Here is a 72,089-nt window from a genome sequence, read left to right on the forward strand (position 1 = left end):
TTTAAGTCTTCATAAGTCCTGAAGTTAGAAGTTATATTTTACAAACATACCTCACATTTACTTACATTTCACAGAGAGCGAGGCAATTGATCCCTACAATGCCCAGCATATTTTTAATCCAGTCAATTAACCGCTCTCACCTTTCATCTCCTTACCTGTGAGTTGGGGCCGTGGAAGTCAGAGATAGCCCATGGGGACATGCTTTGTAAAGTGTTACACAAGCTTTGGAAGTGATTTTAAAGCTGATTTCACAGCCAGATCTTAGAGATGGTGCCTGAAAGTTGCACTGTTTTCCTACAGAACATCAGTCAATTACTTCGCATGTTTCTTAGCTTAAAATGATAATTCCTCTTCAGTGCAAATTGTTGTCCTTATTAGAAGGAAGAAACAGAAGACATTGCTTAGAGAAAAACTCATCCTAAAAGTGATGAGCTGACCACATAGAAACCCAGAAAGGCTCACAAGAAATAATGTATTTCTCATCAAGTTGGCCATTAAAAAATAAATTTTGTCCAGAGGAGGGGACAGAAAAAGGTTTTTCCATTCTTTTATGTGGAAGCCTCCATTTCACGCTACTGTGGTTGAAGAACAAGGTTTTCTCTCAAGATGAATGTTAAATTCTCCTCTAAAATATTTATTTTAATAATCAACTTTAGGAGCAGTCCACAGCATGTATAAGAATAATAAGCTCTTTCTACCTTTGTAGTGTGATTCCAACTTTCCTGTCCTGTTTGAACCACTGTATTTCTGGGAAGTGACCCCATTCCCTTTGGACCAGTCCCCAGTCTGCTCAGCACCTACCTTTTCAGCAGGCAAGTCTTAGTGTGTCTCCTGCTTTATGTGAATACACCTCCCCTCGACCATGCCCATCCCCTCCTCCTTTTGACCAAGGAAGATTTGGGGACCATAGCTGTGCTTCCCATGTCACAGTTCGATTGTTCCCCCTTAGTGCCTGCTTTTCCTCAGAGTTGTCCTGACACAACGCCTGGCAGGTTGGGGAAAATGCTTGTGACAAGTGGCCATGTACCTTTGAGGACTTTGATGGTGGGTGGCAGGGAATCTATGCAGAGAAATGAAATGGTGCTGCCTTTTCCCAGAGTGTACACCTAGTTGTTCCAAGGAGTCAGGAAGGACTGTGGCTTCGCTAAGCGTTTTCTGCCCTGGCTTTATCAAATGTTGTCTCTTCCTATAGTAATCCCTGGGACTCTTTTCATCCCAGGGTTTTATTCCAAATGGAATGTTAAGAGGGTTCAGATGTGGAGAGACAGGTCAGGGCGGTGGGGGTAGGGAGAGGTGTGAGCTTGTCCAGATCTGTGGCTTTGCCAGAACTGTTTTTAAGTTGACACAGGGCTAAATAAAAAGCCCCCTGGCTTTGATCTCAGGGACTTCCTGGGTAGACTGTCTGATTAGATAAAGATCACGTCTCCAGCCCCACCCCCATCATCTTTTAGGCAGTAATCTAAGCTCTGAAGCCATTCCTTGTCCTGGGCTCCTGTCTCTTTCTCAAAGTATGTCTCTCTCTGTCTCAGTGGGTTCCTTCCTGGGTCTTGGGTTTTTCTTTCTGTTTGAGCAGGAAAAGGAGGCTGAGAAAATAGAGCACTTCTTCTCCTTTAATTCCTCTTAAGTTGTCTAGAAACAAAGCAAAAGCTTTGTTCGAGAGCCTCATATGGACCTCGTCTGGTCCTGGGCATCAAAGGGAATTGGTCTCTGTGTGCAACATGGTCAGCTGCTGGGATGCTATGGAGAGAGTGAGTTGGCAGGTGGAGGGTTTGGAGAGAGAAATACCATCAGCCCCTGCACTGGGTTCATCAGCCAAGACAACAGGCTGTGAGGGGTGTGGAGGTGAGTGTCTTCTCTGTGACTCTTTTTTTTGTTGCGGTAAGCGGGCCACTCACCGTTGCGGCCTCTCCCATTGCGGAGCACAGGCTCCGGACGCACATGCTCAGCGGCCATGGGTCACGGGCCCAGCCGCTCCGCGACACGTGGGATCCTCCCGGACCAGGGCACGAACCCGCGTCCCCTGCATCTGCAGGCGGACTCCCAACCACTGCGCCACCAGGGAGGCCCATCTGTGACTCTTTAATCTAGAGCTGGTCACCCAGGAGATGCAACAGATCACCATCTTTGATGATGATGAAGTAAATTGCTCTTAGAAGTCGGGCAATTTTAAGAAATGCTTGAACCTAAAACCTACCAGGTTGAAAATCTTCTAGGCTGGATCACAGCTTTTTAGCTTTGTTCAGAGGAGAATCTCTTTATGACATTAAAAAATGAGACTTTGCACAAGAGGATTTGCACTTTTAATATTTTATTTTACTTAACCATCCGTGCTGATCACTGTTTTAAGTGACACACATACACACACACAGTTTACATAATATAAATATTAACTCATTAAACCTTCATGGCAACCCAATGAGCATTTGCTATTAGCATTTGCCAACAGTTCCATTTGTTAATCATATTTGATAAACTAGGAAACTAAGGCACAGAGAAGTTAAATATCTTACTCAAAGTCAGACGAGAGTGGGGCAGCAGATTAAGGATTCAAACTCTGGCAGTCAGGTCCAAGAATGGGACTCTGCTGCCTGCTCACAGCTCCCTCCCCCCAACACACACACACTTAGAAATTCACTAAGAAAACACACATGGATAAAAAAGTTATGAATTCAAGAATATTTTAAAATATTTACATACATATGAAAAATAGTCACATTTTTATGTGGGAGGCAGTTGAATGTAGCGATTTATTCATCGGCTTCACAAACATTTCTTTGAGAGCCAACCAGGCCCTGGGCTCGGAGTTGGGGTTTGAATGGGGTTGGGGTTTGAAAGCCAGTGTACCACACACAACTCTGCTAGTGAAGTCTGAACTCTCTTGGGAATTTGGAAAGTAGTTTTGCTCTATCATCCTTTCCAAGGATTTGTCTTCGCTCCTAGAAAAAAGACAACTGTGCTTTCAAGGGCCCCTGAGCCCCTCAGCAGTGGTGTGGGTGAGTGGGGTGAGGGCTCTCACTGCAGGACCGGATTAGTGGGGCTAGTGGTCCAAGTATGGGTCACTTCCCACGGGAAGGGGAGCCCCGGGCCCTTTCCCTGCAGCACCACCTACTGCTACCCCACCAGTCTCTGACTCTGGGGACTTGGGTCACCTCCTCACAGCAGGCTGGGCAGATTTTCTAGCCCCCAATTCTTAGGTGGGGTTTTTAGAACAGCCAGTGCTTTCACTGGAAGAGCCCTGAACCACCTCCATGTGAACAATGCTGGTCAGAGAGCCCCTTCTTCTCAGCCGACTCCAGCAAGGCCTGTGCCAGGTGCCCTGCTGGGGCCACAGGCCAGGGGACCACAGGCCTTGATGCCTTTGTGGGCCTCTCCCACATCTGTGTGTGTGTGTGCGCGTGTGCACACGTGCATGTGTGTGGTAGGGAGGGGCTTAACTTGTGGTGATCAGTTTCCTGTAGATAACACTTAACCCCTTCATATCTTCAGGCACTATGGCATGCTTAGAACTCTGAAAACCATCCCTCTTTTTTTTTTTTTCTTTGACAAATAGATGAGCTAGAATGTGGGATGTTTTTTTCAAGGCATGTTTCAACTTTTTTCCCCCTTTAGTTCTTTCTTCTCTACTCTGTGCCTTGTCCATTTCTCCTCTCCCACTCTCCGAGGGACTGTTCCCTGTTAAGATTAAGCGAGGCTCAGTCCTCAACCCTTGGCCTCTGGGAGACCCAGACATGATGTGGACCGGCAGTGCCTGGTATTCCTATAACTTCCAGTTTCTGACTAGAAGCAGGAACACCTGCCATGCGGGGCTCATGTCTGGTTCACCCAGCAGAAGCCAGAAGGTGCCCATAGTCTAGTTCTTACCCTGTTTGCCTTTCTGCAGTTTGATTTTCAGGGGAGCAGCCTGTGGGAGAAATCTGTGGGCAGATTTGAGTGCTGAGGCCACGGTGACCTGTGGAATGGGCGGCAGGAAGGACCACGGGGGCCAGGGGCCTCTGCTTGAACTTGAAAGTTGCTCAAATGAGAATCAAATCTCACTGGCTCACACTCCAGCCAGAGGTTTGTTCGGTGCAGGCAGGATGGGGCAGAGATACCATCTCCAAATTTGAAGCCCAAATGCTGAGAAGAAAGATGGATTTGGAGCCACACACCTAGGTCTAAATATGGATCTACGCGTGAGATTGAGGGTGCATCTCTCCAGGGTCCTCAGGATCCTCACCTGTGACATTTGTAAAAGGTGATGGAGGCGATTTCCCACTCCGGTATCCAACACAAAAGAGATGCTCAGTAACCGGGCGTTTCAGGCTCAGGTGGGAGCCCATGGCTCCAGCGTTGGCGATTTTATTGTCTCCAGGCTCCTCCTGGAGCAGGACAGCAGGGGGAGTGGAAACGGGGGTTTCCTCCCTCCATCCAGAAAATGCTGGATTTGGGACCAGGTTCCCAGTCCAGGGCTCTGTTTAACCCAGAATGCACGGGTGAGAGAGGAAGGGAAAAGTCGGCAGAGGAAGGAAAGTGAGAGCAGGTGAATGCAGCGTCCCAGCCTCAGCATCATTGCCGTCAACCCGCACAGCTGGCCATCTCCTTCTACGTGTGTACACCCACAGATGCCAAGGGATGTTAGAGTCATGAACTTGTAGGAAGTCTTCTAACCTCACCACTTCATTTAGTTTTCCTTCTGAGGTTTTTGCTCCTCTTTAGTAATTTTTTTTCTTTGAATTTTTGAAATTTATTTTATTATGTTTTTATACAGCAGGTTCTTATTAGTTATCCATTTTATACATATTAGTGTATATATGTCAATTCCAATCTCCCAATTCATCCCACCACCAGCACCACCCCGCCACTTTTCCCCCTTGGTGTCCATAGGTTTGTTCTCTACATCTGTGTCTCAATTTCTGCCCTGCAAACAGGTTCATCTGTACCATTTTTCTAGGTTCCACATATATGCATTAGTATACGATATTTGTTTTTCTCTTTCTGACTTACTTCACTCTGTATGACAGTCTCTACATCCATCCGCATCTCTGCAAATGACCCAATTTCGTTTCTTTTTATGGCTGAGTAATATTCCATTGTATATATGTGCCACATCTTCTTTATCCATTCATCTGTCAATGGGCATTTAGGTTGCTTCCATGACTTGGCTATTGTAAATAGCGCTGAAGTGAACATTGGGGTGCATGTGTCTTTTGGAACTATGGTTTTCTTTGGGTATATGCCCAGTAGTAGGATTGCTGGGTCATATGGTAATTCTATTTTTAGTTTTTTAAGAAACCTCCATACTGTTCTCCATAGTGGCTGTATCAATTTACATTCCCACCAACAGGGCAAGAGGGTTCCCTTTTCTCCACACCCTCTCCAGCATTCGTTGTTTGTAGATTTTCTGATGATGTCCATTCTAACTGGTGTGAGGTGATACCTCATTGTAGTTTTGATTTGCATTTCTCTAATAATTAGTGATGTTGAGCAGCTTTTCATGTGCTTCTTGGCCATCTGTATGTCTTCTTTAGAGAAATATCTATTTAAGTCTTCTGCCCATTTTTGGACTGGGTTGTTTGTTTCTTTAATATTGAGCTGCATGAGCTGTTTATATATTTTGGAGATTAATCCTTTGTCTGTTGATTCGTTTGCAAATATTTCCTCCCATTCTGAGGGTTGGCTTCTCGACTTGTTTGTAGTTTCCTTTGCTGTGCAAAAACTTTTAAGTTTCATTAGGTCTCATTTGTTTATTTTTGTTTTTATTTGCATTACTCTAGGAGGTGGATCAAAAAAGATCTTGCTGTAATGTATGTCAAAGAGTGTGCTTCCTATGTTTTCCTCTAAGAGTTTTATAGTGTCTGGTCTTACATTTAGGTATCTAATACATTTTGAGTTTATTTTTGTGTATAGTGTTTGGGAGTGTTCTAATTTCATTATTTTACATGTAGCTGTCCAGTTTTCCCAGCACCACTTATTGAAGAGACTGTCTTTTCTCCATTGTATATCCTTGCCTCTTTCATCATAGATTAGTTGACCATAGGTGCGTGGGTTTATCTCTGGGCTTTCTATCTTGTTCCATTGATCTACATTTCTGTTTTTGTGCCAGTTCCATATTGTCTTGATTACTGTAGCTTTATAGTATAGTCTGAAGTCAGGGAGTCTGATTCCTCCAGCTCTGGTTTTTCCCCTCAAGACTGCTTTGGCTCTCTGGGGTCTTTTGTGTCTCCATACAAATTTTAAGATTTTTTTGTTCTAGTTCTGTAAAAAATGCCATTGGTAATTTGATAGGGATTGCATTGAATCTGTAGATTCCTTTAGATAGTATAGTCATTTTCACAATATTGATTCTTCCAGTCCAGGTACATGGCATATCTCTCCATCTGTTTATGTCATCTTTAATTTCTTTCATTAGTGTCTTATAGCTTTCTGCATACAGGTCTTTTGTCTCCTTAGGTAGGTTTATTTCTAGGTATTTTATTCTTTTTGTTTCAATGGTAAATGGGAGTGTTTCCTTAATTGCTCTTTCAGAATTCTCATCATTAGTGCATAAGAATGCAAGAGATTTCTGTGCATTAATTTTGTATCTTGCAACTTTACCAAATTCATTGATTAGTTCTAGTAGTTTTCTAGTGACATCTTTAGGATTCTCTATGTATAGTATCATGTCATCTGTAAACAGTGACAGTTTTACTTCTTTTCCAGTTTGTATTCCTTTTATTTCTTTTTCTTCTCTGATTGCCATGGATAGGACTTCCAACACTAGGTTGAATAATAGTGGCAAGAGTGGACATCCTTGTCTTGGTCCTGATCTTAGAGGAAATGGTTCCAGTTTTTCACCATTGAGAATGATGTTTGCTCTGGGTGTATCATATATGGCCTTTGTTATGTTGAGGTAAGTACCCTCTATGCCCACTTTCTGAAGAATTTTTTATCATAAATGGGCGTTGAATTTTGTCATAATCTTTTTCTGCATCTATTGAGATGATCATATGGTTTTTCTTCTTCAACTTGTTAATATGGTGTATCACATTGATTGATTTGCATATATTGAAGAATCCTTGCATCCCTGGGATAAATCCCACTCGATCATGGTCTATGATCCTTTTAATGTGTTGCTGGATTCTGTTTGCTAGCATTTTGTTGAGGATTTTTCCATCTATATTCATCAGTGATATTGGTCAGTAGTTTTCTTTTTTTGTAGTAACTTTGTCTGGTTTTCGTGTCAGGGTGATGGTGGCCTCATTGAATGAGTTTGGGAGTGTTCCTTCCTCTGCAATTTTTGGAAGAGTTTGAGAAGGATGGGTGTTAGCTCTTCTCTAAATATTTGATAGAATTCACCTGTGAAGCCATCTGGTCATGGACTTTTGTTTGTTGGAAGTTTTTAATCACAGTTTCAATTTCATTACTTGTGATTGGTCTTTTCATATTTTCTATTTCTTCCTGGTTCAGTCTTGGAAGGTCATACCTTTCTAAGAATTTGTCCATTTCTTCCAGGTTGTTCATTTTATTGGCATAGAATTGCTTGTAGTAGTCTCTTATTATGCTTTGTGTTTCTGCGGTGTCCATTGTAACTTCTTTTTCATTTGTAATTTTATTGATTTGAGTCCTTTCCCTCTTTTTCTTTATGAGGCTGGCTAAAGGTTTATCCATTTTGTTTGTCTTCTCAGGGAACAAGCTTTTAGTTTTATTGACCTTTACAACTGTTTTCTTTGTTTCTATTTCATTTATTTCTGCTCTGATCTTTATGATTTGTTTCCTTCTACTAACTTTGGGTTTTGTTTGTTCTTCTTTCTCAGGTTCTGTTACATGTAAGGTTAGATTGTTTATTTGAGATTTGTCTTGTGTCTTGAGGTAGGCTTGTATTACTATAAACGTCCCCCTTATAACTGCTTTTGCTGCATCCCGTAGGTTTTGGATCGTCGTGTTTTCATTGTCATTAGTCTCTAGGTATTTTTTGATTTCCTCTTTGATTTCTTCAGTGATCTCTTGTTTATTTAGTAACGTATTGTTTAGCCTCCATCTATTTGTGTTTTTTATGTTTTTTTCCCTGTAATTCATTTCTGGTCTCATAGCGTTGTGGTCAGAAAAGATGTTTGATATGATTTCAATTTTTTAAAATATGCTGAGGTTTGATTTGTGACCCAAGATGTGATCTATCCTGGAGAATGTTCCGTGCGCACTTGAGAAGAAAGTGTAATCTGCTGTTTTTGGATTGAATGTCCTACAAATATCAAGTAAATGTATCTGGTCTATTGTGTCATTTAAAGCTTCTGTTTCCTTATTAATTTTCTGTTTGGATGTTGTGTCCATTGGTGTAAGTGAGGTGTGAAAGTCCCCCACTATGATTGTGTTGCTGTCGATTTCCTCTTTTATAGCTGTTAGCAGTTGCCATATGTATTGAGGTGCTCCTATGTTGGGTGCATATATATTTATAATTGTTATATCTTCTTATTGGATTGATCCCTTGATCATTATATAGTTTCCTTCCTTGTCTCTTGTAACATTCTTTATTTTAAAGCTTTTTTATCTGATATGAGTATTGCTCCTCCAGCTTTCTTTTGATTTCCATTTGCATGGAATATCTTTTTCCATCCCCTCACTTTCAGTCTGTAGGTGTCCCTAGGTCTAAAGTGGGTCTCTTGTAGTCAGCATATATAGGGGTCTTATTTTTGTATCCATTCTGTGAGCCTGTATGGTTTTTTGGAACATTTAATCCATTCATGTTTAAGGTAATTATCTATATGTATGTTCCTATGACCATTTTCTTAATTGTTTTGGGTTTGTTTTTGTAAGTCCTTTTCTTCTCTTGTGTTTCCCACTTAGAGAAGTTCCCTTAGCATTTGTTGTAGAGCAGGTTTGGTGGTGCTGAATTCTCTTTGCTTTTGCTTGTCTGTAAAGCTTTGGATTTCTCCATTGAATCTGAATGAGATCCTTGCCGGTTAGAGTAATCTTGGTTGTATGTTCTTCCCTTTCATCATTTTAAATATGTCATGCCAGTCCCTCCTGGCTTGTAGAGCTTCTTCTGATAAATCAGCTGTTAAAGTTATGGGAGTTTCATTGTATGTTATTTGTCGTTTTTCCCTTGTTGCTTTCAATAATTTTTCTTTGTCTGTAATTTTTGCCATTTTGATTACTATGTGCCTCATTATGTTTTTTCTTTGGTTTATCCTATATGGGACTCTCTGTGCTTCCTGGACTTGGATAGCTATTTCCTTTCCCATGTTAGGGAGGTTTTCAACTATAATCTCTTGAAATATTTTCTCGAGTCCTTTCTCTCTCCCTTCTCCTTCTGGGACCCCGATAATGCGAACGTTGTTGCGTTTCATGTTGTCCCAGAGGTCTCTTAGGCTGTCTTCATTTCTTTTCATTCTTTTTCCTTTATTCTGTTTCACAGCAGTGAATTCTACCATTCTGTCTTCCAGGTCACTTATCCGTTCTTCTGCCTCAGTTATTCTGCTATTGATTCCTTCTAATGTAGTTTTCATTTCAGTTATTGTATTGTTCATCTATGTTTGTTTGTTCTTTAATTCTTCTAGATCTTTGTTAAACATTTCTTGCATCTTCTCGATCTTTGCCTCCATTCTTTTTCTGAGGTCCTGGATCATCTTCAGTATCATTATTCTGAATTCTTTTTCTGGAAGGTTGCCTATCTCCACTTCATCCAGTTGTTTTTCTGGGGTTTTATCTTGTTCCTTCATCTGGTACAGAGTCCTCTGCCTTTTCATTTTGTCTATCTTTCTGTGAATGTGTTTTTTGTTCCACAGGCTGCAGGATTGTAGTTCTTCTTGCTTCTGCTGTCTGCCCTCTGGTAGATGAGGCTATCTAAGAGGCTTGTGAAAGTTTTCTGATGGGAGAGACTGGTGGTGGGTAGAGCTGGCTGTTGCTCTTGTGGGCAGAGCTCAGTAAACTTTAATCCACTTGTCTGCTGATGGGTGTGGCTGGGTTCCCTTCCTGTTGGTGTTTGGCCTGAGGCAACCCAACGCTGGACCCTACACGGCTCTTTGGTGGGGCTAATGGCAGGTTCTGGGAGGGCTCACGCCAAGGAGTACTTCCCAGAACTTCTGATGCCCGTGTCCTTGTCTTCACCATGAGACACAGCCACCCCCCAGCTCTGCAGGATACCCTCCAACACTAGCAGGTATGTCTGCTTCAGTCTCCTATGGGGTCACTGCTCCTTCCCCTGGATCCCGAGGCACACACTACTTTGTGTGTGTCCTGCAGGAGTGGAGTCTCTGTTTCCCTCTGTCCTGTCAAAGTCCTGCAATCAAATCCCGCTAGTCTTCAAAGTCTGATTGTCTAGAAATTCCTCCTCCCATTGCCGGAGCCCCAGGTTGGGAAGCCTGATGTGGCTCTCAGAACCTTCACTCCAGTGGGTGGACTTCTGTGGTATAAGTTTTGTCCAATTTGTGAGTCACCTACACAGCAGTTATGGGATTTGATTTTATTGTGATTCTGCCCCCCCCATCATCTCATTGTGACTTCTCCTTTGTCTTTGGATGTGGGGTATCTGTTTTGGTGAGTTCCAGTGTCTTCCTGTTGATGATTGTTCAGCAGTTAGTTGTGATTCCGGTGCTCTCATAAGAGGGAGTGAGAGCACGTCCTTCTACTCCGCCGTCTTGAACCAATCTCAGTAATTAGTTTTAAATATGTCACATATACAGAAAATAATGTAACAGTTGAACTTTACCCAATACTCAGATTTAACCAATATTAACATTTTGCCATATGTACATATACAAGTTTTATGTTATATATATAGTTTTATATTAGGTCTCTTTTTTAAAAAAGAAATAAAATATTATCTGTAACGTTTCTCTGCTTCCCCACCCACTCACTGTCAGCCATACCCGGAGGTAACTATTATCTTGAGGTTGGCTGTTAATCCTCCCATGCATAATTAAAACTTTAATTCCCTATGTCAGTGTCCAGTCATAATACGGTATTGTTTTGTGAATTTTTAAATGGTTGAAGACTGTATAATACTTTCATATCCATTTGCAATTTTCTTTTATACACATTATATTTTTGTGACACATCTGTGAGCCTATGCCTAGCTCTAGATCATTTAACAGCTGGATGGTATTCTATCCTATGAATGTAACATGGTGTGTTTGTTCATTCCTCTGTTGGTGAACAATTTTACTTATTCCTAATTTTTTAAAAAAAATTTATTATTATTTTTGGTTGCATTGGGTCTTCGTTGCTGTGTGAGGGCTTTCGCTAGTTATGGTGAGTGGAGGCTACTCTTCATCGCGGTGCATGGGCTTCTCATTGCTGTGGCTTCTCTTGTTGCAGAGCATGGGCTCTAGGCATGTGGGCTTCAGTAGTTGTGGCACGCGGGCTCAGTAGTTGTGGTTCCTGGGCCCTAGAGCGTAGGCTCAGTAGTTGTGGCACACGGGCTTAGTTGCACCACAGCATGTGGGATCTTCCTGGACCAGGGCTCGAACCCATGTCCCCTGCATTGGCAGGCGGCTTCTTAACCACTGTGCCACCAGGGAAGTCCCTCTTATTTTTGATAATAGAAAAAAGACCCTCAGGAGGGAAATTAGTGAATTTTGCTACATTTCAGCTTCAACTCTACTAGGTATAGTCAAATTATTCTCCAGTTTACATCACCACAAGCAGAGGTGATAAAGAGTTTCTGTTTTCACACCCTCTTGCCAACACTTGGTATTATCAGACTTGTTTTCCTAAATAAAATGTGGCAACTCTGGCTTGTTAGTTACAATTGCCCTGGTTAATCATGTCCTCATCTGTTCCCATAGCACCTCTCACAATGTATTATAGTCATCTGAGTTAGTCACCCCCACGGGACAGGGTTCCTGTCCACCTTTTTTTTGTATATCCAGTAGGTACCCAGCATGTAAATAGTGACTGGCACACACTTACTTAGTGTTCAGTACACATGTGTTGACTTAAATATAAGAATAAAGAGATCAAAGAACAGAACAGTCAGGGAAGACTTAGTGAAAGGGGTAGAACCAGGATTGGTCCAAGAATCAGAACCTTCAAACACTCCTGGATAGAGTGTCAACCAATGTAACCACTTTGGAAAACCTGGGGGCAGTATCTGCTAGACTGAGCATGTCCTCTGACCTACCAATTTCACTTCCAATAGAAATGTTGTGTGTATGAGCCCCAAAGACACACCCTGGACTGTTCATAGCAGCACTATTTGTAAAAGCTCCAAGCCAGCAACCACCCACATGCCCACACATGGTAGAACGGTTAAATAGACATGTGCCATACTTGGCAGCGATGGGCAGGCAGGACCTATAGCTGCAAGGAGCAACGTGGGAAAATCTCACGATATGATGTGGAGCAAAAGGTGACAGATCTCAAGGAGCACATGCTGTGTGATTCCACTGACTTGAAGTTCAAAATCAGGCAAAATTAATCTAGTGCAGAAGTTGTGATACTTATTACTTTTGGTGGGAAGTGGGTACTGACTGCAAGGGGACAGAGTGCTGGTAATGTTTTACTTATTTACTTCATATTGGGGTAATATTTACATACAATGAAATTCAATTTTCTTTAGTGCACAATTCAGTGAGTTTTGACAAATGCATACGGTTGTGTAGCCATCACCATAGTCAACACTTAGAACATTTCTATCATCCCCGAAAGCCTCTCATGAGCCTTATGCTCCATTTCTTGACTTTTTTCATGGGTGTTGGTTACACGTGGTTGTTCACTTTGTGAAAATTCACTGAGCTGTGCACTTATGATATGTGTGCATTTTTTTCTGAATGCATGCTTAATTGTAATTGTGTTCGAAAAGCATCTTTAACAAAAGATTGGCTACAAAAATGGCAATTGGCTGCAAGATGGTCAACTGGGTGGCAGAGGGGATGGGAGAGGAGCAATCAGGAAGGTGACTGGGCTGTGCAGTATAGAAAAAGCAGTGAAAAGGAAACAGTGAGTCTGCAGTTTTATCTCAAGGTTTAGCTTCTTACCTTTGCTGCTGGTGAGTGGTGAACCAGGCTTTATATTTCTAGCACTGGATCATTGCCCTCCTCCTTTTTTTTTTCTCTTTATAATATACTGTAATAGTAGGAGGGAGCACTCAACAGTGGCTCAGAGGCAGGTTTCTTCCTGACTCAGAGGAGTCCCCAAGAAAGGGGACTTGAAATGTTCCTCTCAGAAAATTCTACCCTCCACAGCCAATCAGCATAGGACACCTTGCTCTCTTTTGACTGGAAGAGTCCTGGTCATGTGACTTTAAGTCATGAGGTCTTTGGAAATCTTTTCCTGGTCTTGTCTGGGCAGGACCCAGCCATCCCTGAGGGGGGATTGGAAGGCTCTGTGGGGTCAGGAGCATCAATGGTGTGGGTCGCTCCAATCTACTGTTTGTGAAGATCCCACCTTTGTTACGTTAATAACAGGGACAGTGAGTTATTTTAGAGGTTCCAAAGAGACTTTCATCCTGGGAGATCCTGGGTTTTGCTCTTCTTTTCTTTTCTCTTGCCTTTCTGCTTCTCCATTTGTTCAGCTCTCCAAAGATTAAAAAAAAACCAAAAACACCCAACCCCCCAAACAAACCAAAAACACAGCCAAGTGGGGTCTAAAGGGGGTTACAGCTAACCAAATAGAAACTCCCTGGCTAATGGTGTAAAATTTTAAAATGGTGCTTTTCAAGATCTGCTACCGTTCCCTGTCACTAAAGAATTAAAAGTTTACTTCACTTAGACTGTTCTCTTCCATGGCAAATAAACCTAACATTTAGCCATGACCTTTGTGAAAAAATAACTTAGGAACTTGCGTAGAAAAGAGAATTCCTCTTTCTTTTTTAAAAGTCAGCCTTGAAATTTTTATATCCTTTGAGTCATATTCTTGAAGCAATTGGCTGATTAGTTCAAGAAATGTTACCTTCCCAATTCAAACATGACATTTTGAAAATCATCCATGAATTACATGCCTCGGGAATGAAAGGCTTTTCTGTGCCATTTAAAAGTTGTTTTTTTTTTTTCATTTTAAGGGCAATCATGAATATCTATAAGGGCACATTTATGACTCCCAGAACAGATAGAAAATTAGCAAAGTCATAAACTTTTTACCCAGCTTTGCTATTGCAGCTGTGTCACAATCCACTCTCCCACCAATTCCCCTGCCACTAAAATGGTTAAGGATGATGTTACTTTTGCCATTACAGGCAAGGCACTGGTCTTTGTATGTTGGCTTTCTAAATCTCTACATAAAGGTCTGGAAAAAAAAAAAAAGAGTCTGTTCTGGTTCAACAAAAAGTTGCTGGTCCCATAAATTTGTTCCTGAAAAGTCTTACCTTCTGGTCCCGGAAAATGTCCCTCTTCTTCTAATCCCATAGAGTAAACCAACGCTAAACCTCAGAAAATCAACTGGCTGTAAGCTTTCTGCCTTCATTTACACCACTGTATTCAGGATCTGTAGACATGGATGTATGTTTCTGTATATATCCACCCAGTAATTACGGAGGCAAGCCTTTAATTTGTCTGAAACCGTGCAGGCATAATGGTGACAACCCACACATTTTTCCACTGGAAATTGTAAATGGATGACAACGAAAGAACCCAGGCCTCCCCCGCCCCCTTCCTGGGAAGCTTTTTCATGACTCTGTCCATCAGGCCAGAATCAACTCAATGCTCATGGGGTGTTGATCACTGTCGCTCAGGTAATTAGAACAGTGCTACTCAAAGTGTGGTCCTTAGAGCAGGACTGGTCTTTAGTCAGCAAGGAGATGAAGTCAAAAATTAAGAAAAGACGTTCATAAATGTTTAGAGGTATTTGGTAGAATCCTTTTCTCCCTGTTGGACCTAATCATAAAAACTGGGGGTTTATCTTCATTTTGTAAAAACTAAATGGAATTGAAATCTAATAGAGTTTCTATCTCTGGCCAGGATGAGAGTGAGTTTTCTTTTTTGGAAGGGCTGTCAGCAACACAAGACCTCGTCTCACATGAGCTCAATGGCAATAATATTATGATACACTTATATTTGAATAACGAACTTATTCGAATATTAAAGCACGAAGTGATGTGTTGGTTTGGGACCACTCAGAAGCAGATCCAGAGAGAAGGACCTGGGCAAGTAGCTTATTTGGGAGACAATTCCAGTGAGTGACAGTAAGGGAGTGGGGAGGAAAGACAGGGAAGGGAAGGAGGCCAGTAATTGGCATGTTAGCAAGCAGGTCCCCACCGAGGGTGGCAGGACCTCAGTCTCACTGGGAGCTCGGGAATGGTATAAAACACGCTTCAGAATTGCCCCACTCGAGGGATGAGAGAGATGGGGTATTCATCCACCAGGGTCCTGTTAAGCCTCCTGGGAGGCACTGTTCACTCTCTGGCACTTCAGCCCCAACTGTGTGAGCTGTGTGGGCCCTGGTTAGAGAAAACCATCAGGTAAGGGCTTGCAGGAGCTGCCAGTTGAAAGCTGAGCTGGTCTAAATGAGATGAAAAGGATCATTCCCTTTGATCACTAACTTTGGGCCCATCCAGAACCCCTTTCACTAGCTTTCTCTCTTGCCTTGTGTAATTAATTAGTTGGTGGTCTACCTATGTGGCAGAGACTGATTGCGTGCTCACACAGCCGATCTCTGCTTCCTGGGCCCCCGACTGTACTCCATTTCCCAGTCTCCCTTGTAGAAGAGTGTGGCATGAAACAGCTGTACTTCCCTGGGCCACCTATGTAAGTCATTGCCCATATTCTCCCTGCTTTTTACTCCTTAAGCCTCCTGGAATAGAGATGACCTGCAGGGCACCCTAGAGAGTCAAGCCTTGAAGATGGAAAGTTTGGGTCCTTGGGTCATCACTTAGAGGAGAGCCACTTGACTGGAAACATACCTTTAGAGGTTTTTGTGTTAAGCCATTGTGATTTTAAGGCTTATCTATTACAGCAACTAGCATTACTTTAAATAATGCAACATACACATGTGATCAAATAATTTATTTTTCTTGATATCACTTACCATTATTTCAGATTATGTACTTATTTATATATCAGTCGTCTCCCCTCCACCAGGAAAACTTGGATTTTTACACTGCTGTATCTCTGGCATCTAGAACAATGCCTGGCAACTAGTATACGCTCAATAAATATTTCTCCAATGACTCAACACCGACGCACATGGTACATGACAGGCCCTATGCTAGGAACTTCAGATCTCTTATTTTATTCTCTGAAAAACTGTATGGGGAAACTGGAATATATGCAGGCTGATTAACTTATCCCGTGGTACCCAGCAGGCAACTGAGGGAGCCAGGATTGGAATCTAGGTAGTTTGACTCAACTCTCAAATTCTTCTGCCCTCTGTACCTTGCCTGATGATATCTGCCAGGTACAGAGCTAGGGGCTGGGGGTGTAGAAAGCATGAGACATGGCACCTGCCCTTCAGGTCGACCCAACAGGCAACAGTTGACATGGGGCTTGAGTGCAGCAGGGAAAACAGACCAGTCTCATTCTTATCCGTGGAGCAGGCTATCTTCTAGAAAGCTAGGCTCTGCTACTCAGCCAACCTGAGCAAGGGCACAGATACAGATTCAAATCCTCTTATGGAATATGAGAGAACTGAGCATATAGAGCTAAAGCCAGATCCACTGTCACCAACGCGAGACACGTAAATGGTGATGCAGGGACATTTGGTGGACTTGAACAGTTGGAGCAAAGGCAGAGTGAGTCGGAGGCAAAATCCTGATCCTGTGTGTTGGGAAGAGTTAGGAAGACAGTTGAGTAGAGGTTAAGGTTAAGAACACAGTCTTCAACCAGCTTTGCCATGTACAGAGCCTTATGACTTGGGCAGGTTAGAAGACCTTGTTGGGCTTCTTTTGCCTTATCTGTAAAATGGATGTAACCTGCTTGCCTCCCATGGTAAAGTGATTAGCACAGAGGCACAAAGTGTGTGCTCAGGAAGGGTGGCTGGTATCGTACCTATTCTTTGATCCTTGATCCTTGGGGAAATCTACCCCCTGGCCACTGAGCTACAAAGATGGAAAGGCTTGGAGACTAATCATGGTGGATAATAATTGAATGGGGTGAGGAGGTTGCCCAGCTCTTCTGGGGCCCTGCCCTCATCCTTCCCATGTGCGGCCACCAGAGGGCCTTGACTTCTCTGTCACTATTGGCTTGCTCAGACGTGGCACATGAGAGGCCCAGTGGGTCACTAGAAAAAGGGATCTCTTTCCAAGGAGCAGCAAAGGAGCAAAGCATTCAATGAGAGGCGTCTGTAGAGCAGTTGCTGAGGGGTCCAATAAACAGGTGCTGCAGGTGAGGGAGCAGACAGCCTACTCTGTGGTGGGCAAAGTTGGCACTTGTTCACGTGATCCCCTTTCCACGAAGGAATTACCCAGGGTTACACTGGGGCTGGCTTGGGGCCCTATAGTAAATGAGATACAACTGCATAGAGGCAGGTTATAGTTCAGCAAATTTCCAGAGGGGTGGCACCATCTGGATGATGGATGGGAAACTAGCGGTGTTCTCAGTAGGCAAAGAGCCCAGGAGCCCTCCCCAGCTCCTAATTCACCCTACCTTCCAACTCTCAGTTCGTTATGTCAGGAAGGTCTGATATAAAGAGGCAAATAGCCCATTGGAAACATGGCTCATATCAGTCATTCTCACTGTATTAGGAAACAGCTTTAATTTTCCACGCTAAATCCTTAACAAAAACACCTTAGACACAACTCCATAACTTGCCATTCTTGTCCCTCTGGCTCATCACTGTAAACATCCCAGTTTTCAGAAAACACCAAGCTCTTGCGTAGTTCCTTGCCTTTGCCCATACTGTTTTCTTACTCCAAATGCATCTACTTGCCCCCCCACCCTTCTCCGCTTTGTGAAATACCACTCCTCCATTAGGTCTAGCAGGTACTTCCCTGATTCCTGCCTCTATTTTCCCAGAGTACTTCCCACTTACCCTTTATAGAACACTTATCAGAGGGGGTTATTGCTGTACATTTTTGTCTCGCCTGCTCACTAAAATGAGCTTCTCATGTGATTCCTCTCCAGCTCTGCTTGAATACCTGTCCTGGCAGGGTACTCACCATCCCAAAGGCAATGTATTCCATTGCAACCAATTCTCTTGGCAAAAATGGTTTTCCTATAATTAGGAACCAAATCTGCTTCCCTGATACACGGACCTACTGATTTTCTCCTTCCCAGTTCACTTGCCTAAACTTCCTTCAGGTGTGAATAAGGATTCTCATTCCATAATTAGAAATAGGTCTTAAATATAAATATCCTGAGAGTGGGCAATACATGGATAACTCATTCTAAAGTGTAAATGACTGATAAGAGCTTTTCCATTAAAACAAGATTTTATTATGAGAACCTAAGGGTAGGCTGATATAGTGGATAGAGCACTGGACTAGGAAATGAGTGATAGATCCAACGTGATCTGTTTTTTTCTGAGCTTTGGTTTCCTCAACTCGAAATGGAATTATTTGCACAATGAGGAGTTCTACTTATTACGGTAATTGCAGAATTTTGTCTGGAAGCAGTACCACTCACCTGGGCTGTCTTAAGCCTTTGCTCTGGCTTGGATTTCTTAGCTCTTTCTTAGCTCTGGGTGGGCAAAAAGTTGCACATGTATCAATGAGCTCTAGCCTCCTCGGGGCAGGGTTGATATTCTTGGTGCCAAAGATGCTATGACTTATACCACCCACCATCACATCAATCAATGAGCCTTTTATTCTACCTGGTTTGAACCTTCCTCTCCCCTGCCTTGAAGCCCTGCTTTACTAGGGCTATTTATGGAATTTGTATCATAAATATTTGCAGGTAACACATTTACTGTAGGTAACACATTTTATTATGACTTTATTATGTAATCTCTTTTCCTGGAGTTTTGCAAGTAAAGATTGCATAAGAACCAACTCTTTATTTGTCCTAAGTTCCACCCTCCAGAACCAGGCCATATTACAATTGCTTGATGCACAAGACTCAGTGACTCAATAAATACTTTACAAAAATAATGTATTTTTTTCTTTCTTAAAACATAAAAAAATTAGGGTTTTAGACTTGAGTTCCTCTCTTTGTTTTTACATTTATTTACTGAGAATATATTGTGGAGAAAAAAAATTGTTACGATGGTATTAAAGTAAAATAGATGAAGTTCATGTTCTCCCCCCATGTGTTTTGCATTTTTTCTTTGGAAAAGTGCTACTCCTTGTTTTTATGTCTGACCTTCCTGTAGCCTTCTGAACCTATTAAGGCAGGAGCAGAAATTCTATTCTGGGGTCTTTTAATAGAATCATAGCATTGTGTTAATACTGGCCTTTGTTTTAAAGTCCACTTAAAACCAGGCCTCAGATTTTCTCCTAAAATACCCATTTGCCCCCCACTCCCTACCCAGGCTGAGGCAAGGGCATTTGGAAGCTGAGACTTATCAAGGTACCTCACTGGCTAACTAACACTCGGTTTCAGGTGGGTGTTTTCTTGTTTTGATATCTTTCTGTTGAATTCTTTATTTTTAAAGAAGTCATTACTACAAAATTCCCTCTCTCTTCCATCTCCTTAAGCCCCTTTCTGAACTCTCATGGAAGTGATTAAATAGTTTCACGATGACAACTCCAGAGAAAAGGTGACGTATAAGTCACATTCATATTAAATAAGTTATATATAAAAACCGCTTATCACGTTTACAACTTCCTTCTCTTTGCCCCTTTGTTTCTCTCGGAAACGCTGGATCCGGGGTGTGAGTTGAATCCCACCTGCTATGACCTCCAGGTTCTTCTTCCAGCTCCTTTCTCCCCATCCTCCTGAGGACATGCCCCCTAGGAAGAGTTCCAAGGAAGCCGTTGACATGGAAGAGGCAACGGTGGCTTCAGATGGCAGTCACAAGGGCCTGGCACACACCCCTAGTGTAACTTATGACAAATACTCACGTGGTATATGTACATATACATGTATGCGGGTAAGAGGGACTCTGCCAGGTGGCGGATCAGTGCAGTGTGTTTGTGTCACGAACAACAGAGGTGGTGTCTCTTTAATACTCTCTGGCCTCTTGAAACTGCTTGATATAATCTTCGTCCGAGGGGCTCTCTGTGCACTTCTGTCCGTTGTTGGGAGGTCGGGCCTCGTTATACCTGCTCCAGTCGCCCTTGCAGATAATCCAGGGCAGGATGTCCACCTTGTAGTGGAGCTCCGCTGAGAATTCAGTGCTGATGAGATTGGGCGTCCCCGCCCCTTTGCCCCTGGTGATGAGCTGCATGTTGTCGCCATAGCAACAGTGCTGGGCGGCCAGTGTGGTGCTCTCCAGGGACAGCATGGAGCGAATGCAGTACCGGGCCGAGGGCTTGTAGATCTCCAGCTTCTCCTTGGGCCCGCTGGCATCCTTCCAGCGGAAGTCCTTGCGCTTGATGCGGTCGAAGATGTCGGCCGTGCTGTAGGCCACCTCGGTGGGGTAGGAGCAGGGGCAGCTGGGCAGGTCGTTGATCACCTTGTGCATGTACTTCTTTAGGAACTCGCTCTTGCAGCTCATCCAGCGCTCACAGCTGTCCGTGTCTGAAAGGGGCCAGAGAAACCCTCTGATCGCATGCAAAACCGGCTGCTTGATGACTTTAAAGTCTACCTCTCCCTTCCCTGACGGGCAGCCCCTGGAACCCCCAGGCCATGGGTGAACACGGTCATGGCCCTTGAACTTGGGAACTTTGTTCTCGGCCCCACCAACTCCTTACTTTATATTATGAAAACTTTTCACATACATAGAAAAGTGGAGAGAATATACGTATACAATGACTACCCAGATGCCATCACCTAGACTTAATCATTGTATTTCCCTCATTAAAATTTTTTTTGGAAAGATATGATATTATTACCCCTAAGTTTTAGTAGGCATCTACAAAAATAGGAGGATAATTAAACCATATTTTCTATGTTTTCCTAGATAACCATAACCCCTTTATCACCCATAACAAAACGAACAATAATTCAGAGGGCCATTTTGAATCTCCTCTCTAAATAAGCGATGAGTGGCGGAGAATGCCTCAAAGGGATATTTGTAGGACTAAGTTTTATTTCTGCCACTCACTGACTGGTTTAAACTAGGCTAGTGGCCTAACCTCTTAACCTTAGGCAGGAAAGAGTTAACAACCGTTACATGCAAATCCCTGTGATAAGAGGTCTCAAAGAGGAAGAGGCTGGTGGTCCCTGCTTTTAGGGAATTTAATATTTAGGCCAGAGGACACTGACCTATAGACTTTGAGCCAGAACCTGCCCCAAGAAGTGTGTAGTGTTTGGCCTTACAGTATTAAAAAATATTGAATTAATTGCCAACGTTTAAGAATTATGTGATTCCACTTATTAATGTAGATTCCTGGTCTCATTTGAAAATCCCAAAGATAGGTTGACGTCAGTCCTGCATTGTCTTGTGAACAGGTAACCAGTGACCACTCCTTGGTCAAGACAGGAGGTCCCCAGTTCCCCACAGTCTCTACCTGATCCCGTCACTCATGGGTGTTTGCTCTTGGTCCCTTAGTCATGAGAGTTCAGGACCTCTGGTTTAGTGAATGTCTCAGTTTGTATTTTCCCAGACCCTGAGACAAAGATGCCAGTGAAAATGGTTCTTTGGGAAGTGATTCTGGGAAACACCAGCAGGGAGCATGGAGGGGGGACAGGGAAGGGAGGGTGGCAATACGGGATGTGGATCAAACAAGCAACCACTGTAGAAACTGCAGCATCTTCCCCTTGGACCTCGGAAACCCACCCAGTGACAGGGTGGAACTTTACCCAAGCCCCGTGATTCTGGGAAACAGCCAAGGTTAAGACTTTCCCCCGCCCTTGTGCATTCTGGAAAACCACTTACTGTAAGAACCCTCTTCCCCACAGGACTTGATAAGACTCACAGCTGCTGCCTTGTTTACCTATGACAAAACCAGACACAGACCCTCCAGATTCCTTTTCTTGGTCGCATAAACGATTAGCTAAACTGCTCATCCCCAATCAGAATAAAACGCATCCCAACTAAACTTTAGTTAATATTCTCCCCTTCTTTCAAGCCCCTGAACTTTTTTTTTTTAACTTTTTATTTTGTATTGGAGTATAGCCAATTAACAATGTTGTGACAGTTTCAGGCGCACAGCAAAGGGACCCAGCCATACATATGCATGTCTCCATTCTCCCCCAGACTCCCCTCCCATCCAGGCTGCCACATAACATTGAACAGAGTTCCCTGTGCTATACAGAAGGTCCCTGCTGGTTGCCCTTTTTAGATATAGCAGTGTGTACATGTCAACCCCAAGCTCCCTAACTATCCCTTTCCTCCACCCTTCCGTCCCTGTAACCATAAGTTCATTCTATAAGTCTGTGAGTCTGTTTCTGTTTTGTAAATACGTTCATTTGTATCATTTCTTTTTAGATTCTGCATATAAGTGATATCATATTATATTTCTCAAGCCCCTGAACTTTGACCTACCCTCTGCCTGGGTCAGCATATAGCCTCTCCTTAGGGGTCCCTACTGAAAATAGGCTGGTCTCAGGGCAGAACATTCTCTGATGCCCTATCTGATCTCACCAGCCTTCCATCCCACTGCCTCACGTGGGGTTCTTCTAGCCTTATTTACTCCTCTGTAAAAGAAAACCCTTTCGCCCAACCCTTGAGAGGCTTGCAGGCCTATAGACACAGTGTTTTCTCTATTGCAAATTGGCCCTTTCCCTTTTGCAATAATCCTTTGAATACAGTCTTTGAAGAGAGATGTTGTTTTTTTACTTGGCGGGATCTGGTTATTATCCACTAGTTCCCATCAATCACTGGTAGGGGGCTGCTCCTGGACTTCTGGATGACCGTGGATTCATGGGCTGGTGGCTCTGGGGGCCAGAGCACACCGTCAGGCAAAGAACCACAGGGGCTGCTGGGGTGTAGGGATGTGGTGTGGGCAGTGGCAGGTTTCCTTTCGCGTGTGGCTCAGGAAGCTGCAGCGGGTAAGATGAGCCATATCTAAGGCTGCCCACCGTGGTGGAATGTGGGGTGCGTTAAGGGGGCCAAAGCAAAAAGTCCCACCGGTGCTAAAAAGTGTCATTTCTATCAGTGCAAGTCAGGGGGTTCTTCAAGGAGTGTGCGACACGGGGCTGGCCCTGTGGCTCTTCAGGGCTGCATGGTGGCCACAAGTGTCCTGCTCAGAGCTCCTGCAAGGAAGACTGCTGGGGGCACTTTGCTGCCTGGTGGCCTCCAGCTGTAGCGGCTGTGGATCTGCTGTGGTTTCCACATCCAGGCTGTGCTCCCCCGGGGCTGCTCTCAGTCGATGACTGAGCCTGGTGTGGGTGCTGCCCAACGGGGGACCCCTTTGTCAGGCAGCCTTTGCTGGGGGGTGCCCGTTGGCATGGTCGAGACTTTCTCAAGCTGCTTTGAGGCCCTTGCTTCCCAGTCCTCCTTCCTTCCCTCCCTCCCTTTGCAGGGGTCAGGCCTGCATCTTGGTCTGAAAGCCTTCCCTGCCTACTTCTGCTGCTTCCCCTCTATCCTTCCCGGGCTCTTCCCCAGTGAATCTCTTGAATGTCCAATCCCATCTCAGAAGGCTGGACCTGACTCAGACTACATACAAGAGCAGAGATGGGGCCGGGCGAGGGGAAGGCCATCCAGGTTGGTATTAACTGTGCAAACCACAGTTAAGCAGAAGAAGTCTGGGGGCAGGGTGCATGTTCAGTTTCCCTGGAGCAGAGGATATAGGGAAGGAAGGTTGTTAGTGTCAGGTCATGGGGTCTTCAGTGTGGTTTAGGCTCGTTTCAGAGGGCACTAGGGAACCACTGAAGGTTTCTGAGTGACAGTGAGCTCTTCACTGAGCTACGCAGTAGGAAGAAAGATTCAGTGCTGATGCCAATTTTAAGAGTCCAGGTGAGATACTCTGGGAGGGAACAGCTGGTGAAATCAAGAGTAGTCAGGGAGGTAGGGCTGCCAGGCCTTGGTGGGCTTGAGGGGAAGGGAGGAAGGTATCAGAAGTGACTCTCCAGCTCTGACCCAGGTGCCTGGGAGGCTGGTGGTGTCATGAGTGAAACGATCGGGCTTGCGGGGCAGCTTGCAGGGGTGCTCAGGTTTCTCTTGAGGGATATGAGAAAGAGAGAGCTGGGGCACCTCCCAGGAGCTTGGAAAGGCCTGGTCTAAGATGAAACACCTGGGCTCTTGTGCCAGACTGCCTGGGATCGAATCCCAACTCAAGTATTTAGTGGCTCTGTGACCCTGAGCAAGGTATTCTACCTCACTGTGCTTCAGTTTTCTCATCTCTAAACTGGGTATAAAAATTACACCGATCTCAAAAAGTGCAATGAGGATTAAACCAGAGGGAAAGCAGGGAGTACACAGAACAGGGTTGGGGATGCTGCCTGCGGGGATGGGCTGAGTGGTACGATTCCACCCCTGAGAGTCCCTGACTGAGCAGTTGCATAGAGATTGGAGGGTCCATCCTGGAAAGTATGTGTCTGCAAAGCCAGTGGGGGTCTCCCTCAGAGGGCAGGGTTTTCAGAAACAAAATTCAGCGAGGTCCCAGAAAATAGCTTTGTATTTTTCCTCCAGAGTAGAAGGTCATCATAATTCATGTACAGGACATAGGTCCTTCGACTTATTTTTTATCAAATTTACATGGAGTATTCAGTGTGAATGTTCTCAATGTTTTACAAGCATTAACTCATTTCACTCTAAAATAGGTCTAGGAGGTAGGCACCATTACCTTAGACCATTTTACAGGTCAGAAAACTGAGGCAGAAGTAGGTTAAGAAACTTGACCTTGTGCTAGTCAAGCTTTTCTCATCTCTGCTGGGCATCTTCCGTTTGTCCTTCTACATCCTTATTCCACATTTTTCCTTGCCATGGAAGGCTGCCCTGTATGCACCAGATCTGTGGGCTCCCTGAGCCCTGGTTTCTAATTGGGGTGAGCCAATGGGAGGACCGGGTGAGGGACCAGAGGGAGGGCGGAGCGAAGTCAGGGTATTGCTCCCAAGGCTCCTCCCTCACTGTTACAAGTTGGCTACTTCCTTCTGGGAGCTGGAAGTGCTGTCAGGCAGCCCTCTCTACACAGCGGCTCTGGGAACCAATCCTTCCCCTGGTCCCTTCAGGCCAGTGGGAGGTAAGGGCTCCCCACGCTTGCCAGCCCCAGGGTTCTGTACAAGCCCTTCTTGGTTTCCATCTACCTGCTCACACCTTTGCCAAAAGGCCCTCATCAAATGCTCCTCTATTACCTGATCTGCGTGTGAGCCTTGTCTGTTCCTGCCCAGAACCTGCCTGACCCACCATCCCCCCTCATCCCTGTGTGTTCTCAGCTGCCCATTGGGTGCAGCTGGTCCCATTCCCTGTGAAAGGGCAAACAGCTGCCTGCCTGTGGGGTGAGATATGGGGAGGTCTGAGACGCTCTCTTCCCCAAAAGCCCATCTTGTTTTATCATTTTATGCAAAATTCCCGCATGTAGTCTTTAATTTTTTTTTTTTTTTTTTGGTCAAATGCATTGCGTGTGCAGAAGGCTTCTGCTAACGTTTTGGTTGCATGTGAAGGACTGTGATGGAAACCCCAGGCTACAGAATTTCCAAACTGACTCCAGTGTGGCTGAGGAGGGCAGAGTGAAGAGGTGAGGAAAGGGCTTTGCGGGGGTGGCAAAAAGAAATGGGGCAGAAGGAGTCTTATTGTTCTGTAATATAGAATTACATCCAGAAGCACGTGGAGCTATTTTTATTCAGCAAGCTTTCCCCTTGCTGAACAGACACTTTCAATTTTGTTTGGTCCACGTCCAGTGTACTTGAGCTAGCATTTTCGAGCAGACGAGTAGCAGCGTGTACCAAAGGGTTACGAAAGATTCACATGGCGGGGAGTGAGACGGGGGAGGCATAATGTTGAGAAAGTTCCCATTCTCTTCCTTCCTCCCCCCCGTCCTTCTGCTGGAAAACTGACATCACCATTTTTTGATTTTTCTGGGGACACTGGGTGAGAGTTGGGAGAAGAGATGCCCTGAGGCTAGAGGCCCGAGTGTGGACGGATCCCGAGCTAGGGGCAGGGCGCCCCACCCACGTGCTATGGATGCTGCGTGGCTGGCATGGCAGATACAGCAGGGCTGCTGGGCTCCATCTGGTGCAGGAGGAATGGGGCGGCTGCTCTCTCTTGCTTGGTGTATATTCAGCGAGCAAGAAGTGTGCTGAGAAAATTGGACCCCGTAAGAGGAAAACGAAACATTTAAATGGATCCAAGGATGGCACGGCAAAGGCAGAAGGAATCTCCAAAACGCTAGATCAATATTTGGATGGAAAAGCAAAAAAAACAAAACAAAACAAAAAAACCTTTCCTTACCAACTTCGAACAGTTTGGTGGCATTAAACTCTTCACTTCCCGCAAGCAGACTCACTTCGGTGGCAGCTGTCCTGAAGGTGTCTTCGATACCTAAACACAGACAGGAGCTCATTTTCCCTAGTTAAATGGAAAAAGTCAGCCCTCCACCCCACCCCACCCCCGCCCCACTGGCAAATAAAAAAAAACAAATACACTTGAATAAAGCCTTTTTTGTATTCATTACTACTCATGGGCAGAAACTTGCCAACAGAGGAAACAGTAAAAAGTAGGTATAGAGCGTAAAATATATTAAAACTCCAGATACCATTTGCAGCATGAAATCCGATCCCAAAGTGCCTGAATGTGCCTAAGGACCTCATTCCTTGGGCCTGGGAGTGGGATTTGGGGCGGTGCGGGATACGCGTCAGGATGGCTGTCTATCTAGAGGTGTCAGGATGGCAAACTAAACTAGAGGCTGTAGAGTGTAGTGGTTAACAACTTGTCTCGTGGTCAACACAAGTCTTAAGGCCTGACTCACTGGGTCCAAATCATCACTAGCTGTGTGACCTTGGGCAAGCCCCGGAACATCTGTGTGACTCAGTTTTCACATCCGTAAATGGGGAGGACCAATGACCCACCTCATAGTGCTGAGTGAATGAAATGAGTTATGTGTAAAGAAAGCACATAGAGTACCAAGTGGTACGTGTTGGCTGACATTTTCCCCTTGAACATGTGTCTAGTTCATTTTGAGGATACAGCAGTCCGTAGCTAAAGACCAGATCTCTCATATGCTGGGACTTTTAGCATTGCTGATGATGTTTCAAAAAGAATAAGCGGGGGAAGCGATGAATTGGGATTAGCAAATGCAGACTATTATATATAGAATGGATAAACAGCAAGGTCTTACTGTGTAGCACAGGGAACTCTATTCAATATCCTGTGACAAACCATAATGGAAAAGAATATGAAAAAGAATGTATGTATATGTATAACTGAGTCACTTTGCTGTACAGCAGAAGTTAACACAACATTGTAAATCAACTATACTTGAATGAAATAAATTTTTTTAAAAAACCCAAATTCAACGTTGAAAAAAACAAAGAATAACCTGGGCTTGTTATTACCTGCTCTGAGCAACTGAACCTAGCTTGCCTCAAACTTCCTGGCTCTCTCCCTTCCTCAAATGACCACCCCCACCCAGGCTTCCTTTGCAAACAGGAATCGCCTGCAGATGGGGGCCAGTCAGGAGAGAGAGGAGCAGTGGAACGTGCTATTTGTTGGAGAACCTTGACTGTCTTGCTAAGCATGGGTTGATTTCCTTTAAGGGGCTCTCTCTGGTTTTATGTGAGGCCCCTAGAACTTGTGTGGTCAGCCTAAGGGACAAACTTTTACAGTGTAATCACTGCCAGGCCAGGGAGACGGCCTGTCCCATGAGTTTTTCCAGTAGAGCTGAGAATCAAGACACCAAAAAAGGAAAGAGATCCTGCAAAAGGAGATCCTTCATGTTCAAGGGAGCCCTGAAAAGCTGGAAGAGTCAAGAACAGAAAGGCAGAAAGGATGGGAGGAGGGCAAGTTCAGATGAGAAGAAAATGTATGAACAGGGCTGCTGGCCACGCTGCTCTCAGTAGTGAGAGAAGACGAGAAGGAAACATTCAAAATGGCGGCAGGGAAGATACCTGCTATCGAGATATCTAGGTCTATTGCTTTAGGTCTGGGTGCCAGCTCTGGGAGAGAAAGCAGCAAGCAAGCCCGCTCAAGCCCTGACATTAAATGCTGTCTGTATTCACGTGTGGCTGAGCCCCATACCCTTCCCATTGACAGAGGTGTAAGAGTCTAATGGTTAAGAACATGGATTCTGGAATCAGACTGCCTGGATTCAAATCTCAGCTGGACCACTTGCTGCCTGTGTGACTAGGCAAGTTAGCCTGTGTGTCCCAGTTTCCACAGCTGCCAAATGAGTACCATCATCAATACCTAGTTCATGAGGTTATTGTGAGGATTAGATGAAGTCACACACGCAAAGACCTTAGAAATTTGCTTGCTACTTAGATACTCAAAAGGTCCTACTCTTCATGAACCTCGTTATCATCTTTTTCCCATCTTCATCTTCCCAATCTTCATCTTTATCTTCACTTTCTTTGGTTTCATCTTATCTTCATCATCATCTTCTTCTTCTCCTCCTCCTTCTCTTCATTTCTTCCTGCCTTCCTCCTCTTCTCCCTTCTCATAATATTATTATTTATTGATTTCTACCCATCCAAATCCCATTCCACCAGACTTCTAACTCAGCTTCATTATGATGAACACGGGAAAGATCAGGACAAGCATCTTGATGGTTGTTCCGCTTTTGGAAATCCACCTGCATGGCTGACGGGGGCTAGAAATGCCTCTTCTCATACCATCAGCCCTGTTTTCTGCACACACCCCTTTGCTATCACACACATCGCCAATCTGATCCTCTCTCTCTGCAGAAATCCCTTTGCTCTTCCACTTTTTTGTTCTAAATCTCAGCCTGAGAGATTTAGAACAGAGTTTCTAGGGGTAGAGAAAGGAAGTCTGGGGTGTGGGGTTCAAACGTTCTGCCTCTGAAATTTCTTTCGGAGGAAGCCATCGGGAGCGTGTGATTTCTTGGATGAGCCCGAGATAGTATTTTAGGCTGGTTTTCTACCTGACCATGGGGAACACATGGTAGATGGAAAACTAGACACCAAGGAGTTGGTAAACTTTTATGTAAAGGGTCAGAAAGTAATTATTTTAGGCTTTGTGGTTCACATATGGTCTTTTGTTATTGAAGTATAGTTGATTCACAATGTTGTGTTAATTTCAGATGTGTAGCAAAGTGATTCAGATATATATATACAGGTATATATATATATATAATTTTCCATTATAGGTTATTACAAGATATTGGATATAATTCCCTGTGCTATACAGTAGGTCCTTGTTGTTTATCTATTTATATATAGTAGTTTGTATCTGTTAATGCCAAATTCCTAATGTATCCCTCCCTGTTGGTAACTGTAAGTTTGCTTTCTATGTCTCTGAGTCTATTTTTGTTTTGTAAATAAGTTCATTTCACATATGGTCTTGGTTGCATATTCTTCCCCTCTTCTCTCTCTTCTTCCTCTTCTTCCTTCTTCATAACCCTTTAAAAATGTGTGGGCCATACTGACATGGGCCGTGGTTTGATAACTACTGCTATAGACACAATTATTTTTCACCCCAATATGGCCTCTCACCAAGTTTGTAATTAGTTACGTTTTCAAAACACTGACAATGCAGTTTAAAGTGATACTTAACTGCCAAGTTGCCCCAATTTGCTCCCTCTGGAGCCTTCAGCAACTCTCAGGCTAACACATGGTTTTTCTGTAGACGGCCATTAAGCCTCTGGTCCTGGCTTCCTTATTAGACCATGAACACCTGTCTTCATGTGTCTCTTCAAGGTACGACCCACCCCACATCAAAGGCTCAAATTAACCAGAATCCCTCCTTTAAATTAAGTACATGGTGGCATTGTCTTCTAAGTCACAGTTACTGCAATTGTGTAGAAGGTTCAGAAAATCCATCTTTTCATCCACTAAGCTCATTACTCGTCTCTTGTCCCAGTCCAGTCAGAATTCTTAGGAAAATAGTTGCCCTGTAGGAAGTCAATTTCTATAAGTTTTTAAATATAAACTAAAAGCTTCCCCAGACTCACAGATATAGAGAACAAATTAGTGGTTACCAGTGCCGTGGGGGGCAATATAGGGGTTGAGGGGTGGTAGGTACAAACTATTGGGTATAAGCTAAGCTACAGGGATATATTGTATACAACATGCGGAATATAGCTAATATTTTGTAATAACTGTAAATGGAGTGTAACCCTTAAAAATTGTATTAAAAGATAAAACAATAAAATAAAAAAAAAGCTGCCCTTTAATGTGGAGCCACACCCCTGCGTAAACCCACCTGGGCAGTTTGGACGGTCACACGTCCTAGATTCGGTTGCAGTGCACGCATAGCCACAAGACCTGGTCCGTTTCTGGTTGCCGTTCCCACAGGTGACGCTGCAAACAGACCAGAGACTCCAGTCTCCCTCACCGTCTGTGGAATCTGGAACGGAACCAGGGAGGTGGTCACCAGCCTTCGCCAAAGAGTCCCCAAATCTCCCCCATTGAACTGCCAGCCAACTGTCCATTTCTGACGTTCCCACTGTTAGAGGGGGCCAGATGCCAGCTGGAGTCAAAAGCCTATGGCTCCAGGGTTCATTTTAAGGATTAGCTTAGTAATGGCAGGGACTCTGTCTGAGGTTTTGGGCACATGGCCAGGGCCTGCCCCCTAGAAGGTACCCAGTAAGTGCTTGTTGAGAATGTGTACATTCACAGAGTATGGAGCCATGGAATAATATGGTAGGGATTTTCCAAAATGACCACCATCAGTTCCTTCATACACAAAGAGGAGTCACACGAAGGGCCCCCAAAACACTACACGTGGGAATGAAGCCTTCTTGGACCTTCCAGGCACTTCTCGGTGGACAGCTGATGCCATTGGCAGTAGAAGAGATGCCCAGTGGGGCCCCACCTGAACTCGTAAGCCACAGAATCATGAGAAATAATACACTGCTGATGTTTTAGTCACCAAATTTTGGAATGGTTTGTTATGCAGCAGTAGATAACTGACACATAGTGGTAAAGCTAGAAATGGTCCTTGAGGTCATCGCTCAACATCCATTCAACAAATACTGAGCCCCTATTATGTGCCAGGCACAAATCAGGGTATGTGAGATATATCATTAAATAAAGCTTTCAAAGATCTCTGCCCTGTGGTACTAATATTTTTGTGAGAAGATTCAGACAATAATCAATAAACACAAAAATATGAGTAAATTATACAATATATCAGAAATCGATGAGTGGTATGGAAAAAGGAGAAGTGGACCAGACTAGGGGGGCCTGGGAATGTGAGAGCCATGAGAGAGGTTGGTATGTTATCTAGACTAACTTCCTCTTTTTAAAAGTAAGGAAACTAAGTCCTGGAGTGCTTGGGTGACCCATTCAAGGTCATAAGGGTAAGAGGAAGGAAAGCTTGGGCCCTGGTGCTAAATCCTTGATCTCTAAAGCTTGACCTTTTCTGCAGCAACTCCCCTCTGAACTACTTTTTCCCGCTTTATCCAAATCTTCCTCCAGATTTGGGGCCTCTGCCAGGGCCAAGCACAGAGCCCCAGACATGTGCATCGCAGGGAAGGGGTCCGCTCTGCTCAGAACAGGTCGCGGTGATCGTTATTACTTAGGTCTGGCAAGAATGCAGTCCACACATGTTTCTACCTGAAACTTGGGCCCCGTGCCAGGCTCCCAGGCCGTCGTTTACAGGGTGATCACTCTGAACGCTGCTCAGGCAAACCCAGGGCCGCTAAGTCTCAGCCCATCATGCAAAGTTGGTGGGGGGACTCCTGGTCCTCTTTCCTAACCCAGAGCCAAGAGTCTGCTCACACCTCATCTGCTCCCAGGGGCCCCATCCGTTTCTCCCCACTTCCCAAAAGGGAGTTTTCCAAACTTTGATTTCTTTCTAAGACATGGTTTTCCAACCACAGGGACAAGCAGATATTTGAAACTACTGTCTCGTGTGAGAGAGGTGGGCCTGCTTGCCCCCATCAGCCGCCTCCGTCTCTCCCATCTCCTCCTGGGCATCAACGTAGTGGAACTGGACAGACCGCTGAGGAGGGGGCCATGGCTACTCCCTCCCAGACCTCTTGGTAAACTCTCCGAGAACACGAGGGATGTGCCTGGAACAATCACAGGATAGCACTCCTGTCAGCCGGTGTATCCATGTGTAGCGGGTTATACGCACATGTGAACACACTCAGAGCCTCCTGTGTGAATCACCCGTACCGGATTTTGTCAAAGGGAACAACCACCACACCAAAAAGTCACCAGTAAAGATGGTACTGTTCTTAGACTCATAAGAAGGGGGCAGTGGGTCAGTCGGAAAAAGCTGATTAAATCACACAGGTAGAGTCCCTGTCACCTGTGGGGTGGGTACTGGCCTAAGACATGATCCAATGATGCCAAGAGGTGTCCTGCTTGGCTCAGTAGAAGCAACGGGGCCTCAACTATCTAGAAATTTCTGGCGACCTTTCCCCCCGGTGCAATAATTTTGGGAAATATCGTCCCTGAACTTTGAGATTTTAGCATTAAACATACCATTTTGGAATCTCTGCCGGAGGTAATATCTTGTTTTGGTTTCTTGGATCTGAATTACTGAATGCTAATACTGTGTCTGGTGATGTGAAAAATGACTTCCATAATTCTTCTCCCTGTATCCACCCCCTTGGTTACTACCTTTTCACACCAGCCCCAGTCTGGGCCACGTGACTTGCTCTGGCCAATGAGAAAATAGCAAGTATAATGCAAACAGAGGCCAGAAAAGTGCTTGTGCATTAGGGCTTGCCTTCTCACTGTAGAGAAGTCTTCCACCACCACATGAAGAGCCTGGACTAGCATCCTGGAGGGTGAGGGACCAGAAGGAGAGAGGCCCAGATATCATCCCAGCACCCCCCGCTGTCCAGCTGGGACCCCAGCATTGTGAATGAAGCCATGCTAAACCGTGCAGCCCCAGCCAAGCCAGCCCTGGGCAGAACAACAGTCCAGACAATCTTCAGACTCTTGAGAGAGAAGGCATTTGTTCTTTTAAGCCACTAAGCTTTAGGGGCGGTTTCTAAAGCAGCAAAAGCTAACTGTCAGAAATACACTATAACAACCCTCCCTATGCTATGCTCTCTGGATGGCTAGCAGACCCTGGAACCATGACAGATTTATTACTTCACTAAGTGGCTGCCTCCATGTCTTTATTTTATTTATTTATTAATTTTTTTTCTTTTTAAAGATCCAAATCACATTTAATGAGATTAAAAACTACTAAACCTGAGGTTTATTTATTTATTTTTTAATGGATAGGATTAATGGCAGATTCAACACGGCAAAAAAAAAAAAAAAAAAGATTGGTAAACTTGAAGACATAACGATAGAAACTATCCAAAATGAAACAGGGAGAAAAAGATGGATTAAAATGAACAGAGCATTGATGAATTGTGGAACAACCTAAATCATCCAAATACACATGTAATTATAGTCCCCAAAGTGGGAGGGCAGGGGTGGAAGTGGGGGTAATAGAAAAAATATTTGAAGAAATAATGGCCCCAAATTTCCCAAACATAATGTAAACTGTAGACCCACAGATCCAAAAATGCAACAAACCCCTAGCACAAGAAACATGGAAAAGAGCACACCAAGGCCATGTCTTTATTTTAAATGCTCACAAAGTCATTTATTTTCCAAACATTTAAAAATACTGCTCCCCCAAAGTTAGGCACAGAACATGTATACAGCCACGTGGCTGATCATTTCTATTGGGCTAGCAACAAAGTGAAACAACCTCTTGGGGAAAAGTGGGCACGTCAGCCCTTTCTCTGGAAGTGTCTGTGGCATACAGCCCCCGACAAACACCCCATCCAAGCCCCTTCTCGTGGGGATTTCTATTTGTTTAATGTGTTTGCGGGAGAGAAAGGGAATTTCTGACTGGGGGACAAAGCTTTGAGGGCAGTATTCCTTTCTGCTATAATAAAATAAGCCTGTTCTCATTGGCTCACCTACCAGGGCATCACTCAGAGCAGAAGATGAACTTGAGCAGCAGTAGTTACAAAGATGACAACAAAGACAGCAGAAAACAGTCCCTGTGAACATTTCTGTGGTGCTTAGACAGCCCCTATCTGTGACATCAAAGAGCTTGGTGAGGGCAGAGAACAATCCACAGGGCAGTGGGCTGAGGGCTGGGTTACAGGGATGTTGTTTGAAATTTTAAAGTGGTCATTATATACTTTCAGGGCACTAGAGTTCTGTGGGCCAGTTATAGTGTTTGGGCAACTGAAGTGACTTGGGTCTTGGCTCGGCCATTGGAAAGCCTCTACCCTAATCCTAGATGATAGTGGCTGCCAGTTATTGAGGGCCTGTCCTTAACCAGCTCCTCTGTCAACACACCCTGATTGAACTCCTATAACAATCCTGCAAGGTAGGTAGAAACACTCTCCATTTATGGATAAGGAAACTGAGGCTCAGAGAGGTTAAGGTACTTGATTAAGGTCACACAGCTCAAACTTGGCAGAGCTGGGAGTAGATCTGAGATCTGCCCACTCTGGCCATATCCTGTTCTATATCCTGATATTCCAGCAACTTTGATTCCGGCCCCAGCAGCCCTTCCTTAAGATACTCACTTATGTGGCCATAATTTAACGTTACAAAGAAAAACCCTTGCAAAAAATCACTGTGGCATCTATTAAAATAAGACCATGACCCGTCAGAGAATTGCAAAGGACTGAGTCCCAGCCCACACTAAGCCGTGTCCATCTGATTTCATTATGCAGGTTCTTCAGAGCAATCTGGGGAATGGTATACTACTATTTGAAAGAAAAATATTTATTTGGACTCTTTCTTTGCCCTGGTGATACCTTAAGTATCTCAAACACATACAGTCCAAAGTTGAGCAGACTCAATCACAAATTCGGTCTATCTTCTGTTGTGTATTTTATAATTTATTCTACAGATGCTGTTATGTTCTACTTATTCATCTAGGATTTTTTGAAATACTCTTTGGCCACAGACATTTACATTCTTATTAAAAATCCTACCTTCAAATATTTGAGATAGACATCTTCCACTAAGGCCAGTTCCTGTGGCAATTGTAGCTGGTCTCAGATGAGGCAGCAAGTCCTCAGGTTCAGTGACGCGTCCTGCTTTGCCACTGCATGGACCTCACCTTCCTGGGCTGTATATTCTCTCCTTGTATCCTCCACAGCACCCAACACAAGGATAAATACTTAGAAATTGCTCTATACTTTCTTGTTGATTGAAATAAAAGAGGACTTAGCTCATCTGATGCTGTAAAGAATTCTGGAAATCACATGTTCCCTGTGAGTCGGACTGACAAGCAGTAATTATTCATCCATGTTGCAAATGCTACTGAGTTACTGTAGCGTGTAAGCTACACACCTATGGTCTCGCTTCTAAAAGTGTGGTCCGAGGGCCAGCAGTGTCAGCTTCACCAGGGCTCCCGGCCCTTTCTGGCATCTACGGCTTCAGAAGCTGCCTTTACCAAGAGCCCCAGGTGATTTGTGTGCACATAAAAGTCTGAGAAGCACTGCTTTAGAGGTATGATAAGGGACAAGATTTTCTTTATAAAGTAGCAATCCTGATGTCTAGTCTAATGACGGTGACGTTACTAAAAGAGACTCTAAAATCATCAAAGATGGGAGTTTCCCCATGACTCAGGGATGCTGTAAGATCCAGATGCAGGGCACTCACTCCCCAGGTATTATAGATCTAGAAAGCTGGGGTGAAGGTGGCTCTGGTAGCCCCAGTAATTGCCCCAGCAGAAGCAAATTCTACCCTCACGACTGAAATGGAGGGAGTATTCTTAATGTTCATACATTTGGCAGAATATATTCTGTAAAAGCTTTAGATGAAAAAGTTGTTTCTAAGTAGTGGTCTCCAAACTTTAGTAAGCAGGAGAATCACCTGGTGACCTTGGTTGAAAAAAGAAATAAACAAAGAAGCCAAGAAAGACCCCAGGTCTCACTCCTGCATATTCTGGTTCAGCAGAAGGACAGCAGTGACCCTTGACCTGGACTTCACATTGGAGCCACCCACAGAGCTTTAAAAAACACTGACGCTTGGGCTCCACCCCCAGAGATCCCAAGTTAATTGATCTAGAGAGAAGTCCAGCCATCGGGATTTTGAAAAAATTGCTTAGGTGTGTATGAGCAACCATACTAAGAAACACTGGTGCTTTGGACCCCACTGTTTCAGATCAGAGCCTGCTGGAGGGCTTGTTCAAACAGATTTTTGAGACCCACCCCAGAGAGTCTGATTCAGTAGGCCTGGAGTGGGGTCTGAACATTTGCATTTCTATCACGGTCTTGGGCGATGCTGATCAACTGGCTTGGGAAACACACCTGGAAAACCATTGGTATATAGGGAAGGGGCTGGGGCCCAGGATGGGTGTTAAATTTTAACGGGCAAAGGAGGGATTCTGAGGTCCAGGGTCTGAGCCCCAGTCAGAGAGACCTTGTTCCATGTGGCTTGGGCAGACAGGTTCAGCTTTAGTCCTGAGCCCAGGTTCAGTTCCACCCTGACCTTTTCCTCCCATTCCTATCTTCCAATCTAACTGTCCCATTTCTAAATACACTTTACTGTCCTAAAAGATGTGCTATTTATTTATTTTTCCAGAGAGGCAGAATAACACAGTAGTTAAGAGGACAGACTCTGGACCCAGACTGTCTGAGATGGATCCTAGGTCTTGACCCTTGAGTTCAAAGTTGTTTAACTTCTCCAGGCTTCAGTTTCCCCATCTGTAAAATGGGTCCCTGCCTCAGTGAGCTGATTAAATGAGCTAATCTGTGAGAGCTGCTATGAAGAGGAACTGTGAAAGGCAGGTGCTGTAGAAAGGTTGGCTACTGTTCCCAATCCTTTGTCTTGGAAAATAAATTGGACTTCTTCTGGGAAAGGAGAAGGTTTTACAAGCCTCCTGATTGGGTGGGGTCTGGGAGCTCTCTTTCTGCTCCCCTAGGATTTGATGTATATCTCTGCTGTGGCACCCTTTGCTCTATCAGTTAACTTTTCTCCTTTTGTCCATAGATAGGTGAGATGCTCTTTAGAGAAGGACTGTGTCTTAATCATTTCTGGATTCCCAGAACCTAGCACAGTGATGGGCATAAGACGTGTTCAATGTCAGTTGAACAACTGAATGATGTGGCTGGGAAAAAAATGGTCTTACTCTTTTGGAAGTTGCCTAGGATCATCTATTAGCAGGTAGAAACAATTCTCCAATATACAACTGGTCTTTCTGCTGAAAAATGGGGGTAAGGGTGAGAATGCAAATGGTGCTAGACAAGTCATCCTCATAGAGTGTTCGCGTAAGTCTGCTGAGGCTGAACCACAAGAACATCACGATGGTGGATGCATTTGTAAGATATCAAATACTCTCATTATAACACAAGGCACACTGCCTGATTCCTCCTGAAGCCTGGCCAGATGCTTTCTGAATCTGTTTCCTCTTCATCTAGGACACACAAAAACCATTTCCCAGCCTCCCTTGCATCTACGTGGGGCCATATGATGAGGTCTTGCCGATAGAATTTGAGCAGATGTGATGTGTGTCATCTCCAGGCTGAGGGGGTTAAGAGCGTGTGTGCCTTTTCTAGGCTCTATCTCTCTACCGTCTTCCAGCCAGATGCAGAGCATCCAGTGGATAATTTGCAGGCCCTTACAGTTGGTGGAGCTTCAAGATGGAAGGAGCCTGGGTCCCTGAATGACTGAGTGGAGCAGAATTCCCCCGACCCTGTCTCCCATCCCAGCTTAAGTGAGAAAAGAACTTTCATGATTTTAAGTCATTGAACTTAGAAATTGCTTGTTATCTCAACTATCCTACTCTAAAAGCAGGGGAAACTATAAGTCCCAACTTGGGGTCTTGAAATTTATTGGTGGGGAGGCCTCGCTTTGACAACTCGTGACATACATGTCCATGAGGGTTTCCAAGGGCCACTCCACTGCCTACGATAAACATAACACAGTTGCCTGGTCAAAGGAGACAGCGGGGTACATCTCTTTCACTAAGTTGATTTTTAGTATGAATTTTTACAGTCAAACATATGAGGAAGTGAACTTGGTGATTCTGTCATTTTAGAAAAAAAGAAAAGAAAATTTTGGGGAAAAAGAAGGCAGAACCTCTAAGACCCCTAACTGAGAAAAAAAAATTCTCTCCTAGGATAATTGGTATTATTTTAAAATTATAGTCTTTCCAGAAAAATGTGGCTTTGGGGGCCTCTTGGGGCTTCTGTGGACAGAGCGGACAGAGTCTGTATGAGGTCTGCCTCATTGAAGACCCAAAGCCACACACTGTAAACGGGGTTTTGTTTGACTCCACGTCCGCTGGGCCTCATCGTCTCATTTATTCTCCGCACCAATTTTATATTACTGGGTGGTAGACTCACCATATTCTGGCTGCTCTTTGGATTCAAAAGTCCGGTGGCCTGGGGCCGGACGGTCCCACCCCCCAGGGGGGTTGAGGAAGTTGCTGTCGTCTGAGGTACTGTCGTACTTGTAGTCCTGGTCCCCGCCGTTGGCCCTTGCCAAGGACAAGGACCTCTGCCACCAGGCCCGCCAGTCGGGGGATGGGACTGACCAGCTGGGCTTATTCTCCGGATGCTGATCTTTATCTGCTTCAGAGTCAGGACCGTCCACCACCTCTATGGTGACCTGAAGAATTCAGAACAGGCCAGGGTCAATGAGGAGTCATTGACCTTGGAAGTCATTGAGGTGACCCTTGGAAGACAGTCTGAGAGAACGGAGGGAAATGTGCATCCCTCACAAAGGAAAGCTGAGGCTGCACGGTGACACAGAATGAAAAACCTCCAGGGACGCCCAAAGGAACGGATGCACACGGGCCTCGGGTTGGGAGGAAGCAATGAATCACTAGGGTCCCTGATTTACTGACAACTGTGTGGCTGGGAAGCCTTTAATTCAAGGAGTAAACATGTACCGTGTATGTTCTTGAAGTGGCACAAGAATATGATAAAACTGAACACTTACTGAGTACTAACTCTGCACCAGGGACTGTTTTAAAGGCTCTACATATATTAATTTATTTAATCCTCAGAACAGCCTTATAAGGTTGGTTCTATTGATTGGCCCTTGTGGCTGCTGATCTCCAAAGATGTCCCCGGCAATTCCTCCCATTCTGGTATGTGTGTGCCACACCTCGCATCAAGAGGTGGAGTTTGTTTCCCCTCCCTTTCAGTCTGGGCTGGCCTTGTGACTCACTGTATCCAGTAGAATGTGTTAGGTGTGACAATGTGACAAGCCTTACGAGGTCTTGCAATTTCCATTTTCATTCTCTTGGCATGTTCCTACCATTACGTACAGAAGCCCAGCCTAGACCGCTGCTCACAGAGCCGCCATGTGAAGAGGCAGGGCACATAGAGGAGAACAAAGAGTCCTCTCAGTCACTGGCCCGCTCTGAGGCCCTGGTCTTGTGTGTGGGGTCATTTTGGATCCTCCAGGCCCAGTTGAGTCACCCTAGCTGATACCACGTGGAACAGAGATGAGCTCTCCTGGCTGAGCCCTGCTCAAACTCCTGACCAACAGGACAGTGAGCAATCCAGTGGTTGTTGCTTTAAGCTATTAAGTTTTGGGATGGTTGCTAGACAGCTTTTTATAGACAGGGAAACTGGCACACAGAGAAGTTAACAACTTGCCTAAGGTCACAGAGCTAGTAACTGGCAGCCATGGGTAGTCTAGCTCCAGAGCCCACGCTCTTACCGACTTTGCTGTACTGCCTCTCAAAAAGTCAGTCACCGAGGTAGTGTCCCCTCCTGTGACCAAGTGAGCAAAGAGGCCACTGATGCTGGTGGGGGCTGGATGCCACAAGTCGTGTAGAGATGTGAGCACAAGGTCCTCAAGGTCCAGGATGTCACAGCTTGAGTTTCACTCATCCCTAGTCCAGACCCAGCACACACTCCTTAACCGACCCTCAGGGTCAGAGCAGATAGTTCCAAGAGTCAAGGTCAGAACTTGCTCTTGGATTTATGGAGCCTAGTTTGGAAGTCACGGGGCTGAAGGAATGCAGCTTCTTGGCTTCGAGAGACAATCAACATAGAGAAACTTGTTTAAAAAACATAATAAAAGACTCCTTGGGTTCCTTTGGCCATCGCAAAGCTCTTGCAACACCCCCTGGATGAGTTGTGTGCAAATGAATCAGAAACATGCGTTCCAAGTAATCAGCGCAAGATGTACTTGGCAGATGCTTTTCCAGTTTTGCCCTAACCGGACATCTGAGAGATTTGCTGACATACTCTGCCACATTGCACCAGGTCGTGCCAATCCCTGAGACAAACAGACCCTTCCTTTTGTCTTAGGAATGGGAAGGTTTGAATTCTACTTGCTTTGACATTTTAAAGAAGTTGCCCAGCTCATGGTGGGCCTGGGCTGTGGCCTTGTGTGGTCCAGACACAAAGTTAAGGGTGTGGCCTTCCATCCCAGATTATACTTGGGCTGTGGCAGGCCGAGTGCATCTCTTCCTCTGGTGTGGGATGCCTAGAAGGGCACCACTGGCTTGCTTCCATGCCACCACCACTAGCCCAGTCTCATAAGCATCCCTTGCATATTTGTAAATAATTATGGGACGTTTAGTAATCCCCGAAAAGGAAAAAAGAAAAGAAAGAATTACATCATTTGCCTTGTATCATTGCTGTTTGCTGAAGGGATGGTTGTTGGAAAGGGACGGGGACCTGGACCCACACGCAACGCTGGAAGGGCAACGCGGAAGAAGTACGCCGCTGGGCTGCGCAGACCTGAGCTGGGCAGTGACGCGGTGATGCCGAGCCTTTGAAGACAACCTTTGTCCTCTGTAGTCCAGGCCCCCTGTGCCTGCAGACAGAACAACTGAGCCGCAACAATCGTCTGCAAGGCTATTAAGGGTTTTGGAGGGGAGAAGCTGCCAAGAGTCAGGCAAGCCTGCAATTATGGTAATGAAATCAGGCTCTGGGTAGGAGATAAGGGGGAATGGGCTGGACAGTTTTGGTATTCCATTTGTATCCAGACTGGAGTCAAAGGGATTGCCTAAACAAAACGTGCCCTGCAATTTCTCCAAGCTGGGAATCAAAACAATTTCATGTTTTAAGCTATTACCGTCAATATGATTTTTTTCCCCCCGTAAACTACTGCTCAGATCCAAACAAAATAGATTTGTTGCCTGGCCAGGCAATGAGTAGCAAAATATGAATTTACTCCAAAAACTATATTGATGACTAAATCTCATCTGTTTAGAGGTTTCTTTTTCCCCTTTCATTTTTAGCCACTGCTCCAACTGAATTAGAAAATAAAAAACACACACACACACACACACACACAAAATAAAAAACACACAAACCTTAGGATCCACCCTTCCCTGCAGTTAAGAATATGGAAACCTCATACAGACATCAAATGAAGAAATGTAATCTTGAGCCTGAAATTTCATAGGCATCCAATTAAAAAGACTTAATGAGCACGATCATGACTTCTCGAATGGTGCGGATTGGTTTTATGTTTCCTGTTGCTCTTACTATATTTACATGTTCTTTAGCATCAAAGAATCTGTTCCTAAAAATGTCTTGAACAATAAGTGTGATGAGCTGAAGGTGTGGTAGTGAGCACAGCAGATTTCCAAGCTGATAGATCTTACCATCTTTTTGCATCCTTAATACACAGAATTGAAGCATCTCTAGTACATTGGTTTCTTCTGGAGTTTTCTGTACCATGAATCAAGATAGTAAAAGAAAGAGAACTTTTCCAAAAGACCCAACTCCAACTTCTGGCAGAATCTTGTCAGCTCTAAGAAAGAGAGTCTAGAATAGGTGCCAATTTGGAGAATTCCATCCAAAATTAGGAAAGGAGGATAAAATCCTTTGTAATATTACCTGTTTCTTTCTTTCTCTTGAGAGTTTAAACATTTATTAGAAATAAACTCTTTACTCTTGCTCTGAAAAGCACTTTCCACTGGGAAACTAACACAATTCTTAGTTTAACTGATAATAAACTAATGACACTGGGAATACAGAAGCCTTGACTTTCTGAACTCAGGAGAATCTTCTAGAAGCTTCTAACCTGGTCCTCTAAGCCTTGAGAGCTATGGTGACTAGGCAGATTTGGGTTCGTATTTATTTCCCAGAGAGGAAAATGAGGCCTGGGAGGTGAAATGATTCCTCAAAAGCACAGAGCATCCGGGGACAGGACGACAGTCTCCAGCAAAGGGTTAGACCCCCGATTATGTACCCCTTCTTCCTTGACAATTGCCGAAGAAAGAACACAAAGGACTAAGTAGATATATAATCCCTCCCTCTCAGACCCACTGATGCTCTAAAAACAACTCTGGCAGCTCCAGTAAGTGTGGTTAATGCTTTGAGATTTGCAGCGTGCTCCTTCAAACATCATTGCTTGTTCTACACAAGTTAAACCCACATTTCAGGCATAGAAACTGGCCTAGAGAATTCACGTTCCTGAGGTGAACAGCAAGGAAGGTGGAGAGCTGGACTCAAAACTCCTGATTCTTAATTATTTTATACGTTTCCTCTGTCATCTTCACGCTCACTGACATCACCCACCAGCATCCACCAGTCTGGGGAATCTTCCCATATTCCTGTCTCTGTGCTGAGTGCTTCGCGTGGATGATTTCATTTAATCCTCACAACAACCCTACTACTACAGAGTATGTACTGCAGAGGTACTACTCACAGGTTGTGTTATCATTCCCATTGTATAGACAAGGAAATTGAGGCATAGAGAGGTCGAGTAACCTGCATGCAGCCATAGAGGCCAAGCCTGGTCAACAAAACTGTGGTACCAGAGCCCAAGGGCAGGTCGGTGGACTCTAGCTCATGACGGGGACTGCGGGGCCCCCATAAGAATCTGAAAGATACCGGCTTGTCCCCTGGAGTGTGTAGGCCCATCTCTTGGGCACAGAGATTTCTTGGTTCTTACTTGGCCAGGCCTGCCATTCCAAAAGGATTTTAGGAAAAACGGAGGAGGGGAAATCAGAAGTAGAAGCACGTACAACACCTGCAGCCCTGGCCAACTCATCTGATTGTATCAAGAGGTCTACGGCCGTGTAAATAAGTCTGTGCGAGGGGAGAAAAAAGGCCTTTAGCTGACTATTTTTGTGTCTCCCTCAATGGAAGAAAAGAAATAAATACATTGGTTGAAATGAATACAGATCTCAGATTGACCCAGAAAAGAGAACTATTTGGTGGTGAATAGCCACTGTGGTCATGAATTGATGCAGTGAGCCTAATAATGTGTTTATTTTAGAGATTTTTGTCTTTGCTATCTGACCATCAGCTGCAGACCAGAAACTTAGCCAAGGATACCGAAGTTCAAGTTGAACTTCTCCTGGGAGATTTACTTTCTTTCCTGAGTGATTTATTTATTTATTTATTCGTTGCCAAAACCCCAACTTCTAGTTTTGTTTTAAATTTAATATGGAGATTGGGTTCAGGAGTTTGAGGCTATTTCTTTCTCTTTTGTGCATTGTTTTTTTTTTTTTTTTTTTTTTCCCCTCACTCACTTCCACAGCCTGAAGCCAGTCTTAAAATGGAGAGCCCAATCCACTTGGGACAGAGGCCACCTGGCTTCAGGGGTTTAAAAAAAAAAAAAAGCTCTAAAAAGCTGGGCTTTTTAAAGGATTTCCCTTCCTAAAAGTCAAGAGGCCCAAGAGCTCAGCATTGTCACTTTGGAAAGGTGTGGGCGGTTTGGCAGGGGGGCACAGCAGACCCCAGCCTTGGAGCGTGGGAAATGCTTGCAGACACAGGGGGGCTGGGAGGAGGTTCAGAGAGATGGGTATCAGATTCCTGGGTAGCTCCCGGCTCCAGTGAGGGCTGCCTAAGTGGGGGTGAGGGGCAGGTTGCCAGGGGATGGGGGGAGACCAGGCCAGGGGCCCCGGCAGCGGAAGCCGACCCACTGATATGCCTTCACCTGTTTTCAGTCCACTCCCCAGGGAGAGACAATGCTTGGACGGCCCGGGGTGACCGGTGGGACTTTCTGCTTTGCTGAATCGGCCCTGTGTCAAACCAGTGGATTTCAACAAAAGACCAGAGCTCTGAGGAAGGGGCGAGGGCTGACAACGTGAAAACCATCACCCCTTTTAGAAAGCACCTCATCTTTTAAAGGACCACCGGGGAGCTGGTTTACTCAAGTGCAGTGGGGCATGAGGCTACAGCGGCCAGTGCTGCGTATGTGTGTGTGTGTGTGCGTGTGTGTGAGTTTGTGTGTATGTACGTGCCCTCACACACACTCACACTCAGACCTAGGGCTGGGGCTCCCAGGGGTAGCAGCTGCGTCAGTCTTTCTTTGAGCATCTTTCTGAGTCACTAACACTCCCCTTTCATAATCTTCCAGAAAGAGAAGGGACAGGAATGCAGTTCAGTGTTCCATCATCAGATCAATAAAACATAGGCTGCCCTACCCCACCCCGCTGACTGCCTGCAGAAGGTTAACAGACACAGGGCTTGTGCAAGGCAGAAACTGGATGAACCAACTGGCCGGCGGGCAACAGGACAGCACTGGCCTGGTCTTTGATTCTGATGGCATCTGGGTTGAAGCCTCATTCATTTCGGGTCCATTTTGCCAGAAACCCTGATATCTGGAGCTACGGGGAAACCTACACTCTTGAGAGGTACAGTGATTTCTTCTGTCCAAAGGGTAACTCAAGAAACATATAGGGACCTCATAGGAGTCGCCTGGTCCCCTTCCCGCCTTGTGCTCCAAAGCATCCCTTTCCGAAGCAGCTCCTGGAGGCAAACTTCTTGTATGTGCTGGGGCGGTGCTGAGACAGAGTGAAGACAAAGTGGGGATTCCTTTGCGCCTGTTAGAAGTCTATACAAACAGGTGACTGTGGGCTCAGAGGGGACAAGGACGAATGATTTCCATTTGTCCCATCTCCGCTGCCATCCTTGTGACGTCACAAGGGGAAGCTGCGTTCTATGAAAGTCCAAGAGGCTTTGTTGGAGAGTCTCAAGTGTGGTGATCTCATAACTCATCCTCCACTTATCCTCTGTTCCTTTGTCTCACTTTATAGTTCTCTCCACACCCATAAACTCCAATCACCCTCTCATCCCTCAGGAAGCCCAGCGGAACTGTTCCAAAGCACTCTTCACTTTGCGTCTGGCTAGACAACACAGATTATTCTGATGAAAAATGTATTGCGAGCTCGGGGGTTTTACTGAGCTCAGGCACAAATCCATCGCTTCATGGCTGCCCTTTTCTTTTTATGGAAAAGTCATTTGGGTTCCCCAGATCTGAGGATCCCAACCACTTTTGCCCCACTGTTCTTCCCTGACAGTCAGGTTAATGTTTTAAAAAGGCCCAAGTGGGGTCTGCGGACTTCCTGATAGATGGATTTATCTGGGAGAGAGAAAGGGGATCCTGAGAAATTTTGTTAGAAATTCGGTTCTAGGTGGAGCTCCATGCGCTTAGTAAATTTCTAATGAGGGGACTGCAGCCTTCCAGTCCCCTGCATCCAGGTCTTTTCTTGTAAGTTTATATTAGTAACTCTTAAATCGATTATATTAATAGCTCAGTCCTCAGCATTAAGCCCCACAGCGACATTTCCCATCTCTGAAAAAAAAATGCAAGCTACAGCAAACCTAAAATTGTTGTGGGCATGATCTAAGCGTCCTTGGGATAAGGGTGGTTTAGTCCTAGAACCATAAAAATCTATCATCAAGGACAAATCACTTCCTGTCAATGAAGGCGTGATGGGGAGCCTCTTTGAGCAACAGTAAGGAGATGTCTGTACCTTTTTTTGCCAATCTGCACCTCCCCCAAGTGGATCCTTTGTTCTTTATCGGAGAGCCATGTGGCCAGTTCCTGGAGAGAGGGCAGTGGATCGAAAGGCCTGTTTTCCCCATTAATCAATTAGAACAGTCCAAGACCTATTGGAAATATTAATTGGTCCATGCAGTGATTTCGGCACATGGGTTGTCAAAGAGTGACCTCCGAAACATCTTTCACTTATGTACCCTCAACGCTGCCCTGCCCTAATCTTCCCAAATATCCCATCTATTCAGGTCTGTCCTCCATGGAACTCAGCGCTTTTTCTGCCTCTGTCTCCACAATCCTTCTGGCACTATCTTGGGCGGTAGCCGGGATCTTTACACCTACGTCATTTCCTGGAGGGAGAACACCTTGCATTTCTTAACTTCCCAGAAGCTAACACGGCATTGAGGTGTATTCTCAGGGACATTCAGTAGTCATAACAACACTGGCGTTAGGAGCAAAACAACTCTGGCCAAGAAAATCTGATCTAAAAGGGTGTCAGACAGCGTTAGTCTTGTGAGAGAGACCACTAACCTAATTATGGATCAATTGTTCCAAGGTCAGGTTCAGGAACTTTCTGCCATGGAAGCTAATTGGAATTTGATGCAGAGAAAGAATAAGGACAAGCTGCGCTTCATCCAATGAAAAGAGTTGAGGATAAACTTAAAAGTATGGAAGCAGGCACCTGAGGACTCGGGCTGCACAGGGCCAGGCTGCCCAGGGGGATGAGCTGCCCTCGGACGCCATGGGTACCGTCTCTGGGAAGAAACAGTGGGAGGCACAAGCAAAATTCAAAATGAGGAGTTTGTTTTTGAAACATGAAATGGTAGGCGGAGTATTCTTGGGAGCCTGAGAGACTGGATTTGAGCCCCAACTACTGTTTACTAGCCACGTAGCCTTGGGCAAACCAAATGGGAACTTCCTGAGAGTCAGTTGCATTATTGATAATATTGGAGGAATGACGTGGGCTCCATGAGAGTATTGGGAGAGTCAAACCGGATCCACCTTTACTTTGTAAAGTAAATTGTGCTATTTCAGTGCAGGTGAGAGTTCTTATTTTCAGTTCCAGGCACCTCTTTCCTAATCTCCCATTTCCTTCAGCGTCACCCCAGCTCATCTTAGTGATATGTATTCCTCTCTCCCCTAGAAACTTCTGTTATCACCTCCTTTCCTCTTATCAAAATTTTTTTATCAGTCATTTACACTTTGGAGCAACTGAAGTGTTGTCAGTGCCTAAAGGAATTTCTGGTGTCTAAGGCAAGCTAGAGAGGCATTTGAGAGACAGTGTCTTCCTGAGCATCTTAGAAATCACACTATGATCTGCCTCATCTACTCATGTGTCTGACTGGCCTTTCTCTATAGCTAACATATTTCATCAATTTCAGGGCATATTATTTTGTTTTGTTTTCACGTTTCTTTTCTTTCTTTTTTTTTTTTTTTTTGACGTGGACCATTTTTAAAGTCCTTATTGAATTTGTTACGGTACCGCTTCTGTTTTATGTTTTGTTTTTTTGGCTGTGAGGCATGTAGGATCTTAGCTCCCCGACCAGGGATCGAACCCGCACCCCCTGCATTGGAAGGCGAAGTCTTAACCACTGGACCTGCAGGGAAGTCCCTGTTTTCACATTTCAACAGCTCTGAAATCAGGATGTATCTTATAATCATCGGTGTGTCATACTCTAATTAGCACTGCTTTCTTTTTTCAGTGGTTGATAAAATAACGATGCATCTCATAATCCAGGGTGTTACACAGATGAAATACAACGCTGCTCTCATAGAGATAACATGCTTGTCGGCAGGATTCATTAAGGGGTCAAGGAGAAAAGTGAGGTAAGGTAGCAGTTGCTTTGGAATCAGATCAGGAAACAAAGACATGGGCCGTTTCATTTTCTTTCACCTTTCAGTTGCTAAAGCATTACCTGGATATTTGGATTCTGCCCATTGATATCAGCTTTGGAAAGATCTGGAAAGTTTGGTAGATCAAGGAGAAAGGATCTGGGGCCATCTCTTTGCAATGAAGGGGGCCCAGCCTCTTGCTGGAATTGCTGTCTGGGGAATGGTTGGTGTGCAGACTGGTGGTCCGAATGCTCCCCTGGTGTTTCTTTGGAGAGAGGAGAGCTGGTTTCCGATGTCGAGGCACTTTCCATGTTGAGGTTATTCTAAAACAAATGAACAAGCAAATGAAAAAATAAATAGGAGAAGCATGATTTAGAAATGCCACCCTTAAAAATTCAGGACAAGGACAATTTCAGGAGCTGGAATTAAGCCAGGATGGTATTCCCAACTTGTTTTCCTTCCATGGCTTAGTTTTTCTATCTTCAAAAAGCTAACTCATCAGGAAATTTTCCTAGCCTGCTACTTGGGAATTTTCTGAGGGCTAATGTATGATGAGATATTAATCAAACCATATCAACAGAAAGTGCTAATTTGAAGGAGACTAGGTGCTCATTTAGAACTGGAATCAAATTATGGTTTCCTTATCACAGCTTCAATTGATTAACCACTCTGGCTTGAGTTATAGCCCCAGTATCCAGTGTTCGTTTCTTTGGTGTGGGTCAGCAGAAGATCTGACCAAACTGGGTAAAATACTTCAGCCAAATAAATCATTGATTATTTCTAACCATCCATCCAACCATTTTTTTCATCCATCCACTCACTAACCTATTTAACTTTCATTCCTCCTTCCTTCAATTCTTTCATTCATCTACTCATCCATCCTTCCATCCATTTATCTGTCCATTCATCCACACAATCAACAAGTGTCAACCACACGCTAGGCACAGGAAAGCCATGAACAAGACAGACACGGGTCCTATTCTCTTAGAGAGTATGTCTAGTTGGGGGGAATAAACAACAAATACACACATAAATAAGATCAGGTCAGAGAATGGTGATTGCTAAGGAGAAAGGGAAGAAGAAAATGAGATAGAGTGGTCAGGGCAACTTTAGATGGGTAGCTGGGGAAGACCTTCCTGCGAAGGTGACATCTGAAGTGAAACCTGAACACCTGTAATTATCTGGGGGAAGAACATTCTAGCAGAGGGAACAGCAAGTAAGACAGTCCTGAGGTAGAGGTGGCTTGTCTCATTTGAGAAACACAGAGAAGGCCAGTGAGGCTGGGATGGAGTGAAGGAAGGGAGAACGACCCAAGATGGGGATGAAGAGGTGGAGACAGGTCAAGAAAAAGTGACAGAAAGGCATTCTGAAATTGAATGTCTTTATCCCGGAAAGAAAAGTCCAAGTCTGTTGTTTTTCCAAACTAGCAAAAAATGTCCGTGTTTAGTTGTCACCAGGGGAAATTTTTTCCAGTGACTGAAGAGTGTAGTAGTTGCTGGACTTCTTTCTCAAAGCAGCCCTTCTTCTGCTCTCATTCTTCCTGGACCCTCTTGTTGGATGTTCCCTCCATTCCTTCAGGGGTAGCATTTTCATGTTTACTGGTGGAGGGAGATGTGGAGATAGAATTTCACCAGTGTTTGGGTCAGTGGTTAATGTTCTTGTTATTCTTGGGCATGTTTGGGGGTTTTGGAGTGAATATTCCAGCACATTGCCTCCACACACACTCCCTGCCCCCTCTCACAGCAGCGCCTTTGACCCAGTCAAGGGGTTATACCTGGTATCAAAACACTCCGGACTCTGAGTACCCAAGGTCAAGAATGGCCTGAGGATGAAACACATGCAGTGGGTAATGATCTTATTAGAGAGCTGACCTGAGGGGATGGATTTTTCTCTCTTTGAACAGACATGGGGCTGTGAGGAATAAACTCACTTGTGCAGAGACCATGTGAATGTTCCCAGAGGCCAAGAAGAGGCTGAGCTAGAAAGAAGCACGTCTGCTGTCTCTTCCTTAACATGTGCAGTTACGGCAGGGGAAGCGGGCTGCTCTTCATCATGTCTTTGCTTGCCCTTCTCCTTTGCTCAGGAGATGTGGCCAGGGGCAGTGTCTTTGTTCACCTCTCCTGTCACCTTTCTGCCATGTTTTCATCTCCTGGCACTTCCTCCTAGGGGGAGTTGCCCTGCCATCCCCAGGCATTGCTCAATGCAACAGAGGCCAAATGTATTATGCTGAGATTATATTATCCAGCACATAGAGAGAGAGAGACAGAGACAGAGACAGAGACAGAGGCAGAGACAGAGACATGCTAATTCTTTCCTCAATGTAAGACCTCTCTATCATAGCCCAGGGGAAGATAACTGAATGCAACTGTTCCCTTGTTTTTCTCCCTGGATCCTCAACAGTGTTAGTAAGGACAGTTGACTTCTCATGGAGAATTTACTGCGCAGGGTTTGGGAATCTAAGTCTCAGAAGGGACCCAGGATTTGCTTGTCCATGGCTTGAGGGATCCCCTGCAAATCCAGCCCTCACTTCATTATAGCAACTGGGACATACTGTTTAACTCTGTTAAAGATGGAGCTCTTTTTACTTTTCCCTGTGATGAAGCACTCTTTCTACTATGAAAACTTATATTTTATTTTATATTTGGTACTTTTGTTTTTTGGCCACACCGCATGGCATGTGGGATCTCAGTTCCCCAACCAGGGATTGAACCCATGCCCCCTGCAGTGGAAGTGAAGAGTCCCAACCACTGGACTGCCAGGGAATTCCAGAAAAACTTGTATTTTAGAAGAAGAGATAGGAAAGGTCTCTGTGCTGCTTATTTGGCATTTCACTTAGACGGCTGAAAAAGCAAGGACTGAATATGATGGGTTTCTTGATCTGACTCTGGAATTTTTCCTGAGAGGAGATACACTACCCCAGAGTGATCCTGGCTTAGACAGGGACCAAGAAAACCCCTTAAACTCTCTGTGGCTCAATAATCCTCCACGTAAAACAAAGCAGACGGTAAGGAGAATCCCATGCTGTCCCAGCAGGATGGTCAAGAGAACTCAGGGTGGGTTGTGACTATACTTGAAAAGAGAAATGTAGAGTTAGGGCAACTGGGCTGGACGATTCAGGCCTCAAGTGCCTCTGCCGCGAAGACAGGGGCTAAAGTACATTTTGGCTTGAATTATGCACACAGTTGTGGCGTTTCTCCATCTTTCCCCAATCCTCATCCTCCCACCCCTCAAACAACATTTGGAAGATGAGAATGGGAATAATAAAAAATGCTAATCACGATCCCTGAATATCTGAATTATTCTTGCATTTTTACAAAAACATATTTATCTGGAAATCTTGGCTCCCTCGAAACCGTGGCATGCCCCCAGACTGTTCAGAAACTGGAAGCTCTACGGTAGGGGGAGGGTGCCTCACAGTGAATCATATGAAATGAAGCTCCACTTTATTCAATCCATGACAAGATTCAGGGAGGAACCATTATTGTGGTAATCAAGAATTTAAATCTGGGGCGGGAGACAGTAGACAGGGTCTGCTAACAAGGCAGGAAAACACCTCTTCTTCATTCTTTCTCAAAGACCCACTGTACAGCTTCCTTGTAGAGGCCCCACTGGAGGTCATGGTTGATGCACCAAGCTCACTCACCAAGAGATCCACTTAATTATTCTAGCAGAGTAAAGATTCTCAGGAAGGGTGGATCTCAAAATGAAGATTTAAACAGTTTGTATGTTATTCAGAAAAGCAGACATTATTCTCTGAAGACTTGAGCTTTGGACAGTCCAGGGATTGAAGGAGAGAAATATCACCATTCTTTCCAAGGTGCTGCAGGATACATTTTGTTTAAATTCAAGTGACATGAGGGCATCTGCTCAGTTTGGGAAAATATTTCTTTACCCACAATGTGTCTTTGAGTTGACTTTCAATCTGTGACAATGCTGCAGCTCCAGGAGCAACGTTCTCTCTAATCTGCGAGCTGTGACTACCAACAAAGAGAGAGAGAAGAACTAAAGCTAGTTGGCGGTCTATACGCATGCAGTGTTCCACTGCCAAGGAAGGTGACCTGTGGTGGCCAAACTGTCCAGCTGCTGCTTAATGCTCTCCATCTTTGGGCATAGCTCCTGTCCCTCCATTGTTTTACAACTTATTTAAAATAGGAGTAAAGTACTAATATTGTAAAGTGTTAACAATAATAATAAAATTATAAACTAGGCTCCATGCTCATGCAGCCTGCAGTTTTGCTTTAGATGGCAGTATTATTGTGGCAGATATTGTAGTTTCCTCCCCCATATCCATTCCCCATTTTTTTTTTACTCAGTGTTTATTTCAGGTGGCAATGTGCCTGGCTAAAACTACATGTCCTAGCATCCACTGCAGCTACGGATGACCACGTGACACGGTTCTACCCAATGAGATGTAAGTGGAAGGTGCCTGATGGCACTATTGGACAGAAGGCAGAGTCAGTTTGCCTTTTGCCTCTTTTCCGTCTTCCATTTTCTCCTGGCTGAAGTGTGGATAGTAGTGTTGGAAGTGAAATGATGCCACTGGCAAGAGGTTGAAGATGTACGCTAAAGGTGGCTGAGTGGAAAGATAGAGGAGCTGGGGTCCCCGATAGCATGGCAGAGCCTTCATACTAGTCCTGGAATGATGACCTCTGAACTTCTTGTACCCTTGATACAAACAGTAGTATTGACAATACTGCAGCCCTAGTAGCAATGTTCCCTGTACGATTCTAATTTGAGAGCCATGACTGCCAATAAAAAGGGAAAAGCCCTGTTCAGCAAAGTGACTCAAGATTGGGTACCATCCCCAGCTGTAGGAAGTACCAACAGGGCATATAGTGAACCATCACCGTGACCTTCACAATGGCAGCCAGGTTATGGGTACTCAGCTCTACTGCTAATTTTCATAATATCCTTTTCCAAATCTGCCCTCTACCCCCTTCTCTGTATACATATAGAATCTTCTATTATTTCAGCATCTATACCTTACATTTCTCAAATCTATCACTCACTGGGTAATGTAATATTTCCTTTAATTTATCCAAAAATACTATCATTAAAGTTCAAGGACTTTGCCCTCAAAGGATCCAGAGATCCTTGGACAAATGGCTGATCCCAGAACTTGGGCAGGGAAGTCAAGGTGAGTTTGGGATATTTTGCTGTGTCAGAAAGCCAGGAAGACTTCAGTGATTAATGGTGTCCTCTTGAAAGAACACAGGAGCCAGATTGAAGGGCCCACCCTGCACCAGGATTAGATAATTTGGGCGTTAAAACAAAAAGGTTGTCGTTGACTGCCATACATTGCATCGATGACATTCCATGAGCCTATGATGATACTCATAAAAGAGAGGAAGCCAGAAAAACCATCACCCCCGTTTGAGGTAGGGATTATAAAACTCCTTACTTTGAACATTTGTATTAAAAAGAAGTAGAGTTTTGTCTAAGGAAATAAAGTTTGAACTGAGATTGAAAAACACAGGTAAAATGAAGCCCGTGAAGCAGGTGAAGAGGACGGGGCAGAGGGGGAGATGGACCAGGAAGCACTGCGATCCTGGCAAAGGATACGGTGGGTGCAGACTCCCTGAGGCCTCCCAGGGCCTGGCGCAGAGGCCCAAAGGCTATCAGAGCTGGAATGGAGTGGGTGTTAGGCTCAGTGCCAGTCTGCTGTCTTAGTAAGCGATCACTGAGTAAATAATACAAATGCTAGGCCCAAACCCAGACGTCTGGACCCACCAGCCTTCGGTCTGAAAGCTTTCTACCCTACTGTACTGTGAGCTTTCCATTAGGTCCCCACTTCCCCACTGGCATTCTCTGGGTCGTCTGGAGTCTTGCTAAGCTTTATGTGTGGGGATCGCCCCCCTGGCTCTCATCGGCTGGCCCTAGATGCCCCTGGGAAAGCTCTGTGAAGATGTGCTGAGAAGAGAAAACCTCTCATCGGCAGACCAGGTACAGTTTCTAAGATAACAAGCCCAGGCACTTTGTCATTCATGTCCTTTCTCCCCAGGACATCCCTGGCCCAAGACCAAGGATGCCCAGCAAACGCCCTTAGCCCCTGCGGCGTGGACTCGCTCATTTTGGCTGTCCTTGTGACCAAGGTGGATCACCACGGCCACATCAAGGTCAGCATGGTCACGGTGGACAGAGTTGCCAGCTGGTCATTTGACATAGGAGCGAGCGAGAGAGGGAGGGGTTCTTTGGAGAACCAAGTCACAGGGGAAATTAGGGCGATCAGCTCGAGGGGGACAATCAAGGTGTGAAAACGGGCGATGGGTCCACCTTTGGAAGAAGCGTGCTAAGCATCATTGTCCCAAGTCTGCAGCCAGCCACCTGCCCTGTTCCACAAACATCAACCAGAGGCTGGAGTAGGAAAAACTGGGCTGATGTGACCACTTCCAGAACCTCCAGGAGAGGCACAAGCTAGTACCAAATTGTGGTTGGCTTGGACAGGTTTAGTGCTTTTTTTTTTTTAAGGCTGTGGTAACTATTCCCAGATTAACACAACCAGGCAGACTTCTTGGAGGCAGATGGGATGGCAAATTTCTGGAGGGCAAAGAACAGGCCGTATCTACAATCTCAAAACCCACACCCTCCAATTCCACAAGCTCGGGGGGCACCCAATAAGTACTAGTTGATGATAATGATGGCCACGGGCCTAGTTAGATTTTGTTTTAATTAGGCTCAGCCTACAGGCCTCATTACCCCTAATGTGGCTTTTATGTGGGATTCTAAAGAAAAAAAAAAATCCAAGACTCTTATATTGAAGATATTAAAGAAGATATTATTAGCAATGCTTTTGGTCTCATAGACTTTGAACAACAAACAACAAAGATTATAATTAACGTCACTGCAGCCTCTCTCCTTAAAATATATTAACAATATAGCTAATTAGCAATATGTCCTCATTTGGGGCTGGACATCTGCATATTATTATCGACAATGCTTGTTTCCTTTTTCCAGATTAAAGGCAGCCATGCTGCACCCAGGCATATGGCCATACTCCTTCCACATTAAAACACTCCATATTCTTCTCCCCACGATAAACACACTCGGGGCTTTATCTGTGTTGGGCATCGATTTTTGTCTGGAATATTTCCACACGTCTAAAAATAAGTTCAAGAATGCCATGGGTGGTATTTCAAAGGGAAGAGCAAAAATTTCCCTGTTTGGGGAGAAAAAAAGAATAAAAGGGTACTCTGATTATCTTTACACATGACTAGGGAGCAAGCGCTCCCAGGAAGAGAAAACCAGGAGAGTGAACAACGTGAACTGCAGACGGGAAAACCTGCTTTCTCAGGGGGTGCGCTCGTTCTTAGGGCTTGGGAAGATGGCAGAGAGATGGTGATCACAGGAACGGAAGCAGAGGTGGCGGAGGCTTGTTCAGTGCAGTGTCGGAGAGGAGGAACCAGGATCCATGGGGAGGTCCTCGCACTGTTGAACGCACCGATGGTGAGGTCAGCCACCTTCTTTTCTCTCTAGCGGTGTGTGATGGTAATCACACCCCTTCAGGAAGCAGGAACAGAGCGAATAGACGTGGCTCTATTTTATGGCAAGCATGAACATGCAATGCCCCTTTGCAGGAAAGTACAAATTCCTGGCCGAGGGAAGTGGCCAGAACTGTGCTTCAATCTTTGCTGTCGGATCCTGAAGACAATCCTGGCAGCTAGTGACATAGGCACATCGTGTTTCAAGAATGCAGGAGTGTTTCATCTTGGTTGGGAATGGAGCCCTCTGTTGAAAGTCTGACTAATAACTGAGGAATCTTCTGTTATGGGGGCAGAATGTATCAGAAGGCTGTTTACTCTAGGGCTTGGGAGTGACCTTGCTTATGATCTCAGGCGATGCTTTGGAAGGAATGAAGAATGGCCGACTCCTTCCACTTGGGCAGGGAGCTGGCTCCACAGGGGAAGGGGCCGCTGGTGTGGGTCTCCCACCCCTGTGTTTCCTTCTTGATCGAAGTCTCTTGGGGCCGGCTGACAAAATGGAAGTCAACGCCCCACTAGCTCGTCTCTGATACTTCTGTAAACAGCTTTGATCTTGAAAATGTGCGGATTATTGGTGATTTTTTAAGTTGTACTTTCTCCACTGCTGGCAAAGAAAACAGAGTGAGAACCACCCGGGCCCCATTTCCTTTATGTCCTGTTAGGCTAAAGAATGAACAGAAACAAGACGCAAATTATTCTTTTAAGTCTAAGAAAACATGTGAGAAGTAGAGTCCAAGGCTGGAAAGCCAATTTGGCTAAAGAAACCTTCAGCCATCATCTAAACCATCTCTGCCAACGGAGGGGGATGGAGAAATGGTATTTTCCGGACTCCTTCTCCGGGCAAATGGTGGAACTGCCTAGAAGGGACGCTTGTATAAGTGCTCTTGGGGTGTGAGACAAACCTGCTCCCCAGTAAGCTGAGGGAAGATTTTGTCTGCTGAGACGGGTATTTGAATTTGAAGGCGGCACTAACTTGCTCAAGGCTATAAAGAACAGGTCAAGTGTGGCCACCAGGGGGCTTCAGCCACGTGGAGCTCAGCCTGCCCTCTAAGTCAAACTTTGAGCAAATATTGAATGAGTGTGGAGTACTGTGGATTTTTCAAATTGTGCTTTATCCATATCTGGGAAGTAAACAGAGCGGTAGCTATCCAGATCCTTTTCTGGAGCCCACTTTGAAGAGGTACCAAATTATTAGTGTGCCTAAATGGCCCAACTATCTAAGTCCTCCCTTGACCAGAGGGAGAGTGTCAAACAGGACAAGGAGACCCCGGAGGTGAATGCCCCCTGCAGTGATTCTGCGCCTCCCCACATGGCCTGGGGGGTGCCCAAGGCCAAGGCAAGGCTGGTGTCTGCTGTCGCAAGGCAGAACCTGGAAGGCAAGTTGAAGGGCAAAGACTGGCAGAGTTCAGACTGGCCTGGATGGGGGATGGTGGCCTTGGGGACCCTTGCCCAGCTTATTGTTTTAATTAAGAGGATGGATTTCTCTCAACACACAAAGCTAAGACCCATCACTAAAACCTACCACAAATCTTTCTGCTCCAAGTACCTCTAAAGTAGGTTTTAAAGGGAACTGGACCTTAACCTTGGAATCCTAGAGAAGGGCTCATGGTGTTGAGGAAGGGTCCTAGGCTAGGAGGTATGAGGCCCGGTCTACGTCTCAGCATTGCCCCTACCTAGCTTTATAAGCTTAGGCAAGTTCCTGTACCTTTGCACCTAGATTGGTAGGGTTTGCAAAAACGTCCTCTTTCTGTAAATATCTATGCATTGGGTAGTTGTCTCCTACATTGCCTTTGCATCTGGTCATATGACTTACTTTGGCTGTTGGATAAGCAGAGATAAGTGTGTCTTAGAGCTTGCCTTTTTTTTTTTTTTTTTTTTTTAATTGCTCTTTGCAATCTCAAGGCCTGGGCTAGCCTGTGGGATGAGGACAGATATGTGGAACAGAGACGATCTACCCCAGACTGAACAGCCTGCCAATGACCAATCACTCAAATGGAGACCATCCTAGACCATCTGGACCCAGCTGAGCCAGTCCAGACTAGGAAAGCCACCCAGCTGACCCATGGAATCGTGAGAAATGATAAACATTGGTGGCTTTAAGCTAATGAATTCAGAGTGGTTTATTACATGGCAAAAGCTAACTGATATCAGTTAGCAAAAGCTAACTGATAACAGGACCTCAGTTATTTCTTCTGTAAAATGGGTGTGGTGACGTAGGATGGGAACTAGAGAAAACCTCTCAATCCATCTAGTTCTGACCTCCTAGGAATGGAAGCCTCAAGAGACACTTGTCCTGGAGAAAGTGTTTTCTAACAATTAAAGAAAAAAACCTGAAACCAAATGCTAAAAACATCAAACTGAGAGTGGGGAAATTAAACAAAAATGTGATGGTTCTAAATGCATGAAGTGCAAATACTATCTTCAATGTCGAGCACGCTTCCTTCTTTCTCCCATCCTTCTACCTGCTGACTCAAAGCTGGGTCAAATCTGTTGGAAAACATCCCTCTGCCTACTGCTTCCATCATTTACATGTGCTGCTCTGTTAACAGCTCCAAGGTCAGTGTTTCAAAGATTCGGAGCTGAGACTTAACAATTCTCCCTCACACTTTCATGATGCACCTGTATGGCTTTGTTGGCTCTCAGAAACTAGTAATGCTCATTTATTAGGGAAACCCTACTGACACTATAAAACAATTATAGAGCCATCATAGAGCAGCTATAGCCTGGGGTGAAGAGAAAGCTGTACACCACCAGGCCCGGTTCCCTTTCCCACCTGTCCGCACAGATTGTTCTTATTTGGACTCCTGTCTGTTCTCCTCCAGGGAAACTGTTTGATCCCTGCTTGGAAAGCTGGCAGCTGATGTGATTGTGGGCCCTGGACTTAGCTAGGCTAATCTTTCTCTATAAATGGATGGAGTTTTGTTCTGTTTATAGATTCACTCAACAAACACTTTCTGGGCATCTATGGCTTGGCCAAAAAGTTCCTTCGGTTTTAAAGTAAAAATAAAAGACACGTTCTTCATTTTCACCAAGGACATTATTGAACAACATATTCACTGTTTTGTTCCACTACCTTCTGCCATTTTTCAGGCAACTTCATAATTCCATCTTCCCAAAACTTTTTATCATTTTGAGCAAAGAACTGTTCCAGTTGCCTTTTACAGTCTTCCAGGGAATTGAAATTTTTTCCATTAAAAGAATTTTGTAAAGACCTAAATAAATGTAAACTGAAGGTGCAATGTCTGGTGAATATGGCGGATGAATCAGAACTTCCCAGCCAAGCTGTAACAGTTTTTGCCTGGTCATCAAAGAAACATGCGGTCCTGCGTTATCCTGATGGAAGATTATGTATTTTCTGTTGACTAATTCCGGACGCTTTTCATCAAGTGCTGCTTTCAGTTGGTCTAATTGGAAGCAGTACTTGTTGGAATTAATCGTTTGGTTTTCTGGAAGGAGCTCATAATAGAGGACTTCCTTCCAATCCCACCATATACACAACATCATCTTCTTTGGATGAAGACCAGTCTTTGGTGTGGTTGGTGGCGGTTCATTTCGCTTGCCCCACGATCTCTTCCCTTCCACATTATTGTACAGCATCCACTTTTCATCGCCTGTCACAATTTGTTTTAAAAATGGAACGTTTTCGTTATGTTTCAGTAGAGAATTCCATGAGGAAATATGGTCAAGAAGGTTTTTTTCGCTTAACTTATGTGGAACCCAAACATCAAAGCGATGAACATAACCAAGCTGGTGCAAATGATTTTTAATGCTTGATTTGGATATTTGGAGTATGTCGGCTATCTCCCGCGTGGTGTAACGTTGATTGTTCTCAATTAATGTCTCGATTTGATCTCTACCAACTTCCAACCATGGAGCCTCGTCCAGCGGGAAATCTCTAGCACAAAACTTCGCAAACCACTTTTGACATGTTTGATCAGTCACAGGACCTTCTCCATACACTGCACAAATCTTTTTTTGTGTTTCAGTTGCGTTTTTACCTTTCTTGAAATAATAAAGCATAATATGCCGAAAATGTTGCTTTTTTTCCATCTTCAATATTAAAATGGCTACACAAAAATTCACCACTTTTGATAAGTTTTTTTTAAATGCACGCTAATATGACAGCTGTCATAATACAATCTAACAAAATTGTTTTGAATGAAGTTAAAGACAACTAAACGGTACCAGAGCCATCTTATAGAAAAAACCAAACGGATGTTTTGACCAACACAACACTTTGTGCCAGGTGCCTTGCTGGGATGAGACAGTCAACAGCATATACCTTGTTAAGAGAAATGATCCAAAACTTGGAAATAAAGCAAAAGGATGATTGCAAGTTGATTAGTTCATAGCAGGACATAGTATGACAGGACTGTCCTACTTTTCTAGGAGAATGGACCTTTGTTTCACTTATTATTTACTATTGCTTAGGGCCTAGGGTAAAAGTTACATGCTAACTTGGTGATTTTCACCCTGTAGAAACATAAAATTTTTTTTTGGCCTGGTAGAAAAAATAACTCATTAAAAGTTCTCATCACAAGGGAGAAAAATTGAAAGTATGTGAGGTGATGGATGTTAACTAAACGTACTGTGCTAATCTTTCAAAATATATCATATATCAAATCATTATGTTGTACACCTGGAACTTATGCAATGTTATATATCAATTAAATTTCAATAAAACTGGGAGAAAAAGAAACAATAACTCAAAGCTTACTGTTTTATTGCCCTATAGGACATTAACCAGCTTTGCTTCTAACTTGCAAATTTACTTTGTCATGATTTTCCCCACTAATTTTATAAATATCTGTTCCTCACATGCTCTGAACTAGAATTAGCATGTCCCTAGTTCCCTCACTAATTAGTTAAATAAGGCTTTGACATGTATTCATTTTATATGAGACATTTTTAACATTATGAAAATCATATTTGGAGAAGGTTTTGTCTTGAAGGACTTCAGACTCCAGTGGGGAAGTTAAGAAATGCTTACATATAAAATGCCAGGTAGAAAGTGGGAAATTCTCTAGGAGTGAAAGAGTTCAGCGTCAGGAAGTGAAATTATCCATACTTCTAATTATGATTCCACAACTCACCATCTGTTGAATCTTTAACAATCACCACACATTCTTCTTTCATTTTCTCTAAAAGACCTGTATCTATCAATAGATACGGGTCCAATGTAATAACAAGCTGAAATAAGTATGGAGAAGAACGGTTTGTGAGCAGGACTTTTTGTGGGGTTCTTTTACTGGGGAGGGCAGAAGGCCAAGTGTCAGATGGCAGAGGGCACACCCCCCTCCCCACTTTCAACCATTTTATTACCTCCCTTCCCCCATACAATTTCCTACTCTGACCTTAGAGAAACAAAGCACCTACTAGTTTTTTTCTCAACAAAGATCATTCTTCCACTAGAACTCAGCTGAGCTTCAAGGAAAGAGAAGAGCAAGTTTCTCAGGGGCTTTCTTTTGGGGATGGTCATGAAAGGGGGGGTATGATAGAGCACGTACTTACATGTTACTACTCTCCCCAGGATAAACATCACAGTACTAGGGTGTATCCATCTGAATCTGGGCAGCAAATGGATGGCACTGAGGTATGTATGGGTGACCAAGGGAGCTTAATGAAGGAACAATTGACAGATGTCTGGACAAAGAGGCTGGGAACCACCAAAGATGCTACAGTATGGCCAGGAAAGCCAGGGAGATCTTACACTCCCAGGCCTGAAGAGGCAAGGAAAGGGAGAGGTTACTGTTCCCCAAAGGGAGAGAGAGGTGTGGCTGTGTGTGGGTGTGCATGCACACACACATTGGGGCCTTACTAAATACTGCAACCTCCTTCTCCTCTTCCTCTCCTCTCTTGCCACCTTTACCATTGGCCAAGTCCAAACATAAGCTCAAGAGCAAGGGAGCCCATTGATGGGACACATTCCGATCACACGTCTGAGGCACAAGTTAGGATGGAGAAGGGTGAAAGGTGGATCTAGAGAGGTGAATGGAAGATACTGAGCACACAGGACATGTCTGGGAGGAACCGCACTATCACCCAGGCCAGGCACTGGAAGTTTAATCTTCACAACATCCCTTTGAAGGAGACATGAGCACCCGTGTTCCAGGGAGAAGGAAATTGAATCCCAGAGGCCCCTGGATGGCAAGTAGGCACCATAGCCCCGTTCCTTCCACTGCACGGTGCTGTCTTAATTTCTCTCCTGGGGGTGTTATTTAGAGTAAAAGGATCTGCAGCCCCCTTGGAGTTCCCATCTTCCCCCAGCTGCAGCCCTCGCCCAGGTAACAGGTCCAAGAGGCCTGGTTCAGGCACACTGGCCTGCAGTGCACTGTTGATTTAATCCTCAACTCTGCTCCCCTACTTTGTTTGGTAGGGGGGTCCTGGCCGCATTTTCTTAGGAAAACTCCTACCTAGATACCAGTCCAGCCCAAAGCTGCTTGGCTTGTGCAGGCTGATGACTTCGCAGGTCCAGTTAGTGCTGGTCAACAAAAATGGTTGGTATAATGAGGCTGAACTACAATAATGGCAGCAAACTCGTGATGGAAGAAGACAGGAATGAAATGGCACATAGCACTTCATGCAAACATTATGGGAGTTATTTCGGTGGGCCAGAGAATGGAGAAAGTAGGTCACAAAGAGCCAGGTTCCAAACTATTGCTTTGGCTATTAGCTTTTGGGGTCATCACATTCCTCCTGAGATTTGCTAAGCATTTGGGGTGAACTTTGAAAGCGACAAGGACCCAAATGGCCATCCACAGTAGAATGTATAAGGAAGGTGTATGCATACAATAGTTACAGAATGAAATATTATCGATGAAGTTCTCAAATGAAATGTTGAACAATCCAGATAAAACATATGATTCTATTTATACAAAGTTTAGAAGCAGGTAAAACTAACCAATGTTGTTAGGAGTCAGGACAGTGGTGACCCTGGGGTGCTGGTGACCAGAGGGGAGCCCGGGGAGGGGGATGTCTGGGAGGAGTAGCCATATTCGGTTTCTTGATCTGGCAGCTGGTTACACGAGGTGTTCGCTTAGGGGAATTTGTTGAGCTGTACACGTATGATCTGTGCTCCTTTCTGTATGCAGGTGACTTATCTACGGAACTTATATAACTACCAAAAACACAAGGCAAAATAAAATAGAAAGGGAATCATAGAGAAATGGCAGTTGGCGAGGTCACAGAGATTTCTTAAAGACACCAAGCTTCTGTTACTGCTATTTTCTGAACAATTAAACGATGCAGGAAAATATGGTATTTGAAACACGAGGGCCTCCACTCCGCCCATTGTTTCCCTACGACCTAGTGTTCTCACCTCTAAAATGAGGAGCATCTCTGTAATAAAAACACTTCTTTTCTCCCCTTTATTATCCCCTCTCCCATTGGTCTTTCCTAGGACTCACTCTTACCTTGTTATCTTTTCTTTTGAATGTTTTCTTCTCAGGCCCAGCTCCCACCTTCCCTAGTCCAAACCTCCACCTGCACCTCCACCTCCACTATCTTTCCCAGTGTTGTCCCATAGTCTTGTCCAAATACTCTTTAAGGATCATCTCAATCAATGTCTCCCGAAGCTCCCCACCAGATGGGTACAATTATCATCACCCCTATTGTACACATGAGAAAACCAAAGCTGAGAATGTTACCAAAGTCACCAGCTCCTAAAGGGTCCAGTGGGGACTGACCATGACTGTGAAATCTGGTTGACAGGCAGGTGCTGATGGGGTTCATGCTGGACCAGTGGAGACAAGGGAAAGCAGCCTGTGTTGGCTGAAGCCACGGGAAAGAACGTCGATATCTCTTTCAACCACCCCAGTGTCAAGAGTGGCCAGGATACAGAGGGACGACCTAGATGCTGGCCTCTCTCCAAAGAGGCCCGACTTCGGGAAGGATGGGGAGGCCGGTGCATTAGTCTTTTGAATTTTAAAGCCATTTTCATCTCTACAATCCATGCTAAAATACAGCTAGTCCTGAGAATAGTTACACCAGACCTGCCAGGCAGGAGCAGGACACAAGGTGGGTCCCAGGATTCAATGCCCCATCTTTACAGAACATGGTGCGGGGGGTTCGTTGGGCAGGGGCGGCACATGAGAGGGTATCTGGCCTGGCCCCGGGATACAGGGTTCCTGCCTCCCAGCCTGGTGCTCTTCCTATTGAACTGGCTGCTCCGGCTGTCCCATTGCCCTCCACGCTTTCCCAAGATTGAATTACAAAACGTTAGCCTTTCCCTTTAGAACTGCAGTCACACCAAAAAATCTGGACCTCGCTAAATGCTCTCTGAGTGAATGGATGGATGGATATCCATCCATGGATGGATGAAAAAACAGAATTTCAAAGCCTGATGGGTGTGGGCACAGCTGACTCCCTGTGGTTTCATTCAGGGCCACCATGCAAGTGGTGTAATCTGTGCATGGAAGAAAAGAGTCTGGTGGGGGGCAAGTAGGGGTTGAAATTGAGACTGGAGGAAGGGGTGCTGTCTGTCCAGACAGAGTGCCTTGCTGTGTAACTCATATAGAGGCTAAGAGGTGCTCATAGATGCCTTTGGGTCAAATCTCTCTGTCTCCTCTAGCTGCAAAGACTTTCTTTCCCTTGGCTACATAGAAAACTCCTATGCATCCTTAAAAACCCTGTTTAGATATTGCCTTCTTTGTGAAGATTCTCTGAGCTTCAGCAGAATTAGTCTCTCCTTGCTCTGCATTACTTTCCATACCTTATACATACTTTTTTTTTTGGTATTTTTATACGTTATTAGAATTTTTTCATTTTTGTCCAGTTTCTGGCTAATAAAGGCATACAAAAAGTGACTGAACTGCAAACTTAGCTGCACAAGGGGTAAATTATATTAGCCATGTTAGCTTCTTCAAGTCCATTCATCCCTGCTGACAGCACAAAGGGTGTTTTGTCTATTTCTGAAATTCTTCTGCCATCGCCCTAGTCCAGGCTACCATCATCACTTTCTCCTCTGTCTTTCAAATCTCAGCTTAAATATCACCTCCAGAGAGGGAGGACTTCCCCAATCATCTAAGTAGTGTCTCTCCCCCCAGCCAGTTCCCTTCCATCATTCTGCTTATTTCCTTTATAGTATTTGTCACAAGCCAAAACGTTTCCATTTATAGGCTTTCTACTTTGTTGTCGGCTCCCTTCGGAGTGTCACCTCCTTGAAGCAGGGATTGTGTCTGTTCTGTCACTTCCATGTCTTGGCACTTAGCCCAGAGCCCGGCACACACTAGGACCTCACTGCTGCCCTCTGAATGAATGGATGGATGGATGAACAAATGGACAAACAGGATTTCAAAGTCTGATAGGCTAGGCACACTTTACTCACCCTACATGTCTGGAACCACATCTGGGTCCTGGGGTGTGGGAGTGAGGAAGGTCTCCCTGGCTTGGTTCCTGGATTGTTCTGCACTTGCATGGTGACTGCAAGTCCTGGCAAAGTCACTTCCACCCAAGTCATGTCATGAGCAATGCCTGGTGCCTCACTTTGCCCAGAGAGAGAATGTGGAGACTGCGCTGGGGGTACCAATGGTGACAGATGCCTGGGTGGGACCGATTCACCGCTCAACACCCAGCCAGTGCAGCAAGGAGCAGCCCTGGTGGAGCTCAGGGAACAGTGGGATTGGGAAGCAGGGGCCAAAAGGAGACTCTGAAGGAGACGAAGCACAGGGACCCAGGTATTTTGCTCTTTGGAACTCATTTCTGACCCTGAACATTCTCTGAATCTACTTGCTTCTCTTCAATGTCAAATAATTCAAAGACTTTACATAGATGTATATCTATATACATATTTATTTATAAATGCACATTCTTATGTGTACATAAATATCTATTTGTGTATATAACCATGTATATAAGTACATATATGTGTATAAATATACACACATATTTATACATACACATATGGATAGGTGTGCTTTAATTTTAATTTTTAATTTAAAGGTATCCTAAGTAGCCCATTCTCTCCTAACCAAGCTCAGAGAAAATATGGTAATAATGCAGAATTATCACTTTAATGTAGTTGTTCTCAAAGTGCCATCCTCAGAACAGCAGCATCTGGCCACTTGTTAAAAATGCTGATTCTCAGGACCCACCGTCACCCTGCAGAATCAGAGTCTCTGGGGTAGGGCCCAGTAGCCTGTGTTTTAACAAGTTCTCCCAGTGATTCTGACGCAGGCCAATATCTGAGACCCTCAGCTCAAACCAGGGGAAGACGAGGAACGGGCAGCTGAGCAGTAGTTAGGAGCTATTCTTCTGAGGGTCACTTTGGCAAAGGGAAAGATTTCCAGAAAACGAAGCGCTCTCAAAGGGTTGGTGTACTTTTCTTAGGGGAAACATAAGCAGGGAAACAGCAAATGAGCCCCAAGCACCAAGTCTAGCCTGGGGAGACCCTCTGAGCAGTCAGGGATACCCCCACGATGAGGACACTGTGAGGGGGAGGGCAGAGCCCCTCACCCTCCAGGGTCCCTGAGTCAAGTGACATTCGACACCAACACAAAAGGTGAAGAGACCAAGCCCCGAAGATGGAGGGTGAACCACACAGCTCGACTGGCTTCCCACTTTCCCCGGCATCCGTGCCTTGTGTCTCATCACGCTCGCTTGGGTGGCAAGTGCCCCCCATGGGGCACCAGAGGGTTTCTGGCTGATTTCTCCCTCACTGTGTGTCTGTCTCCGAACAAGCCGCATGGGTCCTTGGGGAAGGACAGGCTCGTGTCCTGATTGGCAACTGGATAAACTTTTCTAGCTCAGGGGGCTGGCAGAGGATTAAACAAGGCCTGGAAGGGGGCCCTCAGGCAGGCCTAAGAGAGAGAAATTATCCATCAGTTTTTGAGACATGTGGAAGAGACATGGTGGGAGATAGAGAGTCGGACAAAGAGTTTCTCCAGGTGTCCCGATGCCAGGTGCCTGTTCCCATGGTTTGCAGACGGCTCCTTTTTGACCTGAGAGCTCCGTGGTGCCCATCAAGCCCTTCCACCCGCAAACCCATTGGCAAGGATCAATCAGAGACCATCCAACCCCTAACTTGCAGTTTTCTGGGCGACTTAACCAAAGACTTGTGTGAAGTTGAAGAAGCAAAATCTATCTGTCCCCAACACATCCACCTCAGTCACCGTCTAAGCCAAAGGTTCCTTCTTGAAGGGACAGCATTCAGTCACCAACTTGCACACCTGTTCCTGGTTCTTCAGGGTGATCTTCCGGCAAACAGAAGCCTGATGGACGCCTTCACCCTGGGGGTCTGAAGTCCCTGTAGGCAGTGTCCACTCCTGCCAGGAATCCACCCCTACAAAATGGTCTCTTCAAACAAGTCACACAGGCCCCAACTGGAAAGGCTCATGTAGCGACCAGAGCTTTGCTCTCCGCTAGCAAATTTATCCCTCGTTCATTGACAACGCCATGTGTCTGCTTGAACTCCAAATCTTTCCTATTCACTCTCCACGTCTGCACATAGAAGCACTGGTTTTTAGATAGAGCCAAACCCATTTTTAACCAGAGCCCTGGGTATTCAGTCACTAAAAGCTCCAAACACCCTCCCCAGGGCCTACAGAAAAGGCACGCTGTCGGCAGAAAGTTCTCCACCGTGGCCCATTTCATGAACTTATGAATGGCTTCTTTCAAAATCCTGATTTTGAAAGCAGCCTCCAGAAGGTCAGGAGACAGTTTGTTACAAGTGGATCTGTTCCCTCTCTGACCAAAGGAAATCGTTTCTAGCTTTTCCAAAGAGAAAGGAAGCATCTTTTGCCGGGTCCTGGTTCCCTCCCTCCCTCACACCTTGCTCTCTCTCTGCCAGATCATGATCTCAGGCCTGAAGCCCCAGGAATAGAAGATTCCTGTCCTCGGAATCCTTGCCCCCGCCCCAAGCAGAATTTCGCTCGTTCCAGGTCTTGAAGAAAGATTCCCCGGCACACGTTTGATCTCTTCACGCTCCGTTCTCATTAGTCCTTCACACTCTCCATCACTTGGAAAAATACAAACAGCATGGTTCAGTTTTAAGGTTAAGAACTGACAGTCTCCATAAACATTGTTACAGTAAAAGCCGACTTATCCACTGCCAGCATTTGGTGTCTGTGGGAGGGGGACGTGGAAACCCTGAGCATCAGAACAAGAGAACAAGTGCTGAACGTCCAGCTGCTGGGTGAAGGATGCCCCCATGGTGTGGCTGCCAAAGACCTGCGTGGATCCATCCCTGGAGAGTTAAAGGATTACAGGGAGAGACAGGGAAATTCAAGGAGCAGGGAAGCTCAGGTATAAATTCCTGACCTATGAAAAACACAAAGCCATCAATGGTCCTAAGTTATGAGATCGCAAAAATTAAAAGTGGTCCATGAAGAGGTTATACAATCATTCTCAGGATGCTCTAAGTAGGAGGAAGCAGAGGGTGAAATAGACGGAGGCAAGGAAGACCTTGAACTGCAGCCACACTCCACCCTCAACCATGTCAAATATTTATGTGCTGAAATCATCTAATTAGCTGGGATTTACTTTGATGGTGTGTGGGCAGGTGAGCATCAGAAACCTTATTCACTTACTCACTTATTCATGCAACATATAATTACTGAGAGCCAATTGCTCTGTTCCAAGTGCTGGGAATACAACAGAGGGGAGACAGGGACAGTCCTTGCCCTCATGGGGTTTACAGTCTCCAGCGGCAGTTCTTAAACTTTGCTCACCTCCTGATGTCCAGGTCACACCCCACGCCATTTAAATCAAGGTGTCTGGGTAGGACCCAGGTACTAGCACTTTTAAAAGATCCCTAGGGGATTCCAACATGCAGCAAAGTTTGGGGACAACACAGGAGTTTTAACTGTGTTGACACGATCGGCCTGAATGGTGGGCGTGGAAGCCTGGCCCACGGCAGCTCCTCCTCAGCTCTGTGAAATGACACGTGCCGCAAAGACTGCATCCTAACATCTTCAGTGCAAGGACAAAATTCTCTGTAAGCTCAATCCTCTCAGAGCTCTTCCCAGGGAGTTTCCTAACTGAAAGGACTGGCCACATCCTCACACGCTGGTAGAGAAACTTCCTTAATCCAAACCCCAAATCAGGACACATTACCCTGCACCTGATTTGATCATGGTATAAAATATCTGAAACCCAGGCCATCCCAGAAGCCCTAAGTCCCCTGGTTGCTGTATTGACAAGGTCATTTCATGGTATGAATCCTGGGAGCAGACTCCCAGCAGGCTTAAATCACACGATTTCTTTGTTAAGTTTGAAAAAGAGAACTTGCTTCTTAAGCCTTTGCCTTCCGTTCTCTCTGAGCTTTGATATCCTTCAAGTGACCAATGGAAATCCATTATAGACTTTCTTGGACCTACTCCTGGATTTTCATCAATTTAGAAAGGAAATGTTACAATAAGTCTTTTTTTTTTTTTTCTGGAAGTCCCCAGGAATTTTCAAAAATGAGAATAAAGGAAAAGAGAAAGAAAAGAGGAGTCTGCTTTGAAGTTGCAATGACCACGCCAGAAAACAAAATAAAACAGAACAAATATGGATCTTGAGAAAAATGTTTTAGGAGAAGGAGGTCCCCCTGCTTCCCATCGCACCTTCTTAAGGGTGAAGTGGTCTCCACTCAAGCCACCAGAGCTGCCAGCTGGCTAAGTCAGCAGCGTTCCACTATAGAGATTAAAACCAACTTTATGATTGTGGTGCAAATAATAAAGAGCCTGGCCGGATTTCCTTCCAAAATGAAAGCTCATTTATTTTCTGAGGTGTATGATTTGGTCGTAAATGTTTCCTTTGGGCTAAAACATCCCAGATTGGGTTTTTGCCTGGAACACATCACTGCTTTGCTGGGGAAGAATGGACTCTGTGTGGTTCCTCCGTGTCCATCCACTTGGGGCATGGAGGGGTTCAAGCAGGCCCACTCTTGCTTCACGTCTGGTCTGGTGGCAGCAGTCTAGGGGACAGAACCAGGGATGGGGAAGCAGGAGGCGCTGCGCCTCAACTGGCTGCACCCACTCCCAAGTCCTGGTCCATCTGTGAAATGGGCTGGTTCACCGCTGGCTCCCACTCAGGCCTGTTCCCATCCCTCTCAGTGGTGGGGAGAGTGGAAGAGCCTTAGGAACCCTGTTCCCTGTGAGACTTGGCTTTTCTTCCAGGTCTTTGCATCCTTATTTTATTCATCTTTTCCAAAAAGATCATCCTAAAAACATCCACCCAGAAATGACTAATATTTGGATAAAGGCAAAGCCAGCTTTTTTCCAGGGCTCATGGGCTTGCCACACGTACTTGGGACCAGAGTTTGGCCCATGGTGTTAAGCCAATCTCACCCAAATATAAATAGCTTTCTCTCCTATACAAGCAGATTAAGAAATAACAAGGTTTGCTACCATTTTCATGTTTATCAACCCTCTCCCTTACATCATATACTTTTAACCTGCCTTCCATTTGCATCGTCACGTCAAATTCAAAGCCAGTGCTATGCTTTGTAGATGAAAATATATTTATTCCACAGTTTTTTTTTTTTCTTTTCCTTCCAAACAGCTGGTAATGCAGAACAGGAAAATATCTTGTGGGATCTAAGGGATGGCATCAAAAGTCATCGTGTGACATCCCTTTAGGATATCAGAAGTTTTTCCTCTAGCACTGGGATTGGGTGAAGGAGGGGGAAAGAAGTGGGCTGAAAGGGGAAACAGAATCAGTGCAGTTCACCCAGGGAGCATGAGAAGAACAGTGGTAGAAATTATTAGGGTTACGGGACCTGGCTCAAGAGGTGAAGTTCAACGGTGTCGTGTATCATGAAGTCACCTGCCAGGAAATGATGGAGCATACTTTCGCTAAACCTGAGATCCTCCTGAAACAGACCTCAGCGGTATGTCAGGCAAAAGGTAACATAAAAATAGCTTCCTATGGCATGTAGATGTCTCACTGCTAAGATGAATGATCCACCCACTTGTCTAAATTATATCTAACTTGCCAATTGGCCGTGGCCACTCTGAGTCAGTTCATATACCAGCTACACAGTTCACGCTCAGCTTTTTGGATAATCACGTGCTACTGGACATCAGGCCCCTAATTCAAGTGGAGCAATAAGAAATGTTCTTGAAGGAGAATGGAGTGAAGAAACGTTAGAGAATAAAGGTTTCTGACGATTCATGTACAAAAAAAAGATCCTAATATGGACTGGGCAGCCACAGCCTCAGTCTCCGAGTAACCCAGCGACTCTAGATAATTCTTTCAGCCACTGCCATGAGCAACACATCGCCCACCTGCAACTTGGAAAATCAGATTCACACAGTGTTTGGAAACCACAATACTGACACAGGATGAAAAAGTCGTAGAGGAAATTCCGACTTTCCTCAGTGTCAGATGCACAAAAGCAAGGGATTCAAACCACGCCTGCTGCATGAAGGTCAATTTTGCACTGTGGTTACAGGGTTTTATTCTAGGACACACACATCATACTGCAATAAAAGAAAGGCCAAGAGCGACTTCTTTTTGACAACCATAATTCTTTCCTACTTCACTACCTTATGTCAATATATCTGAGCCTCTGGGGCTGTAAGTCACTTCCTGTCGTGGTCAAGTTTCATTTCCTCTAGAAGCTTTCAATCCTTTTCACAGTTCCCAGGTGCAAAGATGACTTGACTGAAAGTCATTTTGAATTCAGAATGTTGCCCGCAGAGTCTGGACAGTGGGGTTTAAGAAATAATTATCCCTGGGCTTCCCTGGTGGCGCAGTGGTTGAGAGTCCGCCTGCCGATGCAGGGGACACGGGTTCGTGCCCCGGTCCGGGAGGATCCCACATACCGCGGAGCAGCTGGGCCTGTGAGTCATGGCCGCTGAGCCTGCGCATCCGGAGCCTGTGCTCCGCAACGGGAGAGGCCACACAGTGAGAGGCCCGTGTACCACAAAAAAAAAAAAAAAAAAAAAAAAAAAGAACTAATTATCCCTCATGCCTTAGTCCCCCTTTTAAATTATTCTTCCTTCTGTGAACATGCATGCACACGCACACACACACACACACACATATCAACAGACACATACAGACACACACACACCGACAGACAGACAGACAGACAGACACACACACACACACACACACACACACCACGTTCCTGACAAAAATGCCTGTGGTTCCTGCCAAGGCATCTGGCAAAGAGATCCTAAGTCACTAGAACGTTCCTGACCTGTGCAGGCTACGAGCTGCATGACACCGTACTTCATCTCATGGTCAGAAGTGAATCAGGGGACAGCAAGAGACATACAAAGTGACATTTTAAAACATGATGTTTCCTGACATTGCTTTTTTGGGTAAGTTGAAATGGTTAATTCACAGAAGAACAAGAATTGCAGATCCAGGCCCTTCTCCTGCCCTGATGGTCTTTTATTTATTTATTGAAAAAAAAATCTCTGTTCTACTCCATCCTCTGCCCTGGAGTGGTGAAAAAAATCAAAGAGTAGCATATTCATTACAGTGTAGGGGCTGGTGAGTGACTGAATTGTTCCATTAAAAAATCAGGTCAAGTTAGGTGGTTTTACATTTAGAAGAAGAAAACAAATATGAACAGAGAAGCCCAAACCAGTCACTTCCTGCTTATAGGCCAGGCCACTGGGAGATTGGGCGATACCTTGGAACTCGGGAATTTCATCAGGGCTCTGTCGCTGTCTGCTGTTAGCAAATAGGTAAACCTTCCAGGTCTCAGTTTCTTCATGTATAAAATGAAAATAACAATATCCACTCCCCAAATGTGGGGAAGGCATTTTGGAAAGCCCAACACTAAGTGACATATCTGATTTTACCAAACAGGTGCTATATGCCAGGGGCTACAGTATATGCCGTGGGGTATGAAAGAGAAGTAAGTTACCATCCTGTTCCCTTACTCCATTTTGGCAGGCAGAGTGGGGAGTAGGGATGTTTTGTATCTTTTATATATACACATATATATGTATATATACATATGTATATATGTATGTATATACATATATATGTATATATACAACTATATATACACATATATCTATGATTGCATTGTATAGATATAGATTAGATAGATAACCGTATATAAGGAGGAATGTAACCCTCGCTTAATGGATGTGCAATGCTGTAAGTGTTCAGAAATGAGCCATTTCTACGTCGACAGTCCACAGGAAAGTTTCTGTGGCTTGTCCAGAATTTTTGCAGCTGGAAAGAGGGAGAAGTTAGTTGTAGCTTGAGCAGAGGTAACAGAGCATGGGGAGGGCACAAAGTCTAGTAAGAGTCTAATTTGGCTGCAAATACAGCG

At 44.8% G+C, this 72,089-nt stretch overlaps 1 protein-coding gene across 1 annotated transcript; it reads right to left on the reverse strand.

Annotated features, from left to right (window-relative positions):
- Positions 1 to 18,732: 18,732 nt before the first annotated feature.
- On the reverse strand, positions 18,733 to 47,709 carry ISM1 (isthmin 1). The gene is made up of 5 exons (XM_065892936.1): positions 47,474 to 47,709; positions 38,198 to 38,462; positions 30,127 to 30,270; positions 26,200 to 26,289; positions 18,733 to 20,444 (listed from the first exon to the last, which is right to left on the reverse strand). Exons 1-5 carry the CDS (start codon positions 47,699 to 47,701, stop codon positions 19,927 to 19,929), a joined length of 1,245 nt encoding a protein of 414 aa, XP_065749008.1. The 5' UTR covers positions 47,702 to 47,709; the 3' UTR covers positions 18,733 to 19,926.
- Between the last annotated feature and the right edge of the window lie 24,380 nt (positions 47,710 to 72,089).

This window comes from Phocoena phocoena, chromosome 15 (assembly GCF_963924675.1).
Source record: "Phocoena phocoena chromosome 15, mPhoPho1.1, whole genome shotgun sequence".
Lineage (NCBI taxonomy): Eukaryota > Metazoa > Chordata > Mammalia > Artiodactyla > Phocoenidae > Phocoena > Phocoena phocoena.

Bases quoted from the DNA above. Each gene is read 5' to 3' on its own strand.
- ISM1 (XM_065892936.1), bottom strand. From the start codon at position 47,701: ATGGAAAGTGCCTCGACATCGGAAACCAGCTCTCCTCTCTCCAAAGAA. The intron at 38,463-47,473 runs GTAATGCTTTAG...TGAATTCTTCAG, and splicing joins GGCAGAATCCAAATATCCAG to GTCACCATAGAGGTGGTGGA. The intron at 26,290-30,126 runs GTGGGTTTACGC...GTCTGTGTTTAG, and splicing joins TGACCGTCCAAACTGCCCAG to GTATCGAAGACACCTTCAGG.